Here is a 67,396-nt window from a genome sequence, read left to right as displayed (position 1 = left end):
TAGCTGCTGTCTTTTTCAATACAAAGTTCTTAGCATACAGTTAGCAATATTTTTGTACACAAAGCTCATTAGTTTGATATGTCCATACATACCTCTATCACAGACAGGGTAGATATCACAATGTAGGTATGAATGGTTTTTCACATAATTTTTCCTAGGTCATATTCCCAATTTGAAATTCTAATCAGTTTAAATGGGTCATTGAATAATGCCTCAGAAAATCCAAGAGATGGTACTTATAGTATTGGAAAAGTTTTGATTTTAGTATGCCTTTTCTCTCAGTAGACTGCTGTTCAAGTTTCAGCTTTATACATCTCGTGGTTTCATTTTCCTGGTTGATTGAAGCAACAAACTTTCATTTACTTAGAAAAATGTAAAAAAAATGAGTTTCATGTGTTGATTGAAAACTTCTATTTAAAATGCTTAACATTGAAAGAGATGAACACCGAGTTGGATGAAGATCATGGCACATTTGCTCCTGTGTTTGCAACTGGTTAAATGACCTTAGACAAGGTCTGAAATCTACAAATGATTAACATCATTCGGGACGTCAATGAGGAGAGACTTCCTCCTAAATGATTGACAAAGTCCACAATTTGGTGGGTGAGTGAATGACGAATCAAAGTTTACAAAATCCTCAATGCTACGGGCACACATATCACAAGGGCCAGCGTTTTCAATTGTGCGCAAATAATTGTGTGAAAAAAATCTTGCCTATGTAAGTGCAGCATTTGCTCTCAGTGAAGAATGCACACAATTGTGGTTGATTTGCACGCTGGTTTGGTACTTTTTGATCGCAATCCTGTCAAGTTTCTGCATCAATATATAACTGTGGATGAAACATGAATGCACTACTACACTTCAGAGGAAAAGTAGCTGTAGAAACAGTGGGTTTCTAGGTGCGATATGACTCCGAAGAAGGAGATGGGGAAATCAGCTTACAAGGTGATGGCCACGGTTGTTTGAGATGCAAGTGAAATCAATTATATTGATTACTTGCAAAAAGGACAAATCATAAAATTAGTGTACCACTATTGCTCTGGAAGAGTGAAGAAATCAGGAAAAAATGTCCTTGATGTCCAAAGAAATAATCCTCTTCCATGAAGATGATTCATGGGTGCCCACCTTTGCAGTTTTGATGGTAAAATTTATGGTATTTAAGTTTGAATTATTACTGCATCCACAGTATTCTCCATAGCTAGACTCCCAGCCACTTTTTATTTTTAAACTTGAAAAAAATGCTTTGGTGGAAAACCATTCATGTCAAATAGCCAACGTCGCCAAGACATGCTTATTTCAAGGGCCTTCCACAATTCTACTTAATTGATGGCTTGCAAGAGTTGGTAAAATGTTGGAAAAAAGTATCAAGTTAGGAGACTTCATTGAGAAAAAAATAGCCCCCCCCCACCCAAAATAATTGGCATTTCTCTTTTGCTAGGGACTTATTGACCGGCCATGTTTGGTTGGCATGCTTACAAATGCGAGAATGAAAGATTAATGCATATTTTCATCGCACACAGGGTAAATGAAACTATGACTGTTGCATGTTTTACAGGAGCTGCTAACATTGATTCAAGTTATTACATAGTTTTAAGAGATAAATTATTTGTGGAAACTGGTAAAATGATACTCTACTGTTAATCTATTAAGGGCTGCATTGTTTAGTATAGTTTGATCTTTAAAGTTTAACGAGATCTTTGATAATCTGTTGTGGATATTACAAGTTTTTGAGTTGTGAAATCAACCTATCTTAGCATAATTATTTGTTCTAGATAAAATGTATTATGTTTTAATTCCGGTTTGCACGTCAAGGACCAGTGTAATGGGGATCCACGGAACTTAACTGACCTGATAACCATTGATCTGAATTCAATGAGGGGTGTCATATCATTCCTGTGTATGGATATTTCTAAACGAGTGTACTTTTATAAGAAATATAACCATGACTTTTAGTGTAACATTTGTACAGTCAAGTGAAGATGCCTAATTCTATTAAAAATTGGCTTAAGGTTTTCAATCAAAATTTTTATGAATATTCACGCTTTTCTGCATGATAGTTTCTCTTTTATATAAATTCCGAAAATGCTATTTTAATGATACTAAAAGCATTTGAAATTCAAGCTTTGGTTTTCATTATTAACTGGCCCTCACCATTTTTCACTGAAAACCTAGTGGGCATTGGCAAGTATTGTGCTGTAAAGGACCATGCTATTTTTAATGATCCATGCATTTTCACTATGAAACATAAATTGATATAATGACCATTGCATCCTGAGTTTCAGCTGGAAATAAATGATAACGGCACCGATTCAGCAGGATGTATTTCCTACTGCAAATGATCAACGGGGTATCAATTTTCAAATAGATGTGATGGCACTGCTAAATTATATGACAGTGCACTGTTTGGTAAGTTGATGTCTAAGATTACAGGTCCACAAGGTATCATTTGGCAAGTTTGCAGTTAGCATAAAACATTTAATATTATTAGGTAATTACCAGTTAAGGTAGGTTTTTGGATGGACACAGCTCCTAGATAAATATTTTCTGACTCCTAGCAAAACGCAACATCCTACTCTACATCAGGTCCCTCTTTAGCTCTGAGTACTTTCTTCCTCCCTTCATTCCGTCCAACATCCCTATCCTGTTCCTTCCCTTTCCTCTTTTGCCCAACATTCTACCCTCTATCACAGTCTTCAACATCCCACTGCCGGTCAATGCCCCCTTCAGCCACTTTTCCTGCCTCCATAGGATTTCTCCCAACAAACCCCTCTCTTCGCCCACCATACCAAGTACTTCTTCATTTGTTTTCTCGGTCCATTTCACCTTCTCCATTCTTCTCCACACCCACATTTCAAAAGCCTCCAATCTACGTCTATCCTCCTCCTTCAATGGCCACGTTTCCGCACCCTACATAGCTATGCTCCATATCAAAGTTTTTACGAGTCTTTTCTTAATATCCTTACTCAACGTCCCTGTCATCAACTCCCTCCTCCTTGTGAAAGCCTCTTTGCCTAGCGCAATTTTCTCCTTACGTCCCTACTACTTTGACCATGTTGTCCCAAAAAACCTCCGAGATGCGTAAACTGTTCTACCTGCTATAGTTTTTGCTCTCCTCTTTTAATGTTTAGCTTAGCCTTTTTCTTTCTGGAAAATCGCATAACCTTTGTTTTATTAATATTGATTTTCATCCCATACCTGTCGCACTGAATTTCCAATTCACTCAGCAATGCTTGCGACCCCTTGGCTGACTGACAAAATAAAGCTTGGTCATCAGCAAACCTAACTGATTTTATGGATTCCCCGCCCACTTTCATTCCTACCTCGAGTTCTTCCCATGCCTCTTTAATCATTTCCTATGCATACAGATTGAACAGCAACGGTGATAATGGGCAACCCTGCCTTACACCTCTTCCTAACACTGCCATTTCGGACTCCCCGTTCCCCACCCGCCCCTGAGCAGTCTGAGACATGTACAGGTTGCGGATTAGCCTCCTTCCCTTCCAATCTATTCCAATTTTCTTCAATATACTCATTAGTTTTTCCCAATTCACTCTATCAAACGCTTTTTCAAAATCTACAAAACAGGCAAATACCTCCTGGTTGTGTTCTGTATTTCTCTCGATTAATAATCTCATTACTGCAATGGCATCACGCGTATCTCTCCCCTTCCTAAACCCAAACCCTCATCCCCCAAGTAATCATTTGCCGTAATCTCTATCCTTTTGTTTATGATCCTGAGAACAACTTTAGCTGCGCGGGATATCAAACTTATTGTCCTATAGTCCTCACATGATGTAGCCTTTGCCTTTATCGGAATAGGAATTAAAACTGATTTCACAAAGTCTTCCGGCCAGATTCCTTCCTCATAAATACAATGAATCAGCCGATATAGCCTCTTCCTCCCACATTTTCCTAAACATTACAATAGTTCCACGGGAATGTTATCCACCCCCACGGCCTTATTTAGTTTCATCTCCCTTAATGCCCTTTCTATCTCATCGTCTAGTATGCCTGGACCTAAGCTATCTTCCTCTGCGTCATATTCTTTTTCAATTACTAGCTTTGTTGGTCGAAGTTCTTTACTATACAGTTCTTCTATATACTTCTTCCATCTCTCTTGGATCTTTCCTGCGTCAGCTATTACCTTACCCACCTTATCCCTAACTGTTAGCATAGCTCTTCCTTTCTTACTTCCCGAAAACGATTTCACCCTTCCTCTGGAGACTCTCCATATCCTCGCACTGTGTCTTCCAACATGCTTCTTTTGCTTTATTTGTTGCCCGCCTAAATTTATTGTTTAATTCTTTGTACTTCATTTTGTCTAACTCTGTATTTACATTCTTCCATTTTCTCCGCTCATCCATCTTGATTATCATCTCATCCATGATCCATGGTTTCCTACTCCTTTTAGCGTTAACGGTTCCAATAGTGTCTTTTGCGGCTTTAGATAACCCTTTCTTCATCCTTTCCCATTTTTCTTCGATAGTACTCAGCTCTTTACCATCCTCCACGATTTCCTCTACCGCCTGTTCGTATTCCTTCCTTTTCAAACCATTTAATGCTTCTACATTCCATTTTCTAACCCGCTGCCCCTGCCTTATCTTTTTGAAACGGAGGCTACATTTTATAACAACTAAATTGTGGTCAGAGTCCGCATCTGCTCCCGGGAAGCTGTGCGAATTTATCACACTATTCCTAAACCTGTGTCTAACCAGAATGTAATCTAGCTGATACCTCTCTGAGTCACCTGTCATTTTCCATGTATACCTGCGTCTTTTGTGGTGTCTAAACCAAGTGTTGGTGATGACTAGCCCCTGTCTCTTGTAGAACTCAACTGCTTTCTCCCCGCGGTCATTCCTCGTGCCTAAACCGTAGTCCCCAACCTCGTCACCATCTCTTCCTTCGCCTACCGTTGCATTCCAATCCCCCATCACTATCAAATGTTTCCCTGTGGGAACAAACGCGATTATGTCCTCTAACGGATCGTATATCCTATCGACTACTTCTTCCTTATAGTTGCTGGGTGGCATGTATACCTGAATAATAACCAAGCTCGTCGGTTCTGCTTTAATCTCTGCTAGTAATGATCTATCCGTTACCCGCTTCTTCCTACCTCTTCATTTAATACTATGGCAACCTCTCGTTGGTTCTCGTCTCCGCCGCTGTATATTATTTTATACTGATCACTCCAGTAATACCCGCTATCCTTCCATCCCACCTCGCATAGACCTAAAATATCTATATTTCCCCTTTCCATCTCTCGCTCAACATTCTCCAATTTCTCTGTCCTCATTCCACGTTCCTATTCTAACTAATGTGGTCTTCTTCTCCTGCGTCTTCTGTCCTGCTGCTGCTGGTTTTCCCTTGCAAGGGTTTCGTGGAATGACGACCGCGGAAGCCTTGCCTCCCCCGCTCACGGCCGATTGGGCCGAGCCCTGTAGTTGCCATGACTCAAAATCTCTATATTGTCCATCATTTAAATCTTGGGAATGATAATTGAGGTGGTTTCCCGTTGCCTCCCTCAATAGTGTTTTTAACGTGACACCATCACTTACTGGCCGCCCCACTGGGGTCAGGAGCCATTATGTCCTCTAACGGATCGTATATCCTATCGACTACTTCTTCCTTATAGTTGCTGGGTGGCATGTATACCTGAATAATAACCAAGCTCGTCGGTTCTGCTTTAATCTCTGCTAGTAATGATCTATCCGTTACCCGCTTCTTCCTACCTCTTCATTTAATACTATGGCAACCTCTCGTTGGTTCTCGTCTCCGCCGCTGTATATTATTTTATACTGATCACTCCAGTAATACCCGCTATCCTTCCATCCCACCTCGCATAGACCTAAAATATCTATATTTCCCCTTTCCATCTCTCGCTCAACATTCTCCAATTTCTCTGTCCTCATTCCACGTTCCTATTCTAACTAATGTGGTCTTCTTCTCCTGCGTCTTCTGTCCTGCTGCTGCTGGTTTTCCCTTGCAAGGGTTTCGTGGAATGACGACCGCGGAAGCCTTGCCTCCCCCGCTCACGGCCGATTGGGCCGAGCCCTGTAGTTGCCATGACTCAAAATCTCTATATTGTCCATCATTTAAATCTTGGGAATGATAATTGAGGTGGTTTCCCGTTGCCTCCCTCAATAGTGTTTTTAACGTGACACCATCACTTACTGGCCGCCCCACTGGGGTCAGGAGCCATTGCAGCCGTCTCACTGAGGAACAGACGCTGCGTGGACTACCTTTCGTCTGGCTCCTAACCTTCGACCTATCTGGCATGGGTGACCCTACCAGGAGCAGTTATTATTTCTCCCGCCAGCACAGCTCTAGGGGTAATCGGAACGCAGAAGCTCTTCTACCACGTCAAAGTTGTAGTCCAGGGAGGGCATAAAACAGTATAATTATGATAAGCAAAAGATATTTTTGAAACCTAAGAACTAAATGGAACTACAGCTTGTTGGTGGGGTGGTGCACTGTCTCAAGGACTCTGTTCTTGCGTGCGTCCCACTGAAATGAGGGTGCATCTAAGATGAAATACAGGTATCTCCAAGTTAACTGACCTTGGCCCACTCCTTGTTTTCAAAGAATACAATGTGAAAAAATGCTGTTTAAAACATTTTTTGATTTTTTAAAATGATTTTATCTTAATTCAAGTCATTTGAAGTGAGTTTAATTAATCTTTTAATGACTATTTCGTTTAACGTTTATATTCGTATTTGGAGCTTCGTCGACGTAGTTTCTTCTGCATCCGCAAGCGCTGAATTACGGTGATTTTACAAGAGGGTGCCGATTGTGCTGTCACTTGTTAAGTATTTTAGCACTCCGTGATCAACCCATGGATTCGACAGGTAGCTAGCTCGTCGATGCCGTCGGTCGCTTTATGGTAATTGCTATTATATCGTATTTTTCAGCCAAAGACAACTAAATACCTTTAATTTGACGAGAGCGGCAACACAGGGTTCGTTCCAAAAGTATCGCAGTTATTTTTTTAAAGTAAATGATAGAGAATATCCGCACAAAAACTGTATATTGCCTTCGATAAAGCGCTTGTTATCTATAACGAAAATGTTCGAATTATCGAAAGAATAGACGATGCGCGACGTTAAATGAATATTGAAAATATCCATACGATAACATACTTATTTACCCAATAATTTAAAGAAGAGTCTCGCAGAAATAAATTGCGAGTGCGAGCATGCCTTTTTAATTGCATTCTATTTTATACAGATCTGCGGCTGTTACAGTTATTTCACCTTATAAATCCATGAGAAATAAAAGAAACATTTTCAATACCTCATTAATTCTAATACGAAGTATTCTTTGTTCCAATACATAGTACTTCTTTGTTCCAATACATAATACTTCACGTATATATAGAGTACGTTGTATTAAATACACATATAAATATATTATAGGATAAGTTTATTACTCCAATCAAAGACCTTCGTCCCATGAATCACACTTAAATGAAATAGGTGCATTTTTTATCTCTTCAGGCAAATCACCGAGCTCACTCTCCGATGATAAATCTTCCTAATTATCTAGCACTGGCGTTGAAATATGGCTCAAAGAATTTTTACAACCATTTTTACTTAAATCACTCTGACAACGCATTTGGATCCACCGGCAGGGTTGGGTTGGGTTGGGCCGGCCCTGGTTGGGCTGGGCTTGGCTGGGTTGTGTCGGGTGAATTTGTAAAAATCGCTTAATTCGACTTTAAACCAAAGAAGTATCGCGCCCGCGCGGAATATAAACGCAAATGGGGAAATCAAACTCTCTGTGTCAAGAGAAAATATGTTGCAAATATGAAATAAATAAACTACCGTTTATGATCCATCACGAGATTCCATAAAAAATGACGTCTTGTGTATGATTACTTTTGCATTGCGACGGGAAACAACTTAACTGAAAATAGCCCACGACTATCGACCAGTCGTTGAAGCTCTGGATTTTTCAGTCATACCATCATACCATGTTTTTCTACTTAGTTACTTCGTGCAAAAATATGTACGTTGGTTTGATAGAAAAATCAGAGCTTCAACGGCCGGTTGATTTACGTTGGTAAGACTGAAAAATCTAGAGCTCCAATGGCCGGTGGATGGTCGTGGGCCAAGTTCAGTTAACTCAACAGCCTTGGGCTGGAAAACTGTTTCCCTAGGGAACTCATGTTACCTTTCTCTTGGGATCGAGTACCAGACTTGTTCTCATGATTGGCAAAGTTAAATATAATTATGAGATGATCATTCATTGTCGAATAGTAATTTCAGTTTAATTTGTAATTAAAGGTTAAGCTAAATACGAGTGTTAAATAGTTCTGGAAGAGAAGAACTGTCTGCCCAGTTCGCCGGAATGAAACTTTTATTTTCACACCTGTTCGATATCGAGGACGACCTCGATAGTTGTTGGCATCGAGAATTAAGAAACTTCATCGCAGAATTTCGGGATCGACTCCAATCGATTATAAGGTCGACGTTACCCTATGTCAGCTGTTGAGTTCAAATGTGCAGGTGTCCAGTCTGTGATAGAATTATAATAGGTATTTGCAACATTTAGTTCCTTTTTGTGATATGAAATTAGTGTATTTTTTCGTATAGTTAATAGCAAGAAATGGACGCAAAACTGAAGCGTTATGAAAAGATTGAATTCCTCGGCGAAGGACAGGTAACTATCAAGAATTTGATTTTTTCGAATTATACTTCGCTTTTAAGTTCGAGCAAGTGATATTTAATTTTCCCCTGGCCTCTAGTTTGCGACTGTGTACAAAGCGAAGGACACGGAAACTGATACTATTGTCGCAGTGAAAAAGGTATGTTAATGACTGCATTTTTTACAACCAATTAAAAATTGTCAGCTCTCACATTTATAATTTTTATCCAGATTAAAGTTGGCAGCAGGGCAGAAGCAAACGATGGCATCAATCGAACAGCTCTCAGAGAAATCAAGCTACTACAGGAATTAAAGCATCCCAACATCATTGGATTGAGAGGTACATAATGTAATCGTTTATTATAAAGTTTCCGTTTTAGAAATATTGTTAAACGAAACTCTCTGGAAGGATTGAGTTACTTGCAAGGAATAGGTATTTGGTTTTGTATAGTAGCCTTTGTGCCTATGTGTGTACAAAATATAATAAGCCAGCAAGTTTAGACTCAGGAGGAGCATATACTTGTGGATAGTGTTGGGCTAGGCATATTTGATTACGAAACAGAGAGTATTTAGGGAATTGGAATCATAAGGCCGTGAACAGTTAATATTATAACGGAACTGCGTTAGAGTTTAGGAAAAGATGGGATAAAAAGTCTTAATGGATTAATTCGTTGCATAAATGAGGAAGGAATTCGACCTGAAGATTTCGTTAGGTCAGTGTTAGTTCCCATCCCAAAAAAGGGAATGACAACTATACCTGAGGAATAGTGATTTGGATTTCTCCCTCATCTTAGGTGGTTCTTAGTATCATCAATTAGAGGATGGAGATGAGGACAAATATTACTTCGGGGGTGTTCAGTTTGGGTTCAGAAAGGGACGAGGCACGCGATGCCTTATCAAGAAGGGCGTCACTAATAATAGGGAGGAATATAGAATACAATCAAGATTCATTGGTCTCGTTCGTAGGTTTAGAGAAGGCATTTGATAAAGATAATAGGGTTGAATTAATTACTGTGCTGCAGTAAATAGGATTAGATCAAAGGGACAGGAGACTTATCCACAGCCTATACATGTCTTAGACTGCTTGGGAGCCAGTGGCGGTTTGAGAGTCTGGATGGGGAGTAAGGCAGAGGTGTCCATTACCTGTGTTCGTCAACGTATGCATGGAGTAAATGGTTGAAGATGCTTGGGAGTACCTGGAGATAGTAATGGTAGTAAGTAAGGACTTAATTAAATCTGGTTTGTGAATGATCAAGCTTTAGTTGGCCAGTTAACTAAGGTTTGAAAATCATTGCTGAGTTCATTAGAAAACCGGTGATATGTGCAGAATGATAATAAATGTAAATGAAACAACTTTTATGAGTTTTTGGTAAAGTGGAAAGATTGGATAAGTGTTAAAATAGGAGGGCAACAAATAGAGTTGGGGGAACAGTTTACAAGCCTGGATGTGTTTTGGACCTTGATGGCTGGGGTAGTAGGGGCATAAGAAATACGTTATGCAGGGAAGCTTGCAAATGTTGGAAGGATTGTTGACAGTCATGTTGTTTGAGGATTTAAAGGAAATATTGGTGACAACCTTGATATGGTGTGTGGTTTCGTATTATGCAGAAACATGGTCGTTGTAGCACTATGATTAGTGTAGATTGGAGTTTTGTTTAGATGTATGAGGAGAAGGATGGTAAAGGTGAAATGAATAGAAAAGAAAACAAAGTACTGGACGTGATGGGGGAGGAGAGAAGTTGGTTGATGGCAGATATCCAAAGGAAGAAGGAATGGTGGTGGATGCATAGCTTTTGGATGGGCGGTGGTGGGAGACTGATTGAGAGGATGATGTTAGGGGGAGGAAAAGAATGGGGGTGAAACATGGAATGAAGAGAAATAGTATATTGAATTGAAGAACAGTTAATTGTAGATTGGGACATTGGGAAGTGTGTGGTTTGGTGAGACTAAGAAATGTACTGGTGTTAATTCTTTGTCCTTGCAAAGCCTTCTTTAAATAGTAAATACCAAGTAGTAGCAACAACTTCCTTTCCTGTCTTAAGTGCTATCTCAATCTCTCATTTAGAATACAAAAGAGAAACTGTTTTCACTGTTGGATGATGTTTCAGTGGTCAACATACAGGACATGAGCAGTGGGTCATGTGATTCCAAATAGATGAGAAGTTAAGAATTGGCATTTATGCATCTATTGCCCCAACAATTTATGAACACAAGGGCTGAATGGTATGTACCTCACTGGATCAAGTTGGGAGACACTTAAATTCTTCATGGAAACATGTGGGAACACTGCAATAATAATCTTTATGCGTAGAATGGTTTGAGGCATCACTTTGTGGAAGCGATTCATTTTGGTAAAGATGTACTTAGTTCTTCCACGTACATTTTATTTTACACGACTTAGGTTTTGACTTACAAGGTCATCATCAGGTGCTCACATTGCTCGAGTCGAAACCTAGGTCGTGTTTAATAAAATATATGTGGGATAACTAAGTATTTCTTTTCCGGAATCTTTATGTGCCTCAAGATGGGTGAAATGCATACATTGTCTGAGCCATGTTCAAATAGAAACGGTACATTTTTCATTTAGTGAAAGAAAATATTTTTACAGTATGTTAGCTTGAGTGGGTCTAAGACACACATTACGCACAAGTAATCATTTATGTAGTGAGGAGTGTAAATTATCTAGAAGTAGTATCTGTAGAAATGACTTTACTATATTTTCTGAAGATACCTTCTATGCCAACTGGCAGATTGTTTTGTATTCTAATTCCCATATCTCCCCTGAACCTAATGTTGTGGTACTTCTTCTTTTCACAATGGTTAGGTGCTGATTGTTTGAATTTCTTGTGTTTTGTTGATTTCCGACACATTTAAGGAAACCCCTCTCAGAATTTTCCTAACAAACACTATGCTTGACTGGAGGCAAACACTTGGATAGAGAAGAATTTAAGTGATTTTAAGATGTGTCTGGAGGGAGCGTATGTTTTCTGTGCTGTAGTCCTTGAAGCACATTTTTAAAATTCTAAATATTTTTGATGAATGTGGGGATACCCGAGAGTATAATGTTGAAAGACAATCGAGAATAAAGTAATCCTTAATATAGAGCTAATGAAACATCCAAGCCAACTGATTCTCATAGATGTCTAGCAAGATAACATGAGAAGTTAAGCTTATTCATGAGGGAATCAGTGTGGAATTCCCATGAAAGATCTCATGCTCTCCTGGCATATCTGTTGAGTGAAATTCTCTCCGCTCTTCCACAAGGGTAGTGTTGCCCCATGCTGCTGATTTAAAAAAAATGACTCTGTCATCGTTCTTGAGGCTTCTGAAAAAGGGCTGCAATGGAGACAATAGCCCCATGGAAGACACGAGAGGATTTTCCTTCCCATGAGAAGTCAGCACTTGACACGATTTCAAGAAATTTCGTTGAATTTACCTGTTCGTGGGATTTTTTAAATTAATTTTCACGAGCAAACTTTTATCATTTTTTTGTGAGGAAATACAATTATGTGGGATTAATGAAAATTTAAGTTAAGTTGATTCTTCTGTCACCATTTGGATGGATGTTGAGTGATCATGTTAGGGCTTGGCTTGTTGGAGAGGTGAGCAATATATTGGTGTGATCTGCATATGACAAGTTAGTACTGGTAGCACTGGTGAAATATCAAGTTAAGTAATTAATATGAATCGAGAGCAGCACAGGTCCTAATAGGAATCCCTAGGGAACATCTGATGAGGGAAGCCTCTGTCTGGCATGATGAATTTTGTTTACCATCCACTGATAAGGGAACAAATTGATTTTGGTTGAAAGGGTAGATTTAATCCAGTTACATGAGATACCTCTCATTCCTAATTCATACATTTTGTTCCAAAGGCAGTGATGGTCAACATAATCGAAAGCTCTGGAACAGTCAAAAGAATGACCCCAGAGTTGTCTCGTTTACAGTCAAGACATGATAGATTGAAATCTATTGCATTATAGAGTGCTGTAGTTGTGGACCTACCTTTCCTAAAACCACGCTGATTTGGAGCTAAATAGAATATTTTCTAAACATGAAAGCAGTTGTGTATGGTAAACCTTTTCACTGATCTTAGCCAAAATATCCGGTAATGCAATTGGTCTTTAGTTTTGAATATCATTGTGGCAACCTTTACTCTTATCTAGATATTATCTAGGCATTATTTTGGGCAGTTTTAAGGCTGAGGGAAAACTACCTGGGCATGGGGATCTGTTCATTAAGAATAGCAATGCTTTTATGATATAATTAAAGGTATGGAAGGTTAAAAAAGAATCCAAAATTTCATCAGGACCTGCGCAATAATTTTTCCTAAGCTTAAAAACTATTAGTTTCAATTCATGCTCGGGACATAGTTGAGCAAAAAAATATTGTATTTTTTCAAATGTTTGTATTCATCCAGCTGCAAGGTGGTGTCTTGTGGTGGAGCCTCATAGAGGAAAACCATAGAAAGACCGCTCAGACAATTGAAGATTGGAACTACGGGATGCGGTGCTTAAATCCAAACAAATTTCAATTTGGATTTCAAGTCGTATGGTTGCGATCCACTGGAGGTCGCGATTGGCATTCTTGAAAGCTAGAGGCATCTAGTGAACAGTCATGACCTCAAAATGGCCGAGATGTTACGTACAAGTGAAGAGTATAATCAAAGAGTCGCTGGAGTCAAAAAGTGTTTGTGCTGGGCGTTATATTTCGAAATAGTTCGATTCTTCGTGTTGTACCCCAGATCAACTGTATTGTACGATATTGTGGCTAAGTATAAAATCCTTTGGAGAAGTCAGGGGAAGGTTTCGCTAACACGAGAAGGAAATCTCATTCTAGGAAAGGCGTGCTTGTCCGGATTTAAGCGCCGCACCATTTATATTTCATTTGTTTTAATCCATGGTGTAGTTTTCAGGATGGGCTAATGTTTTATAGGAGTGAGAGGAAAGGCGACGTTAAAACAGTGCAGGAGATGATTGTGGAAATTCAGGAAGCTCTCGTCAAGGGTAGTTGATTGATTTGTTGGCATTGCAATGGCCAGTGCTAAATTATTCACTGAAATTCCTCAAAAAAATTAATAAAAACTATTGTGATAAGAATGTAATATGATGCAGAGATTACTAGTATGTGAAAAAGCAGCAATACATAAATGATGAAGTACAGATTCTGTGGACTGTGTTATCGATTTGAACGGGTGAAAAAAACAGGAATAACATAAATTTATTTAAAAGCCAAGTGAAGAGATTTTATAAGAAACTATGGCATATTTTCTGTTTGTGCATTTATGAATTCTTGAAATAAATTCAAAAAGTGCTTTTGCTTTTTTATTAAAAAGTTAACATCTTTCTTTTCAGATGTGTTTGGCCACAAATCAAATGTGTCCTTGGTTTTCGATTTCATGGACACTGACTTGGAGGTGATTATCAAAGACAACACTATTGTTTTGACTCCTGCAAATGTTAAATCATATATATTGCAAACCCTTCAGGGCCTGGAGTACCTCCACATCCATTGGATCCTGCATAGGGTACGTGCATTTGTTTAATATGCATTTATTGGGAAGGAGAATTACTTTATTTTTGAACAAGTGTCGGAGCATTTTTGTGACAGTACTGCATTACTTGGATATAATTTGAATGTTCATTATAACTAGTTATTCAACATGGGTTCATAAGCATAGATTGTGGAAGTTGTGTTTTCTAATATTTGTACCTTCTCGGGAGTAGTGGCAAAAGTTAGCTTGCAGTAAAATATCAATCAGCATTTTTCAAAAGAACAGGTTGATAAAGTGTATGATAATTAATGGTTTCTGGCGTAACTTTATGGAACCGATTCATTATAAATAAATGAAAGGACTAACTTTGTAGTTCCACACGAAAACGATTTATTCACACGACCCAGGTTTCGAAGTAAAACTTCATCATCAGGTGAGCTCTCTACATTTGCAGCCCTTCTTATATATACAGCCAGGGCGGGGGTGGGGTGGAGATAATCAGGAAGGTTTGGGAGGGGTAAAGTCAGGATTGGTTTGCGTGCCGGAGGGGAGGGCAGTTTGGCGTCCCCTCCGCGATGTTGGTGGAATGTGGAGCGGGAGGGAGAAGTCTACATTGTAGAGCTCTCGTGAGTCAGCGGATTAGAGAGGGTTAGATGAAGGGGAGGGGGGGGTGTCATTGGCCACCGTGAGGATTGGGACTTTAAGGAGGGGAGAGTGGGAGGCATACAGAAATTCGTTAACAATATTTTCATTTAAACAAACACTATTTAAAATTTCTAAATGTTCTAAGGCGTCTAATCTATAGCCTTTGCTTTCAACACGTAAAATTTCGAAATTAAAATCACTTTTATGGTTATTATCAATCAAATGCTTTGCGAATTGAGAGTTCATCTTTTTATTTCTTGCACATGCTTGATGCTCCTTCACTCGTTCTTGGAATTTCCTCCCTGTCTGTCCGATGTATATTGCCCCGCAATCGCACTTTAGCTTATATACTCCACTCTTTTCCTTATATGGGATTCTGTCCTTTGTGTGGGAGAGCAGGCCCCTGAGGCTTGATTTGTTATAATGGGCTATCTTAATTCTACATTTTGGAAGTTTCTGACATACTTTTTGTGAAAAATCGTCTAAATAAAGGATTCTGCGCCACTTGGCTGCGGGGTCCTGTGGCGGTTCAGTACTGTAAATATCTTTCAATGCCATTTTATTAAGTTTTTTGCGGTATAGTTTCTCTACTAGCTCCTCATCGTAGCCGTTGTTTCTTGCAATCAATTTAATCGTGTTAAGTTCTTTTTTGACGTTGTTTTGCGACATTGGGACGTTCACCAACTGGTGTATCATTGAATGGAAGGCGGAGAGTTTTTGCGAGAAGCAATGTCTTGACTTGAAATGGATAACTTGATCTGTGTATGAGTTTTTCCGAAAGATAGAGAAATCAAGCCGGTTGTTTAATTTTGAAATTTTTAAATCAAGAAAATTCAGTGTATTATTTTCTTCTACTTCACAGGTGAATTTTAGGTTTTCGTTCAAAGAATTTAAATGTGTAAGAAATAGCTGAATTTGCCTTTTGGAGCCTCTCCACACACAAAACACATCGTCCACATATCGATACCAACACAACACATTATTTGTTAGTTCGTTACACGAGGAGAACAAGTTCTTTTCGAAATGGTTCATGTAAATGTCGGCCAGAATCGGTGATAGAGGGCAACCCATAGCTAGGCCATTGGGCTGTTTGAAATATTTTCCGTTGAATTTAAAATAATTTTGCGAAGCACATGTCTGTAGCAGTTGGATTAGTTCACAGATAACTGGGTAAGGCACAGAATTCTGGATAAGTTTGGTTTCTGCAATGTCTATAGCTTCTTTAGGCGGCACACTGGTGAAGAGGTTGGATACATCGAAGGACACTAGGAAGCAATTTCTGTATGCCTCCCACTCTCCCCTCCTTAAAGTCCCAATCCTCACGGTGGCCAATGACACCCCCCCCTCCCCTTCATCTAACCCTCTCTAATCCGCTGACTCACGAGAGCTCTACAATGTAGACTTCTCCCTCCCGCTCCACATTCCACCAACATCGCGGAGGGGACGCCAAACTGCCCTCCCCTCCGGCACGCAAACCAATCCTGACTTTACCCCTCCCAAACCTTCCTGATTATCTCCACCCCACCCCCGCCCTGGCTGTATATATAAGAAGGGCTGCAAATGTAGAGAGCTCACCTGATGATGAAGTTTTACTTCGAAACCTGGGTCGTGTGAATAAATCGTTTTCGTGTGGAACTACAAAGTTAGTCCTTTCATTTATTTATAAAGTGTATGATGTCATTTTTTGTCACCCTACTATGTCCAATTATACTGGTAAGGGTATAGTTCCCTCAAAAGACTGCTAATTTTCTCATATTTAATGAATTAACACTTGCAAGCATGTTTATGCCAGTGAATAATTGCAAAGTAATTAACGTGGGGATTATTATTTGTGAAAGTGCCCTCAAGACTTGACATCAATCGAAATAAGCATTTGGCAAACACCTGATTCAAGAGCAGGACATCCATTTTGCATATCATTCGAGCAGGATTTTCACTCTTCATCCATTTTGTGCGAAAAATAGCTAAAATAATACAGTTCATGTATTAGTAATGATTGCTATCCGCAAAAGAAATTGGCACTATGAAGTCCTGATGTGTCTGAGTGCTTACAATACCACAATTTTGGTAATTTAAGGTTATTTTTTGTGAAAACAGAAAGGAAATTTCCAAAACGCCAATTTTTCATTGTGAATGCACTTGTGGCCCTTTCAAAGCATCAAATTTGTTCACCCACCATCTGTTATCCCTTAATTCTCTCGCATTTCACTGTATTGACTGTCTTATTTGTTCCCATGTTTTCATTCCCCCAGACTGAAACTCATTTCTGCATATTTTCAGGATTTGAAGCCAAATAATTTGTTGGTCAATTCGAAAGGAATATTGAAAATTGGAGATTTTGGTTTGGCAAAATTTTATGGCTCACCTAATAGGATTTACACGCATCAAGTGGTCACCAGGTGGTACAGGTGAGACACGGCACAGGCTCATGCCACACGGTTTTCCCCTAACCACTCTATGGTTCACTCTCTGACATTCCTCGACTGAGTCAGGAGTCCTCTCTCGCTCTTCCTCGACTCTAGGGTTCCATCCCATTATTGACAATTGGTCACATATGCATGGAGAGTAATTAACCGAATCTCTGAAGGGGTCTTGTTGGCTGATAATCAATAATTTTTCTCTCTGCACTCAAAGCCAGGGGTGAAAGTCAAATTTGAATCATGAAGTCATCAATACATAAGTGGTGGAGGATTCACTGTCATTAGTTTTACAGCTTAAGAGTTTTCAAAATAGCTAGGCGTGTATTTCAAATGTCTAAAGTGACGTCTAATATCAAGTGATATACCTTAACAATATTAAATTATGCATATTTATTACTTTCTTGTATTAAGTTAGAAAAGTGGTCATTTTTTTATGTTGCCCTAGGAAAAATACAATGCATAAAAGTGTTTGAAATGGGAACGCATGTTTATATTAATGAAAAATGGGCATATTTGGCATATCTGTGGTATAATATGACAGAAATAGTTAACAACTATGAAGCAAACTGTTGTTTATTGATGTGGAAAAGAGCTCCCTGGGGGCGTGTGGGTGGAGTTAAAAAGCATGGCTACTCCACCAAAGTGTGATTGCCATGTTGTGTTACCAGTCTTCCCTTGCCATTCCAACTATCAAATTAGCAAGGGCATTTGGAGGAGTCCTGGCTTCATCCGCATGGTGGCAATACTGCATGATTGGCAGAACCATTTGACAGAGACCGACCGAATCGAAGCCAAGTGAGTGTTTGAAGCACATCCTTGGGGCCAAGCTATGCTTGAGAGGGTAGGAGGACCCCTTTCCCTCTGGGGGAAGGCGAGCTCAAACTTAGTGGTCAGGCCCTATTTCCATGCAGATGCGCTATAAAAGAACTTGACCTGAAGGCACCAACCCTAATGCCGGTGAAACTGCTGTCCCATCAATAATAACCCACTCGAAGGAAATTGCAAAAGACACAGTGTCAGTGTCTTTGCACGAGGTGGGAATGGATTCCCCCCTGGGCAAGGCTCAGCATGGCAGGATCATTGAAGCACCGTGGTGATATGATTGAGCCAAGGTACCGTACCTTAGAGTGCAAGGGTTAAGCATGCCAATGCTATGCTGCCCATAACTAAGAACTAGTTGAAGGATCAAAGAAGGGAAAAATGGAGGTATTTTTATTTTTTGAACAATCAGAAATGCCATTAAAAATGAGATGAAGAAACCCATTCTGTTGACAAACATTGTTTTGGCATCGTATTATCTACACTTGGTAATGAAATCAGTTTTACCAAATGTCTTTCTTATGTATTCCATTCATTGTTGATTTGAATGTGTCCAGAAGTTGGTGCTGACATTTATTTTTTGATTTTTGCAATTTGCATTCTTTCAATCCGCTTGGTATTTCCGCCCTCCCTCTCCTCCTGTTAAGAAAACATCAAATGCTCTCTCGCACGCTTCTTCGCTTCAATGTCAGGAGTCTCATTGGCCTCTTTCCTTTGCCCCTCTCCGAGTGTCTCTCACTTACTCATTCCACTCTGCATTGCATTTCATTCCCCTGAGCACACCTTCCTCGTGCATGCAATGGCAGCACGTTCGGCAGTCTTTCATTTCATACTCTCACAAAGGATCACTCTGAGTCACGTTAAAAAATTTTCCCCATTCACCTGGTGCAACTTCAGCTTATCCATAAAGCATATTCTTACTGCCGTGTTGAATTGCTTTTGGCTTATTGCTTTTAACTCTCAATTGGGTTTACTGTCTAGTGCTACTTGCTACTGACTGCCTCTTGCATTACACTTATTTTTCACCCTAAAACCATGTATATAATCCACATTTATTACCTCTGCCTTCCCTCATGTCCTCCCGACTCTTGTCACGCACACATTTGATCAATAATGCTCCTTGAATCATGTCTTCGACATGCCATCAAACTGCAGTCAGCCCTCAATTATTCATACTAATTAGTATGTAATTCATACTAATGAATTACATCATGATATATGTGGAAAATATGGTTGTGATATAAATGGACATGTACATACAGACTCCTATTTCCAATTAATTTGAGTATTTTAGCCATTTTCCCTTCATTTTTACTGGGTGAGGCAGAATGGACTCCCTGATTTGACGGGTGAATTTAAAAAAACCAACCAAGATACTTTAAAAAGGTTTTTGTCTCTGAAAACTACATCCAATGGCATTTTCTTCATTAGGTTTTGAATATTATTTCATCCAGGTGATGACCTTGGTGAGCAATGCAAATTTTGAGTCGTTCAAAAAAGTTTTAGCAAATTCTTCTCAGCATATCTTGAGTTATTCTGGCGATGACATCTGTAAATGCCTCCTTAAGAGCTTCCAAGGTCCTTGGTCAAACTTTGTAAACCTCAACTTTAAGATATCCCCAAAGGAAGAAAATCACGTGGGCTCATATCAGGGGAGGAAGGGGGTCATGGAACATCCCCTCGTGAGGAGATCAGGCTGCCAGGATATTGTTCTTGAAGGATTTGGCATGAACAGCAGGCCGTCACCATCCAAAAGGTTTATGTGTCATATTCCTCACCATACTCTTCCATTTTGGGGGTATAAAAGTTCTCCAGCATCTCTCAATAGCGCACTGTAACAGTTCAGCCTCGAGATTCAAAAAAGTAAGGCCCAATAATGCCTATGAAAGACACAGCGTACCCAACTGTCACTTTGGAGCTATGGAGGGGTGTTAGTTGAAGTTCATGAGGGTTGTCAGTCGCCCAGTATTGAAAATTTTGCTTATTAACTCAACCAGAGAGGTGAAAATGTGCTTAATCACTAGATCACAGTGCCCTCTGCATCGGGACCATGCTATTATTGTTCTTAAAAAATATTTCTATGATAAAGCCTTGGATGTTCGCCACTGCATGGTTCCAACGGAAAATGGCGTTGTTCCTCCCAGCTAACGCCACTGCTTCTACTCCACTAATTAACCTGCGTGCTCTTCAGTTTTTTTTTAACTAGTAAGTCCATTCTGCCTCACTCTGTATAAGGGTGGAATCTTAGTTTTGCAGCGACAAAGAACTCAACAAGTGAAAGGCTGAATATATTTGCCTCAGAAAGCCAAACCAATCACGTTGCCAGGACAAAACAAATGACTGGTGAGGGGAATTTTAAAGTAGGATCGATTATGCATATTATGATGTCGATTGAAATAATTCAGTGTAGGTAGTTAATGACTAATTAGTTGCATAGTAAAACTATGTATTTTCTCGCGTCAAAGGAGAATATGTAATTCTCAGGGCTAATGAATGTGAGAGAAAGGATAAATGGGAAAGTATGGATGGTACGAAAATGTTTAAAATTAAAACATCAAATACTGCTGACAACTCCTGGTTTTGTGAAATTGGAAACTTTTAAGAAAGTCCAAGGATTGCAAACTTTTATTTTCCATTGAGGAAATCAAAGTTTCAAAGCAATTTAGTATGTTTATGATTGTAATTTAATTGAAATTTTGAGGTATTAGGAAGAGAATGGAATGGATAGGTGGTAAAATTGATAATTGAGAGTTTACTGTAATTAGTTTATGCTTAAACCATAAATTTAATACAAATAGTCCCTGTTCGAAGCTGACTTTGAATGAGTAATTTACACCTCAGCTCATGGCCCCTGGTGTTTGTGCACATAAATACATGCTGCAAAGTTGATCCAAAATAATGGAGCAGCTTCCTCTTTTGGAGTGAATGCCTTCTGCTCAAGGTAGATATCCCTTGGAAAACCTAAGCGTATGTTATGTGCGGCCAACTGAATGAGCACTATTGTTTGCTGAGACGTGATGGCATTGCTCGTGAGTTATTTGTTTGGATTCCATTGCAGGTCTCCAGAGCTCCTCTTTGGTGCTCGCATCTATGCCACTGGCGTCGACATGTGGGCAACAGGCTGCATTTTGGCTGAGTTGCTGCTGAGGGTGCCATTTCTTCCTGGAGAGTCTGATTTGGATCAGTTGACGCGAATCTTTCAAACATTGGGCACGCCAGCTGAGGATACGTGGAAAGTAAGAAAGAGTTGGATATTTGTATGTCTCTGAAAGTGTTTCTGGATGTCATTCAAAGAGTGGCGAGTGATCAAAGCATGTGCAGAGGAATATTGTTCCCAATCAGACACATGGCACAGTGTGTAGAGTTGCTCTGTCAGTGTGTCCCATGCTTGCCAAAGCAGTTGGCCACTCACGGCCTTCCAGGAGGCCTTTGGAACATGTGGCTATGAGCACTGTAAGGGGCTGGCTGATGGGAGTGGCCTCCCCCAACTCTAAATGGCCTCCCCCGTATTCTGTTTTCAACTTGTTCTTTTCAACACCATGCTCTTACTCTTGACCACCACGAAAAACAATGGTGTAACCCACTGGGCAACTAATGTGATATTTAATCCAGCTTTGTGGAATCATTTTGAACTGTGGCGGCAATGTTTCAAGATTTCATTGGACCAAAAATTTCAATATATGCTAGGGGCATTAGTTAATAGATAAACGTCTTTGTAATAATATAATAATGAAGCGGAGGGCATTTCAGTTTGCGCTCTCCTCATTTGTAAGGATCTGTTAATGTGAATCCCTGCCTTTCCTCTCTCACATCATTATTAATGCTACAATTATAATGCTAGAAGGTCACCTTTTTCTAAAAATAAGTGAAGAGCAGGTTTGACGAAAGAATTTTTAACTCCAATTATCTAACCATCATTTCATTTACATATTTTCACCAAAGATAATACCCCACCATGAATAACAGATCGTTTTGCTGTTTGAGTGAGATGAGCGCATATTGGGGGGGAATGAAGCAAGCATTTCAAAACTCTCTTGATGAGTTGGTAAATTCTCAAATGAATCAGAAGTGACAGTTTTGCTGGCGAGGATTTGCACACTGTGTTCTTTGGTGATCATGGATGCTTGAAATTCTTTCTATAATTAAAATTAAAATAAATAGTGACCGAAATTATGCAATAATTAACATTGCCTAAGATTCCTCCTGTACCTCTCCCTGACCCATGAGAAAACTTAATGAACTGGCGATATGACCCTCTTTGCCCCCCCCCCTCCCCAAGTGCCTTTATGCAATTTAAGTGTGCACCCTTCAGTGAAATTCTATATTACATTATAATTTCTTCAAATCATTCTTCATTGCTTAAATTTGTGTGCAAAATTATTTTTCATGTGCCTTACACTTCAAAGGTTGCCTTCCCAACGGCTGTGCCATGAACCCCATGGGGAAATGGAGCCATTGCCCATGGTCGTGTTCTAATAATGTTCTTCATTCATGGTTTCATGCCAACTTTAGAACATTAAAAGCTCAAGACATATTAAATATCTATCTATATAAATTTTACTTGAAAACCTAATCACTGCTCTCTCCATGTGATAAAATTCATTGATTTTGTAAACTGGCGTGGTTAATAGCCAAGAATACAGTTTGGTTTTGAATATGAAAATGTTGGCACTATGTTGCCGTAGCTGGTAGTTTATAGAATAATTGATACCCATGCATTTCACAGAGTTTTGGAACTATGCCAAGTTAGAATATGTTGTATTTAATGTGTTTTTATTTCCTGCTTTGTAATTATGTGCATTGGATCTTGTCAAGAGAATATCAACATTTTCTTTTACATAAGACAAGACAACATGAATATATTGGCTATCATATACATTTAGCAATGCTGAAGAAGGAGCTGCACATCACAGATTATTCAGACGTATTTTTTATGTTAAAGAATTAAGGATTTGGCAGTGGAGGAATTGCCCCATGTGAGAGATAGTCATATGCTAATGCATAGTGTGTGTGTGTGTGTGTATGTATATGTGTGTGTTTATATATATCCAATCCAATAATACTGCACTGTTAGCCTTCATTTGTATCTGCAAAAATCTCTGTCCATCCCCATCCAGGCATAAAACCTCATTGTGTTTCCCAGTTTTTGTTCAGTGTTACTTTCCGTTTACTCCTCCAATCAGCTTTTGACTCGGCACATTCCATGGTCTGCTCAAAAGATTGTCCCCGAAAGTTCTTACATTCTCTCTCTCTCTCCACTTCCTGCAATACAGTGGTACCATTATTGCATTCTTGCTGCTGTTGCTTGATCAACAACCGTTTGCTTCCACAAAGACAAGTAATAAATAACTTTCACCTTTTTCAGCATTTGGGTAAATACCCTATTATCCTCTGTGTTTTCCGCCATTCATGATTCTATCTGCAGGTGCAACCTCTTTCACTCTTATGCCAACCTCTCTTCAATAATTTTCTATGTTGATTATATTTGACTCATATGCATTACTCCCCGCTATGACTATATTCAAATTCTTAAAAATATTCTGAGCAGTGTCCAAGACCGCATCCATCCCCTCACCAAACCTAATCACCTCTCTCGTTCCTTATTCTATTTATTCCTTTGCCTGATGCTCCTTGATTACCTGCCCATTTCATACTTCCTTCAAAATCTTTCTGCCTTTTAACTGCTTCTGCCATTTGGGTTCTTCTCCAACCTTCACTCTTGTACAATGATGTAACCATTCTTTTTCTTCTTGTAAGTTAATGCTTTTTATTGGCAACAAAAACGCTGAGCTGATCAGCTTTCAATGTGAAAAAAGCTTATTTGGATGCTCTATTCTACACAATTTGAGATATGTATGTTTTGCAGAAAAAAAAGGTGTCTCATTCCATGAATATTGGCATTGGTGTGCCGCTGTATTTTTAACGACTGTCCATTTTCCACGAGTGCGAGACTGTCAATTGTCGTACAGCAGTGTACACATTGTCAAGTGCAAATGGATGTGTTCCAGATGTGTGTAAGAGTGCGTACGTTTTTATTGAATGGATGCCCATGTTTTCCACAGGGTGTGACTGACCTGCCTGCCTTTGTGCAATTCAAAACTTTCATCGGGACGCCTCTGAAGCACATATTTTCGGCGGCTGGGGATGACCTCCTGGGGCTCTTGGAGAAACTTCTCGCCTTGGATCCAAATAAAAGATGCACTTGTGATGAAGCCCTCCAGATGCCGTACTTCAGGTGTGTGCCAGATATGTCTTTTGAGGTTCATTCCACATTTCGGTGTTCATTGTTTAACTTTGACCAAACTGTGGTGAACAAATTGGGCATTGGGCGATAGGCGTGGAATGAGAACCAATTTAAACAAAACAAAGATAGTGAGGTTTTCAAGAAAGAGAACGACTAAGTTAAATATAAAAAGGGAAATCATGCACTAAAGCAGATAGAACAGTCTACTTGTCTTGGAAGTGTTCTGGACCGAAATGGTCAAAGTAATAGGGATGTTCATAAACCAAAGGATAGAGAGTAGGGCAAATGATTGGGAGTCCGGATGGGCAGCGTAAGGAAGAGGTGTAAGGCAGGGTTTCCCATTATCACCGTTGCTGTTCAACCTGTACGCAGAGGAAATGATTAAAGAGGCATGGGAGGAACTGGAGGTAGGAATGAAAGTGGGCGGGGAATTTTTAAAATCGGTTAGGCTCGTTGATGATCAAGCTTTAGTTTGTCAGTCAGCCAAGGGGTTGCAAGTATTGCTTAGAGAATTGGAAATTCAGTGCGACAGGTATGGGATGAGAATCAATATTAATAAAACAAAGGTTATGCGATTTTCTAGAAGGAAAAAGGCTAAGCTAAACATTAAAATAGGAGGGCAAAAACTAGAGCAGGTAGAACAGTTTACGTATCTCGGTAATGTTTTGGACCAACACGGTCAAAGTAATAGGGACATAAGGAGAAGAATTGCGCTAGGCAAAGAGGCTTTCACAAGGAGGAGGGAGTTGATGACAGGGACGTTGAGTAAGGATATTAAGAAAAGACTCAAAAAAAATGGTTGGGAAGGAGAGGGGAATGTTGGTAGAACTCCAAAAGAGACTGGGAAGATGGATGCAGAGCATTTTCAATGGTAATTGAACGTTGAAGACTGTGATAGAGGGGAGAAGGTTAGTCAGGCGTGGTAGTAGAAGGAAGAGGATAGACATATGTGATGCAATGAAGGGAGGGAGGGAGGAAGTATGCGGATTAAAAGAGGGGCTTATTGTCATGAAATATGTCAGGTTTTACCTTGTTAGGCTAAGAAATCCTAAGTTTTTTTTCAGTCTTTGTCATAGCCATAGAAGCAAGCCTAAGCCATGCATGAATAGGTGAAACATGGACCAGGTTTCATTGCTTCAATGTATTATATCTCATGGCCAAGCACCTCTCAGGAAGCCAAATGTCTGTGCACTGACCCTACTGGACATGGCCAAGCGTACTCATAGATTTTTATTGGATAGCGATAACACTGATTAAGGTGTGATATAACTAAGTGGTATTTGATCCCACTGGGGAAGTAATGGGGAATCGTGAAGGCAGGAAGCTTGTGGAATGTGGTTGGGCCAATGGCATCCATGGGCATTAATAGGGTGGCAGTGTGCTGTGTGGGAGGCAGAGGGAAACATTATGTGCCAAGGTGTCTCCTGCAGTATTTTGTCAGAATGTAAAGGGACGCCAACTGCTTAGTTAGGAGTTAGCAGAACTAATGCAGGAGGACACATTGCCCGCAAAATAATTCAACCATAAGTTTGTACAATTTTCTGCCGTTGTATTTTAATGAATCCAGTTGATAATGAATTTGGGATCAATGTTTAATGAAATATCTTGGCCAAATGTTTTCTGTCACTCTATTTAAACACTTTGATTACTTTTTTCAGGAATAAGCCTTATCCCACTCCTGGACCACAGTTGCCATTACCATCTTCGATAAAACCAAAACCGGCTGAGAAACCAAACTTGAAAAGGAAAATATTTGAAGCTGCAGAAGGAGGTACGACATAATCACTCTTTTATTGGCATTTGGGGTCTCTTGTCTTTGGCTGGTGACACATTCAATGGACGATCAATTTGCCCATTGAGCTTCCTGGATTGTCACATTTTTCAACTGCAGCCATTTCAATTAATTCTTGCGTTAGTTCTGATTGTGTCTCTGAAACGCACACACACACGCATAAAACCCCATGTTGAATTTCCTCATGGTTTAGACTGAAACCAGTGAAGCTTTTATTTTTGTAAAAACACATGCTCTGCCATGAGTACGTCAAGCTGGACAATGAGGAGATGCATTTCACCTGTCATCCTTCTGCTTTTTGCCAATTTAAAGTCATCACAATGGCAATAATATTTTGTGAAGCATGTTAAGCGACAATTTAATAAAATTTAAAATCAGACTTATAGTCATTGAAACATCCAGTACTTCTTCAGGTGTAGTATGTGAATACATTATGTCACTTAACTAATTGAATTTCTTTTACAATTCCAGCTATGTATTCCAAGAGGCTGATATTTTGAAGAAAGTGAGCAGATCTTCTTCACTCCTTGACATAAAGATCCCTCAAATGAAATGAAATATATTGTAAATACTCATGAAAATTTGCATTTACTTTTTGAAATGAAGAATCAGAACAAACTGCTGTCTACATTGATGAGGTGTACATTTTTCATTCTGCAAATGACATGATGTTGTTTTCTTCCTTAGCAAGCTAAGATGTACCTCTGATTAATATACTTTATTTATTGAGAATATATTTCCAGTATTTATAAAAAAGTTTTGCGTTAATTGATAACCTAAACACTATAAAACATTTGGCAGAAATATTATTAATTGAATCATGAAAGATCCAAGAAAGGAAGGCATGTATTGAGGAAATATGTGGGAAAGAAATTAGGCTTGCTAGCTTAGACATAGAAAGGGAGTATGATGTAGAGGAGGATAACTTAGGCCAAAGCATTCTTGATGGCAAGATTAAAGTGCATTGAGGGAATTGAAATAAAGCAAGGCCTTGTAAGGAAGACAGAATTCACATAGAACTACTCCTGGGTTTAGGAAAACATGGGTGGGTAAGAGTTTTTATGGTCTGATTTGTAGCATTTATGAGGGAGATATTTGCCTGGAATATTTCTTCAGACCACTGTTAGTTCCTATTTCGAAAAAGGGAAAGACAGCAATATGCGAGGACTTCATGACAATAAGTTTGATTTCACATGTAGCTAGTGGTTCTCAGGATCATCAATAGGAGGATGGATGGGAGAGCAAATTATGTGTTAGGGGACAATCGTTTTTGTTTCTAGAAGCAGAGAGGCACATGTGATGATACCATAGCGTAGGTCACTAATTGAGAGGAGAATAGAGTACTAACAGGATGTATTTTTAAAAATAAAGTTAAAATTAATGAATATATTAAAGAAAATAAGAGTTGATAGAAGGGATAGCTGACTTATTTCCAACCTGTCCATGTCTCAGATTGTTCAGGTGACCGATGGATAGATGTGGTCTGTCTGCCCCCCATTATACAGGTCAACAAATATTTTTGAATGGTTCAGATTAATAATATGGCAATAACTGAAGTGAGTACCTAAACAAAATTTTTAAAAAACCCTTCTATGGGAAAGGTTCAATAATGAGTTTGATAGTTTGACCTTCAATATAAATGGAAAAAAACATTTTGAAAAGCAGGCCAGTGTCATTGATCTGCCCTTGTCTTGACCTTATTCCGGGCCATCTGTGAGATGTTTTCCTTTTTTCCTTTCATTAGTTGTAATGAAACGGACCAACCTCCCCCCTCCTCCATTCGATCATCTTCCAGGAAGGGGCTCATTCCTGGGCTATTTCTAGGTTTTTAGGCACATTTCTAGGTGGGCTGAATTGAAATCCAAGCAGTTTTGGAACCTAGGCACAAGAAACCTTATTCAAGAGCCTATCGAAATGTTTTTCCATTTTGCTATGTAAAACTGTGGGGCTAATCACAAACCCAATCCGCAGCAGTTCTGGACAGCATTGAAAATGGCATTAATTAATAACTAGGTACTTACTTCACACTTTTTTAAATAAATCGCTTTTCACTTTGAATGCTGGCTTTTTTGTATATATTTAATTTTTTAAGTAAAGAGCCCTTCAATCCACTGGTAGGGTGTGTGGCAGGGGGTGAATACACCAAACTAATTTTACCCTAACATGACCCTACCGCAATCGAACAATGTTATTATGATCCGCTATCGTTCCTGGAAAAAATGACATCTCAAGTCTATCTGTTCTACACTTGATCTCTCTAATTTTATTGACATGATCAATAAAATTAATGATTTATGGTGCTTTTTCTAAAAATTTTAGATGACAAATTTTTAAATTAAATTCTAATTGCTAAGTGTCACATCAGCGTTGTATAGCATTACCATTGGGTAATGATACCTTTTCAACATCACTGCTAAAGAGACGTCCTTCCAATTTATGCAAGAGTAGCCTAGCTGCTCTAATATTTTAGATATGCTACTAAGTTTATCATAACAACGCTTTACAAATCTAGCTCCTCTACACTGCATGCAATCCAATTTGGCCATTAACCCAACTTCGTGAGGATCCCATTTACTTGCAGTATATTCTAAATGAGGCCTTACCAGCAGCAGATAACATTTCTCTTTGACTTTTCCATTGCATTTACCTAGTACTCTTCTAATGAATCCTAATTTTTTGCTAGCTTATCCACATATTCCCTGTACGTGTTTGACCCAGGAGAGGTTGCGAGTGAGGGTAACACCTAGGTATTTGATCGAGTCTAGACATTCCATTTCAGTGTTCTTGATGCAGTAGGCATTCAGAAGGGAATTGTGCTTTTTCTAAAAATTTTAGATGGCACAAGTTTTTAAATTAAGTTCTGATTGCTAATTGTCACACCAGCATTGTATAGCATTAAGGGCATCTGGCAAAGCTGCTGTGTCCTCAGGATCACTGTAAACCACTGCATTGTTGGCAAATAAATGTATCTTACTAGTGGCTACAGTGTCAATGTCGTTAACATAGAGTAGGAATAAAAGAGGTCTGATGACACTTCCCAGGGAAATGCCTGAAGTAACTTCTACTGCATTTCAGCTAACTCCATCTATCACTGCTCTTTGAACCCGACCAATCCAAAAGTCTTTAATCCAATTCCAGATATTTTTATCTATGACATTTGCTTGTAGCTTTGTGAGTAGTTCACTATGTGGTACTCTGTCAAAGGCTTTCTTAAATTCTATAAAAATCGTGTCCACTGGAACGTTGCTCTCTCCCGAAGTAAGAATATCATGAACCAAAAGTTCATGTTGTGTCTCGCTGGATCTACCTTTTCGGAAACCGGGCTGATTTTTCATCAATAACTTCTGATTGTCGGGGTGTCTCATCATGTACGAGTATCACGGGGATGAGGTTTGCCTTCGCATCGCCCATCCCTCGCCGCAGCGTTAACTTTCCCCCGCTACTGCGGAACCGAGACAACCTTCCAATCCTCTTGTTTCCGGAATGGCATCTCTTCCCCCATCCAAGGATATGACTATGGGCGGCATCTCGATCACTCCGCCGCATGATGAATTCAGACGTATCCGTGCAGCCGCATGGGCGCGGCGAGTTTTCGCAACTCTAGCCAGAGGTAATCTCTCCTGCGGAAGAGCAACCTTAGATCGAAGGTCAGCCACGATTCCCTCCAGCGCAGCGATAGGAGCCGCGCATTCACCGGTGCAAGCGTGCATCGCGACAGAAGACTTCCCAGTGGCAGCCATGCTAATTCTATCCATACATATGGGCTTTAAAGCTCTCATTATCGTCTTTATTAGATAAAATACCTATTAACATACATAATACCAACATAATTCATTTTTAAGACTGGCCATTAGTAATAATGGCCGATATTTTTTGCAATACATCCTAATCTAATTTAATTGCTTGATTGCTGACCCAGTACCGAGAAAATAAATACGCTTCTTTGAAAGATTTTAAAATTCCACCTACCAAGAACTCTCATTCATTTCGTTGAAGTTTATTTTAAACATATGTATTGAGGTCCATTTATAAATTAATGAATTTTGCTGATTTTTAATTGAACTTTATGAGTTTCTCCGTTCAATTAATATATTCTGGGCAATGCAGAGGTTTTTCTTTTCTGCGGACATTACGCAAGTCATTTCTTAATGTCGATGCTTTGATTTGTTATCGTGAAAGAATAATTAATGGAAAAAATCAGGATCACACGGACGACGACATCGGAAGTGCAAGTGTTACATGGAAGACGGTCTCACAACCACGCAGTTAGGCGATACCATTGTCATCTATGAACCATAATAGTGACTACAAGTTCGTTTCAGTGGAAAACAGCGTTCTCTACGAGCGGGTTTCCCAACGAAAACAGAGTGAAAGGTCCTTTAGCATTGAGGGGGTTAACTCCGTTTGAAAAGATAGGTTCCAAAGTTCGGCTTTAAAATATTTTAATTCTGTAATAGGTGTAATGCTTTCTCTATAATGAAGAAAGCACTTAAAAGAATTTCCTCGAACATAGACTTATCTTTGAAGAAAAGTGATCTTTCGACGAGGTACTTCTATTTTGAGATATTATTAAAGATTTCAAAGCATGCTTGAAACATTGTTTATGCTATATATATATATATATTTTGATACGAAGTGGGTTTTACGCTATCTTGTCATTTTTGTTAGGATTTTACTGAATTTTTAATTCAATTATGGCAACAATAACGACTTGTCTCAATATAGGAGCTATTTGTTTTCATTCCTTCCTTATTTACCTATTCATTAGGTTTGTCACTTCGTCACTGTCAGTCATCGGAACCAGTCTTAATTAATATTTAAACTTGATGTTGAGTGACTTATGTAGGCGCATAATGAATCAATTAAATATTATCTTGCAGGCCTGGTGCGAGCAATGGGTTGTGGATTGCATTTTTACTACCCACGATTTTTGTTGTGATTGCCTGCAGGGCAAGGGACCTGTCCTACTCACTTAGATTCGTTGGGATTATTAGTTCGGGACTCATTGGTGCGAGCGCAATATTCATCTCCAACCTGGCAACTACTGAGCAAAATGTTAGGAAATTTTCAGCGTTGTTTTATGTGCCAGCCGTTATCACGTCGGTTTTGTTATTGTTCTTACTTAAAGAAGGTAAGACATTACCATTACTTTTATCGTTTAATTAGTACAGTATTAGTGTTACCCCCGCTATTTTAAATAATGGTTTTATCTTAAATCTCCCATTTAAAAGTTACGTCAATGATCTTATTTCTTTAGTTTCTGCAAATTTAAACGAGACAATTTCAATGCTATTCACAGACTTGCACTAATATTTTGAAACAATGTTTGAAAATTGTTGTGTATGACCTACACAGTATATATCGAACTATTTAACTTTGCTGGTTATTATTTAATATTCATATTTAACAAATTTGTACGGGTTAAATTATATTAGAATCTAGGCTCAGTATACCTCTAATGCCTGTAAGTTTTGCAGTATTTTATTTATCATAGAAGTATTGAATTCTTGAATTAAATTTTAACTGACTTTAAGTTGCTTCATACGATCAACTTTGTTATTTTAAATCGTTTGTAACTTTATTGAAAATTATTTGCGTATATTGTAATGCAACATTGATTTTTCAAGCTGTCAACCACAAGCCTAGGGTCACATACGTAAGTGCGCAATGAATTTACTCAAGTAATATAGTCATTGTGTTAGTCGGACCCTCCTGTATTTTTTGCTAGCATTACAGTATGGTAAAGTATGAGGAGTTATTGGATTTCAAATATTAAGTAGAAGATGTGCGAGATTTATTCATGGTCATGTTAAATGTGCCCCACATTCTTTCAAAAGTTGTTCTGAACATATTTACTCACCATCTTGTGTATCAGGATGTTTTTTGTGGCTTTCCTTTCTCTTACAACCCGATAGCCTATTAAAGCATAGGTTAAGTTTATAGAGATGCGTTTGAACAATTGACTTCATTGCTTTTTTCCAGGTTTATTATTCTGCCTTACTTTTGGACTTGGTGCCACATTTTCATATTTTATAGGCCTTCCTATTTTACTGGGAAGGTTTCCTAATAGTTTCACATTTGGTGAAGCATCTGTAGTGGCACAAGCACTGGTGATATTTGTACTAACCTCCACTGTGAATTTAATTAGTTCAAACAATCCCCAAGGCCTATCGGATGTGGAGAAAGTTACAGTTATTCTGCAGGTAATGCCGCATTTTATAATCCTTGACGTAAAACGTTTTAAGACTCATTGTCAAAGTCATGCTAATCCAGCATCAAATGGCTCTGATGATTTACTTAAAATGAAACAATTTGGGTTTGAATCCCGGTGGTGTGGTATCATTGGCCATTATATTGTTTCATTGTGATCTCCAATGCTCTTTTTTCAGGTGGGGCTCTTTGGTTGTGGGATCATAATATTGTGTGTATCACACCTCAGACTGTTGAGACGAGGCCCAGCATTCTATGGCACCACTCTTAGTGTGGCATTTGGATTTGTTGTTCCTTTGCTTCACCACCTCCTTCAAGAAAGTCCTCTCCGGTGGATTGCTCAGATGATATTTTTGAAACCCAAGGCTGTATGTATTGTTTATTTGAACCATACTCTATCCAAGTATGTCTGTGATAATTATGTTGTCTGAAAAATTTGCTGTGGGAGGAGAGAGAGATGGATTTAATGCCCAGATTGCTGGCACTCACTGCTGATGCCTGGGAGTGAATCACTGAAGGGATGGTACACTTGGATTGGTCAATCAGACTGAGATTCTTGATAGAATAAGAGAAATGGAGCCTCAAGCAGACAGGTTTATATATGCATTTGTTTGTCTCTGTCATGGCTAAGCTTTGGTGGCATTCACCAATCATTTGGTGTCCATACCATAATTTTCATCATTACTCCATGTGACATAAATTCCATGGTTCTGCTTAGAGAATGCCCAAACCCAAGTGAATTCAAGTGATGGCTCAAAAGGTATCAGTTGGTCCAGTTTTGCGGAAAGCTGACTTTCATGATTCTAGATGCAGTCCAGACATTTCAAACACCAGTTGTATGCCTGGAATTCCACATGTTGAAGTACAGTGGAAACTGTCATGACAGGCATACCTATTACAATTGCCATGTGGTACATCGTGAGACATTGTTAAGGTGTGGGGCAAGGGATGATTCCACCGCAGATATATTTCTAAAGACAGACATGCCTCATCATTATTTCCCTACCTTTGTCTGTGACTCTTCCAGATATCCACCTCCAGCTAAATGCATTTTCTTACCAAAAGTCTCTGGAATATGTCTACCTTATACTCAACCAATACCAATGCATTCGCGAACAACACATGTCAAACTTATTTTCCCTCTTCAAAATAATCTCCTTTGCTGCTGCTCATCTAATTGTACAACTCAATGCCATAGTTTCATTCACGCTACGTTCCCTCCAAAAAAAGCAACGTCTCCTTAAAAATCATAGATTTTCACGGTGGAAAACAACGTCCCAGCACTTCCACCTGAAGACGCTCATTGAAACGTGGGTGAAACTGTTGTCAGAAGAACAACCTACGCGGTGACATCCTGAGAATGGAAGTCTTTTGTCTCCTGAAAAAGTTGTAAAATCTCTAGATTTTCTTCTTCCGGGTAGGTCTTGAACTTCTGCATTGTCACCCTTTCCTGCCACCCCCTCCCGAACCACCACCACTCTTTCAATACAAGCCCAACCTCCGCAGCATTTGCTGCCTCCTTCCAAAAGCCCGCCAGTTTTTCCCAGCCGCCACCAAAACGTCCCAACACCCACCCTCTCCCCGACAATTCTCATGCCATTGTAGACCTTTCCAATACGCTGTGTGCAAATCGAGAATCAATCCTTCAACTTCATGAGGATCCCACGTTCTAGCAGCATATTCTAAATGAGACCCAACCAGCAAAATATAACTGTACTCTTCAAATTTTTCGTCATATTTTCAGAAAACTCTTCAAATAGATACTAATTTTTTGGGTATCTTGTTTTCATGTCTTTAAAACAGGGTTAACAGTCAGCCAAATGCATACCAGATGTTTTGGGCATTATGCAACTGGTCACATTTAAATAAATAAATATTAGTGGTCTAATACTTGTTTCACGGGCAAACTGGTCATTCGACTGCAGGCAGTCTGTCTGTGTCCACTCCAAATCCAACAATGGTCATGTGTCAAGTTGCTATGCTAAGTAAATGTTTCCATTGGCGTTCTGACAGATGCTCAAAGTGTTCCATTTCTCGCTGCAGGTGATTTTGATTGTGTACTGGCTGTGTTGCTGTGGTGTTGCAATACTGGTTGTTAATTACCAGCTATCAAAGCAAAAATCTGCATCGACCGTGGTGAGGAAGAACTTTCACTATCTTATAGTTGCTGTTTACATTCCTGGCATTTTCACAGATTGTCTCCTGCTCTATTTATCCAGTGGGGTGATACTAGCTCTGTTTATGATGATGGAGGTAAGTGTCTGTTTTAAGGTATTGCCTTCTTTTACAATGCCCCTTGGTTCTCTCACTCTATGTTCTAAAAAGACTTTGGCAGGGAGACCATGTTTTTCTCTTTTCTGGAAATTTCTAATAACCTCTTATATAAATTTATCTGCCAGTGTGAAAATTTGCGGAAAAGGGGACTTGAGTTTATGAATAGGATGTAGATATGTGCATACCTAAATGCTTAGTAAAAGTGAAATGATGAAGGCAAAGGGCAGCTTTAATGAGCAACAAAGTGTTTATTCACTTAAAGCTACACAGCAATTTGGAGGCAAATACTTAATACATGTACTGCATATTTTCTCTGACCATCAATTATCCATCTGGTGTTTTCATTCATGCATAGGTTGGCATACATTTATATGTATGCTGACTGTTTATAGTCCTATCTCGTATTTCTAAGCATAGTGTGGAAAACATCAATGAAAAACATGCCATTAAATGATTTGGTGTTATATAAGGTTTTTTTTCAAAAGTATCAGGAAAAGTTTCGGAAGAATAGATTCATGGTGCCATAAATCGGTATTTATCGGCCTTACGGTATTTTTGGTGCTTTAGGAGAGCGCTTTGGGAATTTGAGGACAATCACGGCGCTGATTGATGAAGGACCAGAATTTTTTGAGGCTAGAGGAAATATTGGAGGAGATAGTGTGCGCGTAATTTTCATAGTCACGGCGAATGAGGAATTTGGAATATCGGTGGAGATCAACGAATGATGGGCACATTTCCACATTTGGGATGGCCTTATGGAGGTACCAAGTGCAATTTTTGTTACCCAGGACATTAATGGTATCCTGTTTAAACCATGAGGGGGAATTTTTTTGTCTTGGGCCTAACTCAAGGAACAAAGTCTTTTATGATGGCCTCGAGGACGGCATGAAAGAAGTCCACTCCTTCTTCAGGGGATAATGAGGAAAGGACACTCCAGGGAATAAGGTCGAGGGAGCAGTTGACGTCCTCCCAGTGAACCTTGGACCATCATCATACTTTAATGCTGATTTATTTGAACGTTTCGCTATTCTTGGTGGTAAAGCATTTGGATGTCATGTCCTCCTCTAATTGCATCGTCATTGCTTTAATTGTTGCCATTGGACTGCAAGCTTGCACTGTTTTCCAGCATTGGGGTGCTCAAGTGACATCTTGTCTGTCTGTTTGTGCTGTCTGACTAAGAGTGTCTTCCTTGCCCAGACAGTTCGGGTGCTGAGGGTTCCACCGCTGGCCGACGTCCTGCAGAACAGTGTGGCAATCTTCGTGGATGAGAAGGACCAAGGCATTGTGGCGCTCACGCCCATTTATCTCTTGGTGGGCTGCTCCCTGCCCCTCTGGGTCCACCCAGACTGCTTGCTCGGCACGCCGAGAGGGTTCCTCTTGGCATTGGCCGGCGTGCTGAGCGTGGGAATTGGCGACACAGCTGCAAGCGTTGGTGGCGTTCGCTTTGGGAGACACAAGTGGCCAGGTGAGGGAATGTGTCATCGCTGCCAATGGAGTAGCACCACTGCTTTGTGTGCTGCTAAATCTTGCCAGCTTAAAAATGTTGAATGGGTGTTTTTTTTGAGCGACATGACATCTTCTCAAGCTTCTTTGGAGGTTTTAAGGGATGGCTAATTATATCAGGGGTGCAAGGGAAGGGTGGATTGCATGACCGTCAACTCAGATGAGAAGAAGTGGGACAGTGGAATGAGTGCAATTAGATCTTTCTCCGATAGACGGTAGCTCTTGGATTGATCACAGCTCTGCAGTTCTTGGGAACATATAAAGGGCGATTAGTATTTTTTTGTTGCATTGCTCCCCTCATTAATCCTTGTTGCATCTGCCTCCTCTCCATCCACTCAGAGTATGCCAAGTCACTGCTCTTCTTCCTTTGCATGGTGCATACTTCCTCTGTGCTCACACCTTCCCTCCCTCCCCCTCGCCAGCTGCCTCATTGCCAGGGCACTCCCTTCCTCCCCATCTCCCTCCCTCCATGTTTTACTGTCAATAATAGTTTACTGACCATACTAATACTTCCTTTATTTGCTTTATTTTTATCTCTTTTCTTTGGTTGTGGCCCTTGAAGGCCATCCATGTTGCTGTTATACGTGTCACTATAAATTGGCAATCCTGCTGTATGTGCACAATTTTTACTAAATAAATAAATAAATAAAAATGCTTGCGTCAATTTGGCTCCCCATTCATTTTCCCTCTAGATTTTTCTATTTTAATTAAGGTGCTGCCCAAGTAAAAAGAATGTTCCTTTAATTGTACTTTTTCTCCTGCCGCTTCTTCAGGCCACTCCACCTTTGTTCTTTGAAGAAAAAATAAATGGAATCGTGATGTACTCATTTCATTCCTGCATTCCTTCTGAATGAATGGGAATTGGTCGACATACTCCTCTTCCCAACCTCCCCTGATTGCCCTGCAATGCTCGGGACGGTCTCCCTCCCAGGGCCCACCGCTAAATGCCCTCTGTCTCAATGTGATCAGGTCAAAGTAGTCAGCGTTTGAAAATTGTGGAACCATAAGATATTGTTCCATGCATTGGTTGACAGGTGTTTTACATACAAAATAAGAACTTTTGTTTGGGGTAACGTTTGGTCTTAAAAATTTTCAGCCTGTATGAGAAATCCATCTGTCAGGAGAAATTATTAGTTTGGTCCACCATGAAGTACCATTGGTGGAGGTGTCATGCTCCCCCAATCCAAGACTTCCCTTGGGGAAGGTTCTGACATCCTGTTTCTGCATTAAGATATATTTTTATTAAGTGGAGAGATCTAAATAAAGATTGGCACCTTAATACATATTCAGATTGTGTGAGGATGATAAAAGGTCATTTGTGTGTGCATTGGGAACGAGGTCATTTGCTCATCGGAAGCACTTTTCATTGGGCTGATACTACTGACTGAGCATGCAGTCAACAGGTGAAGGTATGTTTGCTTAAATAGCCAACGCTACTGTTTTCTCCGATTTTAATTAAATAATTAATTAAAATATATCTATATAAGGCTTATATCTGTTCTCTGTTGTAAGACGAGTTGGAGCTTACTGATAGAAAGATGTTTTGGTAAGCAACAAATAATCAAGTTGATTTATTTTAACTGATAGTCGTGCTGCCTTGCAGTTTGACTCCAATCATGAATAGTCTTGATAAATCCCATGAAATATTTAATTTTATAATTATCAATAGTATGCTATCATAATTCCTAAATCCAACCTTGCTGTATTCATGAGTGTAAATTTTATCTGGATTATCATGAACTTGTTGAAGTGGAAAGAGAGTAATTTTTTATGAAGTTATTAATTTTTAATGATACTTCAGCTCATTTATTAATTCTAGCCTAACTCTTTTTATTCTATTGCAGGAAGTAAGAAGTCCATCGAAGGAACAGTGATATCAATATTTCTGCAGTCGCTCATTGTGTCAGGTTTTGCTCAATTTGGTGAGTGTGTGTGGTCACACTGGGCACTCGTGGGAAAGAAGCTCTCGCAGTTTCATTCGCTGCAATTCAATTACTCAATGAGCATTGATTCCCATATAGCTGGGTAGCTCTGGCTTATCTTAATTATGAGGTCATTTGCCATTTGGCAATACTGCTTAAACACCTGTGCCATGGATGCCTTATTTTCCCTGGCCAGAAGGGAGGGGCCTCTTCATTGTACGTCAGCTCCCCCTGCCCCCCCCTCTGTGTGCCTCTCTCTGCCCTTCTCAGGAGTCCCCCCCCCCCCCTGGTGCATGCAAGGGGAAGCGTTGAGTTTTCAATGGATTATGAGTCCATGTAAAGCAGATTTGTTTGCCACTGGCATATAGAGATGATTCTTTAACCAATACGAAAAATTTTAATTAGCAGGAATCTCATGGATGATATGAAAGTGTGAATTGTTGTGGGATGAGTTTAGGTTGAGTTATGAATGCAGCCACTAGAGCTCCCTGGAAAGCAAACAGCTCCGAGCCACACGAGTACAAGCTCTTCAAATCAAGCCACAGCACTTGTTTGTTTCGCCCTTTGGAATATGCCCCCAATGCTTTATCCCCTGTTCTTTCTTGTGAGAAGGCAGCCCTTTTATCTTTCTCTGGAGTACGCAAGAGCAAAGAAGGGTGCATATTGAGCTCCAGGAAAGAATCGTCTGAGTGCAGCCACCTCTCCACTCCACAGCCTCCGGGGAGGGAGTGCAGGGGGACCCCCACGGAGATAATCACGGGCATCGCAGATCCCTGAATGCGCTTGGAAGGGTTGCTTGCGCTTGTGACCTCACTCGGGCTGCGAGACAAGCTTGGGGACTTGATGTAGGAAACAGTTTTTGTTCTTTTCACTCTTCCTTTGTACTGATTATGATCTCTATCCCCTGCCCCTCCTGCTGCATTGGGACTTCTAAGAATGCTGCCCCTGCCAGTTGGCCTCCTTCCCTGGGGAGGCCAACTTTGATGTCTTGGAGACCAAAAGCATAAAACATGATATGTTCAGTCGGTCAAGGTTAAGGTACTGCTTCCATTTGTAACAGGTCCGATATTGTTTTAGTTGATGATTGAATAAATACTAAGGGCATTCAAATCAAAACCCGACACCCGCCATAGCTTAGGTATTTTTTTTAGGTATTAATACTGCCATCGTTGTGGTAGGAGTTCTGCATAGTGACAACTCACAGGTGCAAGCAGTCATCTAGTTCAGTCAGGTTATCTTGTTGGTGCCTGGACTGGTTGTTGTAGCGGGTTTTCAGTTTTCATTTGACTGCCCATCATACATGGATGTCATTTAGTTTTGGGACACTGGAGTTTTTTAAATTAAAAATCCCAGTGGGTCATGTCGGAAAGCTGTTTTTGAAAGGTGTTGAATGCGTGTGTTTGATCTGAGCACCATGCGATGCTCGGCGCACTCGGCTGTGGCGCAGAGAGATTCGGTGTGAAAGGGAGAGGGGGGCAGGGAGAGTACCGTCCATGGCTTCCCTTATTGTGCCACTGTCCTTCGTGTGCATGTCCATGATGCATTTTTATTATAAAGCCTTCAACTCAATGCTGCCATTTCAAATTGATTTCACTGATTAATCCTTCCTCTGCATTGCTGACGATTGTAGCATGTAAATCACCATGGGTCTATAATTTTGGTGTGCTGTTTCATTTTTATGCCACGTCTGGATTATGTCCTCAATGAATGTTATGAGTAGTTCGTTCTCCAGATGTGAGAACATCAAGCTATTTTAAAGTAGTTATTGGCTGATGGTGTTAATTTACCCAGAATTTTTATGATTTTCAGAAATTAGAAACATTTTGTGAAAGATGAACTGTGTTTATAGAAACTTCTTTACTCGGAGATGTTCGTTATTTGTACCTCTTGAGGTCCCAATAAATACAATTTTATGTGGATAGAATTCATATGAATGCTAAGATATTACTTTTATGCAAATCTTACTTCAAGAAATGCAATTAATTTTCTGTAAAATAAATCATTGGTGAATGATTAAAGTAATGGAGGTGAGAATCCCAGAAAATAAAATGATTTTTTATTCAAATTGTTCGCCCAGCTCATGTGCTTGAGTTCATTCTCTCTGAAATTTGCCTTTCAAAGGTGAAATATTCTCTCTAATTGCCTTTTCCAAATTTTGCATAATCCAAAAACACCACTTTGCCCTTTGCATCTGACTTTAAATAATGATATAACTACAAACACCCTAGCCCTAGGTGGAGAAAAACCCACCTAGGTGGGTGTTGAACCCCTGACCTCTGGGTTGGCAGGCGAGGGCGTTACCTGGCTTTAGTCTAATATTTGTTTCTCAGTATGTCATGGGAGGAATTAGTTCCCTTTTATTTGATCTCGCTCATTTGATTTTGTGCCCATTTGTCACCTAAAGCGAGATAATGAGCAAGCAATATGAGATGTGCAGGCCAGGATGAAGAAACTTGAATACTTAAGGGTGAAACCTCAAAATGTGCGGAGGAAAAATAATGTTTAAAAATTCATCCAATTTTCAACACAGAGTACAAGTACACGCTCACACTCAGTACTTTTGGTGATGAGTCCCTCCAGAATGATGCCCCTGATGTGTTTTGTTCCCAAAGCCACACGTTCAGCCATAGCACAGCCTCGGTTGTGCCAGGGCTCTGAGAGAAGTGGGACGCAAACCACGCTTTCAAAGTCCCCCGTGCTATTGTTAGAGAGTCGTTTGTGCTCCCTCCTCTTCCACTCCCACACCAAGGAGAGGTGGCTCCCCCCTTTTCCCACTCCATCTGCTCAAAAGGCCTGCCGTCACAAATTTGAAAAGGATTCAATGCTCTTTAAATCTTTGGATGGAGCATATTGGTTGTTGATAGGAGTAGATTAATCCTTATTCTAAAGAGACTTTTGTGTTTTCATTTGTTTAGGATTCATTCCATCATCGCCATCTTCCCTTTTGAGGACATTTGCTGCAGTCACCATCACGTCAGTTTTGGAAGCATTGACGGATCAAGTGGATAATTTAGTACTCCCTCTTGTTCAGCTTCTACTGTTGTTGTAAATACTGGTTTTATGCAGTGCGTATGCCCTATGAATATCCTTTTTAGGTGTGCCATATATATTTTTTTAGACTTTGCCATCCAAATTCCTTCAAACTCTATAACTGTGAATAAATGATTTTGTGTATCATTGAATGAGGTTTTTAAGCTGTAGGGATTCTCTGCTGGGAATGGTTAAGTGAGCTCTGTTATGGTCTTTTGAATCCTAAGGTATTACAAAAAGACTGATTGTGTGACTTAATCTAGTTTTCTTGGGAAGACTGAGAATTGTGGCTTATCTTTAACGGCCAGGAATCTTCCTTGCTCAAAGAATTGTTGAGTAATTATTTTGGAAAGAGAAAATTGGAAAGTTAATTGAGTCCTTTCACAATTTTATAACATTTAAGAATAAAATTTTTTTAAATGAAAAATTTAAAATCATATTGCCTCTAGTAAATTTTCATTTTCTAGCTCAACTTGGAAATTTTGGTGAATCGGCAACAAATAAACTGTTTTGAAGTTGATTTTACTAAAAGAATTTTAGAAGAGCTGTCCTCAGGAAATATCTGACTGCTGTGATAACTTGAACATGTTAGATATGCAGGTGATTTTATAAACATGTTGGTATACATCCATGTATTAAACAGAGATGCATTGTAAAATTTACATTCCAAAAATATTTTCATGGTTTGATGCAAGTATATAGTTCAATATTTTGAAGCTGATTAATATTTTGAAGATAATTATTGTCATCCTAATATTCTGGATGGATGGAATACATCCATTTGGAAAAAAATCCTCTGAAAAAGCTTTTTATTCATTGAAAATTTATAATTCGTATTGCACTATCTTATTGCTGTTATCAATGTCCTGAATTGTCTTGGACTCATGAGTGATGAAATTTATACCTGTCAACATTATTTTCCTTTTATAAATTACAAATACGGGTGGAACAGTTCCATAATCACCGAGACAAAAACTATTACAATTTTCCACTTAATAATTTCCACATATATACTGGAAAATTTCAATATTCTTCATCTCTGTTATTATTTTTCCTTGTTGAAAGATGTGTTTTTTGATGTAAATTAAACTCCTCCTCTGTGATTCCGGTGATTTGCAATTGAATTGTGTGGTCATTATGACACATGTGATTGAAAACTGTGCTATGGCAAAACCCTAGAATGGCAAGTTGCAAATTTGGGTATTAGTCATGTATTTTCAAAGATGTACCAGATGCAAGAATAAATACACACTATTAAAACATTTATTTTTGTATTTAATGCAGGTCAGATACTGCAGACTATGTACCTTTTGCCTGGCTCCCCTACCCTTCCTCCCATCTCTCATAGGTGACCCTACTCACTGCAAGAGCAATCATCATTTCTCTCGGAGCATGCAGGCCCTTGCAGCATGTCTAAAGTAATTGTCAATGGGTAGTGTTCTGTGGATATTGCTGTGGGAACCTATCAAAAAAATAATATCGCACACTGTTCATGGCACAGTCCCAAAGGGGACTGCGGCTGATGAAAATAATTTTGGTTCTGAAAAAAATGTTGACAAAATTATTTATTAATTTGGTGCATATACACTGAATGAGTCACGGTATACCATTTCTTCATTCTTGAAAAATGTGTATCAATCATCGAGATGAATTGCAGTCCAAGTACATGAAGGACTCAATCAAAATAATGAGGGAAATAATGCCTTTGTAACATTAATGAAAGAGTTCCAGAAAAAGACTTCTTCCACTTTCAAGTGGGCAACTATTATTTATAGTCAGAACCACTTGCAGAGGAGAATGAGTGGTCATTATATATCCCTGGGTCAAGTTCTTAATATACTAAATGGCCATTTCTTTTACTACCTTTTCTGTTATGATCCTATGGATACAAAAGATGGAATTTTTGTCTTATTAATGATGTGTCTGATGTTACATTGGTAATAAATGTATGCAATGATGTATTAATAAACATTAATGTTTCTTTGATTTGTAAAACTGAGAAAAATACTGAAAACAAGTTTGAAATGTGTTTAAAAATAAATAAAATAATTTGATTTAATAAAAAGATGCTGAAACCAGAATAAAAAGAATTCACTATAACCTTTGTATTTAATTTTTAAATCCTTCAAAATGTCAAGCGTTGAATCTTTGAAACCTCTGTGAAGTTCACTTGTTAAATTTGTTCTTGAATTAAATTCTGATGCATGGAGCCCTTAATTAAAAACTCTTAAGTTATGCATATAAAATTCTTAAACAGCATTTCTTGAGATTGTTGCATTTAAGACTGAAGTTAATATGTGCACAAATTATTCAATTTTTGAATCATAATTGAACTTTGTATCACTTGACGAGTGCAGAGTCCTTCCTAATCTTCCCTTCATATTTAATCTTATTTACAACTTATCTTGCCTATTTCTTTTAGCAACGATCGACTTTTATGTTCACATTTTATAGATGCTATAGATTTCAGAGTGTAAAAATCATTCGCCTTGAAGGTGAATGATTTTTACACTCTGAAATTGTTGCATTGAGGTGAGGGATTCATTAACTTTCAAGCATGTATAATGCCGACACTACCTATATACTTGATGAAGTTTTCTCGGGTCTTCCACTGGGTACCGGGACGGGCCCTGACCCGGTGGAAGACCCGAGAAGACTTCATCAAGCAAATACGCCAGGAAAGCACCAGATCTTACTACCTATATAGTTTTAAAAAGTATTTGAGAAATGGTGCATCTTTAAACCTCTGTTTTCTCTTCATGAGTATTTGATCTTGATGTTTCAGGTATCAATTGATAATCTCTAATTTTCTTTTTATTCTAGCATGAATTCTCATTTTTTCTGTGCTCACTTATTTCACCATATACTTTATATTTTGATTGTATTGCGTACTGATTGACAGAATTCACCAGTTTATTCTATGCCTTCAATCAATAAAGAATATTCATATTAGTTTTTTTCAGATGAACATAAACCTGTTGACAGCATATTGTAATATAAACACCATAATAAACCCGAAGGTCGGTTTGGTAGGTGATGGTAGAGTACTAGGCCTGACGGCGTGTGAAATCCACGCTTAAGGGTAGTTCAGTTCCGGCCAGTTCCTTTCCCTGTGCCGGTTATGGTTTTCCCGGAAGATCCGGCATTAAGAATATTTTAGCTTAGGGGAAGCTGAAGGGATTCGAACCCGGGCCCTGCGGACTCTGGCGCGCAGGGCCCTGATTCTGGTCTGGTCAACAACCCTGGACCACCGTGACCCTATATTTTATTGTAATCGATGAAAAGTAAAGCGAAAAGAGTAAAAATCTTTTTTCCAAGGTTCAGCTGTTTATTATTATTATTTATTATGTTCAGCTATGAAGGAAAATTTATGAAATGCAGATATAATTTGTAATAGCGTCTGCATTTCGGTACAAACATGCCGCCTTAAAGAGAACACAATGCTAAACAAATGAATATAAAAATCCGTCATATCCACTGGAGTGATGCACGTTTTAAACTTGGCAATGTGAATTATAATACCTGTTAAAGTATGGGTGAAATAGAACAAAAACTTCGTCCTATGTTTTGTGAATTAGATGTTTTGTCCCGGCCTGATGGATCGGCTATGTTGACAGTTGGTAATTTAAGTTCAAATGTTGTATGTGACAGTTTACATCGTCTTCTGTAAATTGCTTACTGTTTACTTATTTACGCCTTATATAGGTGAAACAGCTGTAGCGGCCGCCGTATATGGCCCGATCGAAGTAAAACTAAATAAGTTAATAATTGATAGAACAAGTGTAGAAACTGTCTATCGACCGAAAACGGGCCAAGCACGTAAGTGTAATGCACTTGCATGTAATCCAATTATGAATCGCATGAGAGCAAGCTCTCATGCTCTTGGTATTAATTAGACTTTATAACTTACAGGGGTTGCTGATAAAACCAGGGAAAATTTAATAGGAAATACATGTTCTTCAGCAATTTTGACGACCTTGTATCCTCGAACATCAGTATCCATCATCCTTCAGGAAATGCACAACGCCGGCGGTGTAAGTTTGTTTCATGTTGTGTGGATATTACAGTGGATGCACAGTGTTGATTTGAAAGCCACATTGGCAAGTTCATGGCATAAAAGCATTACACTTGGGCCACGAAAGGATTGTTCTCTTCCTCTTATTGCATATTACCCATGTTTTCTAATGCATTACCATTAAGTAATTTGGATGTTTTATCATTTTAAATACATCACTTTTTCAAGTTATCTGCAACCGTTCTTTGCAAATGATTATTTAATTGCTGTTGAATATTTTAAATTAACACCAAGAGTACACTTATCCCTTAGCTCTAAGGCAGAAGTTAATAGTTATGCGTGTAAATTTGTTAAAACTGTTTTGAAGGCGATCATGTTTTAAAATTATTTAGATATTACTCTTAAGCGATAAAGCCTGTACAATCAAGAAGTAATAATCTTTTACAAGTTTCTCATTTGTAAGTGAATCTTTCCTCTTTCTGTTATTATTTCAGCTCTTGGCGTGTTCCATAAACGCAGCTTGTCTTGCTCTGATTAGATCTGGAATTGCCATGAAGTTCCTAATTGCTGCTGTAAGCTGTGCTATTACAAAAAGTGATGAAATTATTTTAGATCCAGATCATGTGAATTCTAAGGCATGTCTATTATCATTGTTATGAATATTTTGAGATAATTTTTACTTCCCCTTGATTTTATCACCAAGGTAGGTTTTCACTCTCTCTCTTCTTCTCTCGTCTCTTTCCATAAACCGCGACCGAATTAGTATGCTGCACGTTATGCATTCTTTCAAGTGCTTTCCTCCTCCGTGTTTTTGCCGGACATATCTTCATATTGAGAGTAACCTACAAAAGTTACCGAATTATGCTTTTTTTTCAAGCCTTAACTTTACCATTTTACCCTTTTCCATAAGAATATTAACTATATTTTGTTAAATATCAGTATTGTTATGTTGCTAATATCAGTATTTTCATGTTGCTTGAGCTATGTTTGCTGTAAACCGAATCACCGCGATCAACTCAAAGGCTGGTTTGGGAGGGGAGGATGGGACTCACCTTGCACCAAACTCAAGTATTGAGGCTTGTCAAATTTGTGCAATCACAGAGTATTTAATCAAGGTTCTATGTCTTTCTCTGTACTTCCTACAATATCTTCTGGTGTACCCACCCAAATACGTATATTATTGAATTAAGGACAGAAAAAATGAATAGTATATTGAGATGAATGAAAAGGTCTGGAATTTGGAAAATCCAGTTAATATCATCACTTTACTGATGAAGGTTTTTTTGAGACAAAAAGTGACATGCATTAAATCAGGAGAACCCGAAAATCATAGAGTAAAAGTTGTTTTACTGGATGATGGTTGTTGCAAATATAATCCAGAGTTGTTTTCTTCTACTTGTGGAAACGTTGTCTACTTTGTGCAGGCATGCATGTTTGACTGACGTTTGTGGTTGCAATATGTATTGCATGAAGGGATTCTTGGCTCGAGTAGCAGTGATTCATAACATTCCATTAATTACTTCACTAATTATCATTTCAGGATATCAAATCTGAACTCATGTTTGCTTTTGATAACATTGACTTCAGAGTTGTCGCAGTTCACACCACTGGCCTGTTTTCAGATGATCAGTACAAGCAAGCAATGCATTTCTGTGCAGAAGCGAGCAAAAAAATTTTTGATTTTTATCGTGAGATTGTAAAAAAATATGCCATGTGTATATAAATTCTCCAAAATCATTGGAATCGATTCTTACTGATTTGTAACAAATCCTCAATTGATCTAAACTTATAAATAAATCTGTATAACATTGTGGACTTTCTATTAATTACTCCTTTGTGTCCTAGTATTGTGACTCTAACACGCATCTATTCTAATTATTAGCAAGAAGGGATTCATTGAATTTCATGCTCAAATATATTTATGGGAGCTAATTATTAAATTAGTATTGTTCTACAAAACACCATCCTTAGAAGATATTCATGCTCTTGTGGTGAACAAGGACTTCTGTATTCAAGTGTATGGTGCAACTTTCTTGGACTCTATAGTGATTACTGCATAAATATTGTGAAAATGTATATTAATCCATGCCTCCATGTAATAAATTCAAGACCAGTGCAGTAATTCTAGGTTTGGCCTATTTGCTCAAGTTTTTACCCTGCCTTCTTAACACTTAATTGTTTTATAATGCCCTGGACATCGTAAGAAGAGTATAGATGCTGTGTTTCCTTAAAAACAAGACCAAACCTGAAGACACGTTTGAGTGTGAATTTAAGATACTTCCATTATAAGCATCAACTCAAGAACAAGCCCCAGGGAAGATGGATGAGCCAAGTGCAGCAATTACCTAATATCCCTGTCAATTGCAACACACTGTTAAGTTTTTGGTTGGGCTGCCTGCCACATCATAATTAAACAATACTTCTCTAAGCATTACCGCAATTTTCTCCAGGATGTAGTCTTTAATCAAGTTCGTACGTTAAAATCGTAAAGGCAATGGTAAGTCTTGAGTAATGGGTTTATGTTAAAACATTTCCTAATTATTTATTACAGCCTTGTGCCGTTTCATTCAAATTCTGCCCCAGAAATGCCTTTTTGTAATCTTCCCAACCAAGATTCAAGCCCTATAGTCTGGCAGGTAGCAGCTTGCCTCTTTAAATGTTAAGGCAGTGATGGAGATGAAGTGAACTCCAATTATTCGAGGAAAATTACTTTTGTAATAAACTGGATACCTCCGTACCATAATTAGCTCAATCTCTCTCCAGCCATGTATGAAATTCTTGAAGAATATCTTATTTAAACTTACATATTGATGTACTAGCAGGTCATGGCAGCAGAAATAAAGCATGTCAAAATGAAATCTTCAACTAAGGTAAGGAACCATTTGGTACCAAAATGATAATTAATTCTAGTCAAGGACAATGCAATGTTTTCATTTCTAGCATAAACTTTGCTGAGCCATTAAGTACAGTGATTTAAAACATATTTGATACAGATTTCCTAATTTACAACATATGGGCATGTTTGTATTTTATGAACTTCCATGAATATCTAAGAAAACTTCTTGTACATAAATTCAAACTCCTGGACCCTGTGCTGAGTACTTTCTTCATCTATAACTTTGTTATTACTTGAAATTTCTTTGTGAATATTTTACACCATTACAATTGTCCGCTAATGCAAAAATGTGTGGATGAACGCTCTACGGGGTGTTCTGTTCATTTATATATGTTTGTCGATGTCCTCTCCTCAAGAGATGAAAAATTGAAAATAAGAACAATTGTCACCGCCTACGAGTTTCCTTTCCATTGCTTCTTATGTTACATTCTTTTTGTTGAAAAAATTCCAAATACGACCATTATGCTTTCATGCCTGCTAATGGTGCAAAAAGTTCCAGTTGCTATGGCATTAATTTACTTGATCAACCAACTTTGATCCAATATAAATGGAATCCATCGTATAAAGTGTGTCACTGGATAAAAACTGAAGATTAAATATGAAATCTTTTAGTCCAAGGAGCAATCTGAGGTATTCACTTGTTCGGCATTCCCCATTTATCAGTCCTAAATACTGGATACCTCTTGATTTGAAAATGTGTTGATGTATGCACTACAAGCAGTTGGAATTGAGAAAATAAGTAGTTTCTTGGGAGGAGAGAAGTGGGAAACATGAATGATGATCCATCATCACTCCCAGTGGGTCTGTTACGGGGTGGGGTCTTATGGATGGTTCCTAAAAACCATTATGCATCTTCGCTAATTGTTTTAGTGCACTTGTGTTATGTGGCTGTCGTCAATCCACTCTTGTGAGGGCCTCATTCAGCGGTTCAGTGCTTCTTTTAATGCATGCACTACTTATTCAATGACTTTCTTGACAATGGCTGCTACCCAATGGCCTCATCATCCATCAATATCACAACAATTATTCAACTCCCTTTCCTACAATCACTCGCATGTTCCCTCCTTCATCCCTTTCATTGACGTCTATTTTTGTAAAAGAACTAGTGATCTTCTGCATGGCCCCATTGCACTCCAGTACATATCACTACCCATCCGATTCCCAATCCTTGCTTTAGGTGCAGTCTGAGGTTTGAAATCAATCTTCTATCCCTATATTCAGCAAAACTCTTGGCAGAAACTCATTCCACTCAACCTGTCAATTGCCACCTAAGAATTTAATGAAGCAAACTGCCATAAGGACTATTTTCTGTTACAATATCACATGCTTCTCTCCCCTTCCCATACTGCTCTTTGCTTTAAGTATCCCGATTATGCAACCTTATACTGAGGAGAAATGACAAGAGATTCCTTGGCCATGTGCAAAATTAAAATTTGATCAAATGTTTTAGCTTAGGTCCTTCCTCTCGCAGGATCTATATCCAAAGGAATGTCCTTCCATTTTCCCTAATATTTTTGAGTAATTATGTAGTGCCCCAATTAGTTTTACAAAATTTTATATTGCAATTGTCTTGTTTGACTTGATTTTCCACCGTGCTTCTCTCTCTCACTTACTAGTATTCCCAGACCCTAGCTTTCCTCTTCCACATAACATTTGCTGACCCTGCCTAAGTTTACCAGCCAATCCTCTTTGCTGTTGAATTCCTCTTCTGCATCTTTACAACTGTCCTGAATACTTATCAATTCCATCTGTGATTTCCCTGTCTTGAATGAAGAATGAGTAAAAATTTGAAAATATTTCATTTCAGGTTGGAATGATGATTATTTAGTTTTACTGGACTATATCACTTGCGACTGGCTTTAGTTCTAACTCATGCCACGTATAAATAACTCAATGATTGTTACTGTTTACCTACTTGGCTACGTAAGTCATGACTGCTCAAAGTGATTATCTACCTTGGTAAACATTTTTCCCTGAGATTTTTAAGAGAAAGTAGTAGGCATTTGCACTAACTTATCCAAGAATAAAATGAGAATTTGAGGACAACGTTTTAAGCTGCTTCACATTAAGTAGAAAAAGTGCATTTAGACTATACAACTTGAATTTCCTATTCATTACATACTGTGCTTGCCTAGGAAGTTTCTGTCAATACAAGTTAAAAAATGTATTTGGTTCCCGAATTCAGTAAACTGAACTCAATCTTGAGTGGAACAATGAAAATGCTTAGTTGCATGAATAGGATGGAAATCCAAAAACTCCTTTCAATGGGTTGTATGTTTATTAGTCTTTTTGATTTTGTCTAGGACTTGTTAGTGATAGTGCATTATCAGGGCGAGACTATGATAATACATGAAGAAGCTGAAAATATTAGCAATTAATAAATATCATTATTTTTAAATGTCCTCTTTTAGGTAACTTCATCCCTCATTCTTTGGCTTCCTCAATAATACGCATTCTTCATTAAACAAGTAGCATTTTACATTACTGTTCCTCTGTATGATTTTAACTAATGTATACATGGGATTTCTTGAGTGATTTTCGAAACAAATCTTGATTCTGGTAGACATTTTTATTAATTTTCAGTGAACAACATGATACCAAATTAATGACAAGGAAAGGGCCTGGCACAACAAAAATCGGTGAGTTTACATGATTTTGGGGCTGGATGGAGTTAACAGACATGCAAAATATTTTCACTTACATGCCTACTGTGTTGGTCAGTATATACAACTGTCTTGTCTTAAGCATCAACTGTGATTGCTGGTGCCAGAACAGTGCCTCTTAATGCGTCTGTACGAAAGTTCCAATTAGTAACTTGGATGTTTTTTCAAAGCAATTCCATCTTGGAATTTAAATAGGAGTAAGAATGTACCCTTTTAATTTATGAGGAAAACATGTTCATACAGCAAAGAATACTTTTCAACTTGTTAAACAATTATAAGCCATTGCATTACCAACTATGCAGGGTATTCAGTATTGGGTTTCTCGGTGCAGAAGGGGAAGCTGTACTGTTGAAGATATACGATTAAAAATGCAATCAAACTGAATTAAAAAGCATTAGGCAGACGTTACTCACAGGGAAAACTAGTTAATAGGGGGTGAATTTATAGGGTGGATTGTATACATGTTGTCTTTGGAGGAGTTAACTCCTTTATTGATGAAACAATGAAAATTATCTTAAAGAGCAATATTTATTACATAACAACGTCAGAGAATAATGCGTGGCTACTGCTACAAACACGCAAATAACATTTAAGACTACAAAAAATTGATATTTCGCTCATCTCATTTCTAAACATCTCTGCTATAACAGTTTGCATTTACTAGTGATTTGAATTCAATCTAAATTAATCAAAGATTATTTTTTACTGCTACCATCACTCACTTCACGGTCTCTGTGTTCTGTTTCTTCTGGGCTTTTAGCATCAACAGCTTGCGGGCTAGTCGTATCACCAGAAGAGTCTAAAGCTTCCATTAACTGTCCATTGTCATCATCACCGTCATCATTCATGGTTTTATATAAGACCGGATATTTAGCCATACAATCCTGCATTGATCGAAAGGTTGAGACACAATCAGAACCTTTTGGCTCCGCAGTACTATAATGGAAACATGAGAATGCCTCTCGGAATTCCACACCACAAGGACCAGTTGCAATTCCACCCAGACATGGACAATTCCAGTTTATTTCGCCGTTCGGCAAAATGAGACCCGGAGAATTTTCCGGCGCACTTAGGGTAACTGTGCTTGGTATTGCATGATCTTCTGCTGTGGCGAAGATAATTTTGTCTTTTCCATCAGTACGACAATAAGACATTTCGGTTTTTTGCTGACTAATCACAACTTGTGTCTTCAGAGATGAAAGATATCGCCTAACATGTAATCATAAGCGATATATATATTTTCTGTTGTCTTCAGTCACACAGTCGAAGGGTATGCCGGTTGAAGACTAGTAGCACACGAAACCATATTTACCGACAACCTCAAAAAGAAAAATAAACACTTGATGTAAAATTAATTTGTTTCTCATAGCGAACTACTCGTTTCAGGAACTTACCAAACAGACTCGTTCAATTCCAACTGCAATTACTATAGCAATGGAGAAAATTGAAACAGAAACTCATAAAGATCGACTACAAATGCATCACATTCACACACTATCTTAACGAGCTTCCCCTGCGCATGGTCTGCTTGTAATGCTAAGAGCGGAATACGACTGTCATTTTTAATATGAGAAATTCATTTCCGGGAATATGTTAGGCGCTGGTTTCGGGTGTGAAGTTCTCATACTTTTAATTCTCTTTAATTTTTTATTTTATTTAATTACTTGCGTTCCCGGTAGGCTTATTGTGATGGTAGTAATTCAGTTATACCATGTATGAGATTAGCAGTGCTCTCTCATAACACGAAAACAATTTGCTGTCTGGGTTTGGCGTGAATACTTAAAAACCAAATTTACTCTAACGCAAGCTCTAATATGTTATAAAAGCAAGCCGAAGGGCATTACTAACTTGTCGATAAACAGAACGAAACTGCACCATTTGTTGCAGTCAGTTTAACTTCCACCAGAAGTGTTGAAGTCAATTTATTACTTAGACTTCATAATAATAATTTATACTGAAACTAGAGCTTCGTATAGGGATGTTTTTGGGGACAACCAGTAGGCCCAGAACAGGTTTTCTGTGATTCCCTGACAATTTTAATTAATAACGTGAAAGTGTTGAACTTAAAAAAGGGAGAAGGGTGAAAAACAGTATTAATCTCTTAGGTATTTATAGTTATTTGCACATTTAGTCATATGTACTTTGTTTCCTTTGATGAATCCTCTACCTGCCTCTTCTAATTGTATGGTATTTGGAAAATGAATTATTACTGTATTCATGCACGAAGGTGTTGACTAAAAGGTTCTACAAATTATTGGTCCATGCAGATAACAAGGCATATGCATCCTGAATATTGTAAAAAGCATGTACTACCAGAACTATTGTGCCATGGAATGTTGCTCCACTATGGGCACTCAAAAGTTTTTTACTCCTCTGTATAATATTTAAAGACTTGTGGTTGTGGAGACGATACCTTAAGTTTTAGCTAAAGGAAGTCGTTTTTTTTAATATCGAGATCAGGGATTTAACTCAACATTCATTCAAGACCATCAGGCATACCTACTCATGGTTGCAACAGCCTTATTCAAAATTCTCACCATTTGCAAGACCTAAACAACCATAGGTAAAATGCACATAAAAGTACCAAGACATACTATAGATCCAAATTGGCAGATGAATAAATCTCAATACACAAAATCTTAATTATATAAGTATTTTACTCTATTTTCATTTCTACAATCATGAAACTATACCAACTAAAACCCAGTTAGTTTTGCTTAAATTGAAAAATTAAAGATGATATATAACTGATGATAGAATTACAATGTTATTTCAGTATTTCCTAAAGTGATAAGTAGTAGACCAATACTTACTTATGTAAAATGATTGCCATATTACTGTGGTAGTACCTATTAATTCTTTCAGGTTTTTTGGGCCACAAACCTAACATGATGATCAAAACATGACTCTTTAAGATGGACAACAAAGTAGCTTACTTATTGATGAAATGAAAATGTTCAGTGGACTATTAGTCTGTTTTTGTGTATTCTAACGCATGTAAAGTTTAGCCTATAAAAACACTAATCTGGCTTTAGGAACAACAAAGGAACTAGGGGAGCCATACTCTGTCTGAGAATCATGACAGAGAAAACTATGCATGTGAACAAAAAACTGTATGTGGCATTCATGGACCTGGAGAAAACCTTTGAAAATGTGGAATGGAACAAGATGTTTGGACTGCTGGAAAAACTCAGAATAGATAACAGTGACAGAGGAATAATCTATCAGCTATACAAGAAGCAAGTAGCCGCAATGCAAATGAGAGAAGGAAGCCATATAGAGGCTAAAATTAACAAAGAAGTTAGACAAGGATACAACCTCTCACCTGCATTGCTCAACATGTACCTGTAGGAGGCGATAAGAGAAGCACAAGGCATTGGATTAAATGGAATTACGATCAATACTAATAATACTTTATTCATTTTGAAAAATGGTATAACCATATTAAATGTCGTCAATATATATATTATTTAACATATAAACATAAGTTTTTAAATGTGATGAAGATTGTCACAAAAGAATTCATCGAATTAGTAAAGTGGGTGAGCAGGTATATGCCCTATTCTTGAAACTCTGGATAGAGTCTGATTTCAACTGAGTGAGTAGGCAGATAGTTATACAGTCGTATGCTCATATTATGAAATGTATGTTGATGTTTTTTTTATTTAATTATTGTAAGTTGATGACAATCTACAATAAGTAGTATTTAGATTTAATTTACCTCTTGTGGAATAGTTATGGATGTTAGATCTCAATTGGTAAGTTTCTAGATTGACTTTCACATGAGTCAGAGCCTTAAAGATATATAAACTAAATACATTCATGATTCCATACCTAATAAAAAAAGGTTTGCAGGAATCACGTGGTGGTATATTAGCAAGAGAGTGAATAGCTCTCTTTTTTAGTAGCAAAATTTTGTTTAACTGTGGGGAATGACCCCATAACTCAACACCATAATTCAAATGACATTGAAAGAAGGCATGGTTAAGTGTTAAATGATACTCATTTGAAATGAGAAAGTTGAGCTTTCTCAACATATAAACAGCTTTACTCAGTTTATTACAGGTCTGACTGATGTGAATCTCTTAGTTAAGTTTTGTATCAATATAAATTCCTAGTATTTTATCAGTTTCAACATCAGTAATTTTTGATTTAAGACTGCACACAATATGCTGAGTTTTGTTATATTTAAATGTAAATGATTAACATCTAACCATTCCTTAGATTGTCTTTGGGTAGCACTAGATTGTACCTTTGCATCTTCTAGGTGTTCACATTTTTGCACATAAGTAGTGTCATCAGCATATAAAACAGATGTAGGTTTCATATAACATGGCAAATCATTAATCATGAGGATGAAAAGTACTGGGCCAAGCAAAAAGCCCTGTGGTACACCACATTTTACTGTAAGAGCTGCAGATTGACAGCCATCAAGTTCAACCGATTGGTGGCGATCATCCAAATATGACTTCATTAGTTTCAGTGCAAATCCCTTAATACCATAATATTCTAGCTTTGTTAGAAATATTGAATAATTAACACAGTTAAAAGCCTTACTAAGTGTCACTGAGACTGACTTCTTCTCTTCAAATGCATGAATGACATAATTAACTATGGACTCTACTGCCTAAATTGTAGATTTCCCAGATCAAAACCCATACTGAGATTTGGAATAGAGATTATTTGACTAAAAAAAATTACATATTTGATCTTTCATAATAGCTTCAAAAATCTTACCAGAAATGGGGACTATAGAAATGGGGCAGTAGTTAGCTAAATCATCTTTATCACCTTTCCCATATACAGGTACTGTTTGGAGAAGAGATAAACATGCTACGCTTCGCTGATGATACTGCAATGATAGCAGGAAACCAGGAGGATCTTCAAAGGTACAAAAAGTACTTCAAAAGTTCTACAAAGTTACAGCATGAACATAAACAAGACGAAGACTAAAATCCTATTATGTGGAAGAGAGAAGCGGGATGCAGTAGTCACACTGAAAGGACGAAAATTAGAGCAAGTGGATTCCTTCACCTATCTCGGAAGAACCATCATATGGGACGGAAGAAGTAATATAGATATCAAGCAAAGACTAGATCAAGCTAAGAGAGCATTCACAATGAAAAGACAACTGCTGTGTTCAAAGAAGATACAACTTCAGATGAGGAAACAATACGTGACAACATTCGTATGGAGCATGGCACTCTATGGACCAGAAGCATGGACCATCAGAAAATTAGACCAGAAAAGGCTAGAAGCCTTCGAAATTTGGTGCTGGAGGAGCATTAAGATCAAATAGATGGTTTAAATAAGAAATGAATAAGTAACCAGAAGAATAGACGAAGAAGGGACCTTATGGAACATCATAGAGAATAGAAAGACGGGATGGATTGGCCACACCCTGAAGCACAAGGAATTCATGAAGAATACAATAGAAGGAAAAATAGAGGGGAAAGTGCCTAGAGCAAGGCCAAGGGATAAACACAGGGGACAAATGAAGAAGAAAGTACCTTGCAAAAAATACCATGAAGTAAGCCAATTAGCATCATATAGGATAGGATGGAGGGCTGCCGCAGTCAACCAATCTTAGGATTGAATAACCAATGATGAAAAGTTCAATCAGATTGCATGTAATTTGTTTACAACATATTAATAATAATAAAAATTTATTTGCCAAAATCATTAGATCAGATACGCAACAACATTGAGTTGAATAAGTTATCAACATTTAGAATTAAAAGAATGACATAGCAGCAAATTTATAATTAATTTCATGCTAAATTTGTGCTAGCAAATTTTGCATACAAATGTTACTGGAATTAAAATATGCTCATGAGAGAGTAATTAATTGCTAGCCATACTCGAAGTAGACTTGGCAATTACTTTAGACTTTTTCATTCTGCCATTGGGGGAGTGACTAAGCCAGGTTGAAAATGGTGAGCATCACTGCTAAATTCCAACATGCAACTACCCTTTCTTCTTATTTGACTGGCGTGTTTGACTGTGGTTGCTTGTCGAGCAGCTCTGCTTGCTCTGCTGCTACACCATCTTTCTTTGTAACTGCTGAGGTTTTTTATTTAAATTTTCTCATAACTCTACGTTTAATTTGTCATACTCTCATCTTAGGGATAAAAGAAGGTTTTACGCATGTTGTGTAGTGATATTTATTTAGCAGTCATAATTGTGCATTGCAATTTAAAAGGTTTGTTTTACGATGGAACTGATGACAATAATGTTCAATTTTTGAAGGAACCAGAACTCACTGGGACTTCATTCATATGTGCTATCGATCAGAAAAAAAAACAAATAGAAACACTAAAATGTGATTCATTGATGACACCAGGAACTAGATTATAGATTGATAACAATAAAATAAAAAAATATGTACTAATAAATCCCCGAATTTAAGCACACGAGCATTAAATGTGTATACACATATCAACTTTATAAACTGTAATTCACAACTTATGAGTTAATTTAAATTCCTTCACCAATGTCTTAGTTTTGGGTCCATGAAAGAACTCCGTGAGCAAATCTGCAAGTGCATGCTCTGTTTGAATATACTCAAGTTCAGTTTGCTTAACCTCTGCATCAGCCTTCTTACAGTGGTTTTGCTCATAAATATATTTAAATCCACTTTGATGGCAGTCTTTTGGGTAGATTGAACTCCCATTAAAAATAGCTGCCGAGAACAAGGCTTGACCTCTTGATTGTGAAAATGAATTACACTGGTGCATTGTTTCTTTGGTTCCTTGTTGTATTCAGACCTGAGTTTTCCACAGCATTTTGATTTTTACTCCAGTAGCATATAGCATTCTCTCTCAATTTGAAAGCATGTCCTGTATTGTGAACTATTGTCATCACAGCTCTCCCAATCTGCATCAACAAAACTGCAATTTAGAATCTTCGTATTTGTTGAACTTGAGGCAGTGCATTGTGGTTCCTTTTAAATATCACAATCCTATCCAATCCCATTACCAGTACTCCTTTATGTAATGCATAACAAAGAGGTGGCGCACTGATTGCATGAGAAATATCATTTACAGTTGGATACATAAAAATCAACGAATAATTGACTCCTCAAAGAGTAAGATGCAGAAGCCCACATAAGTCAGGGAGCAGCAATTCCAGAGCAGAGTTATACTACATACAGTCTCTAACCACTCCCCATGTGCACCATTTGTACTCTGTGTAGCATGTCTGACTAAATAATCATGAATGAAACCATGATGAGGTGATGCATGCCTTGGGGCACCAGGGTCTTGGTTGAAATTATATCAGATAGGCATACCACTTGGGAGAGAGACATTCGAGTCAATAAACACCTGATTTTTGCTCATTGTTCCCATGATGCTCCTCAGTTGCATTGGTTTTCTGTGTTGCGCAATCGCTTTCTTCTGAAGAAATCGATAACACGTCCCTTTTGTCCACATCTATAGCAGCAAAGATTTTTCTTCCTTTACTTACCTGAGTGGCTATGCTGAGGTTTCTTGGTCATTGGCTCTGGTGCATTCACTTAAGATTTTCTTCTTGAGGCCAATAAAACAGACCGACGGCAATCCTCATCTTATTTGCAGTCTAACTGAAGTGACTCAATGTATTCCAGCCATAGAGGTTACGCAAGCACTCGAGTCCTCCTGTGGAATTCTCATTGGTTTATACTCTGGTGGGAATCTTTGCCATATTTCAATAGCTTTGAAGCTATTGTCCAGGCCTGGAGCTTAATGGCAGTGTTTAACACTGAAGTGATGTGCATGGCAATCGTGGATACATGTCCCATCTCTTGTGCAGGAGCATATTCATAAGCGTCTGGAGCACTCCCTTCATAAGTCCTCGCTGATTCACATCCAGCGTCCCTGGCAGTCTCACACCTGAGTACCTAGTGGACACTTTTTGAGTTGAAATATGAAAATGTGTGAGTGGGAGGGCTTTGTTGTTTTTCTCTTCATCAGGTGGGCTACCAGTTGTGTTGCACTGCTCATCAGTTGCCCATCCCAAAGGTTTTTGTCTTTCAATGGGGTTTTCGTGGCAGATTTCCAGTTATTGTGGTTACTGTTTTTTGGTCCAATTGGTTTGGTCTGAACAATTGGTCCTAAAAAGGACTGCCAAAAAAGAAATGGAGTTGACACAAGACGCAATTCTGCCCAAGATACAGAGAAAAGAGCAGCCTGAGAAAGAAAGACCAACGACATATGTTACCATCCCGTATGTTGCCGGAACGGCCGAAAAGATAAGTAAGCTACTACGAAAGCATAACATAACAACTAGGTTCTCCACGGGAAGAAAAATCAGCGACATGATACCTAAGCCGAAGGACCGCATCCCTGATCTCATGCACGAAGGTGTATATGAGATAAAGTGCACGTGTGGGAAGTCCTACATCGGCCAAACAGGACGGTCCATCAGATGCAGGACCAAAGAGTACCAAAGGGCCACAGATAAAAAACAGTTTCGACTCTCGGCAATAGCCGAACATACATGGTCGGAACCCAGGCACACGATCAAGTTCGATCAAGCAAGAGCTCTGGCAAAGGAAGGGCATAATTTCCCTTTATTCTATCAGTCTAGATAAGAGAAGCATTTGAAATAATGAAGAATCCAAACAATTTCAACCGTGAGGGCGCTACACCCTGGCTCCCACGTGGAAAAGGTTGATTCCCATTGGCCGCCAAGAGAGAGCCAATCAGAGAGCTCCCATTCAGCCAGCGTCTCCTATATGTAGCGGCCAAATTGCAACTTTCCTTCCTCTCCCTGAAACGATTGGATAATCGTTACAAAAAAAGCTAAGTTCTCTAACCAATCCCCCCCTAGCCCAAGTCCTAATAGCAACCTTCCTATCGAAACCCAACCAACCAAAAAAACTACCTCCTATCCGCCTCTCCACCTCCACTTCCTATCAGAAATACCTATTTAAACTTAAAAACATTACCAGTTACCAACCTAGGATATCTTACGACTCCTATATCTTTATCCATCCCCAATGCCCAAACGACCATCGAACAATCCGTTCCTTCTTTGATACCAACAAACTTCCTTACTTCACCAACCCAACTCCTTCCCAAAAAATGAAAACCCATCTAATCAAAGGAATCCCTCCTGTAACTCCCCTTGACCAAGTCACCAAAGACCTTGAATTGGATGGTTTTATAATGAAAGGAATCATTAGGATACAATCCGGCCCCAAAAATCCCAAACCTTTTTCCTATCTAAAAGTAACATCAGAGGATAGCATGAAAGAGAGGGACTTCCTTAGTCTCAAAACATACTGCGGCATGGATATCTCGATCTCTGAATTCGTTCCCTTCTCTGATCCTGCTCAATGTGTGCAATGCCAAAGATTTGGACACACTCGCAACTATCGCCATCTGCCCTTGCGATGTAGGAAATGCGGGAACAATCACTCCAGGAATAACTGCCCCCTTCCTCCTACGAGTCCATTCTACTGTTGCAACTGCAGCGGTGCCCATACTGCCACCTATAGGGTTGTCCTACATTTTTAGAGGCAAAAGCCCACAAATTAGGTACTTTAGCTCCCACACATTTCCAAACGCCCTCCTTATTTCCTGCTCTTCCACCACAAAATTACTGGGACAGGAGACAGGCTCTGCATTCTATTGATAAATTGAAACTACCCATACCTGCTTCCACAACGCCCATTTTGGTATCTACCCATCCCATCTAACCCCCTCCTCCACCGTTAAAACAATTCTTCCACCAATCCCTGAACCCCAATCTAACAACAATATGCTTGCATTTCCCACCATTCCCCCTCCAATCGAATTCCAAGATACAAACCACAACGGTGTCATTGAACACTCAACTCCCAACGTTTCTTCTCCTCTCCTCTCTCCAACCTATCCACCTCATCCGTCACCAATCACCATGCACCTCCCTTCTCACCAAGCACCTGCTACCCCATCCTCCTCTAACCTCGATTGGCCTCAGCTTGTTCAGCAGTCCATATCCCTCATTGCTGAGATAATGAAAGCACCTCCACAAGAGCGCTGTAACGTTTTCCTCAAAGCTTTCACTACCTTGACAAACACCTTGACACAGAATGGCTGCACATAACTCAAAAATTGCCCATCTCAAACTACTGGCCTGGAACTGCAATGGAATGCATAACAAGCAAGTACAACTCCACTTACTCATTTCCACCGACAAACCTGACATCATTACTCTTTCAGAGACTCTACTGGCTTCTAATCACAACTTATTTGTGCCTGGTTATTCCGTCTATTGACTAGATAGGCTTCCAAGCACAAGCAATAAAAAGATAGGAGATGGAGTCGCAATCTTGATTAAGTCTACCCTCAAACACACACACTTTCCCTCTCCATCGGACAATCTCCAGATCATAGGCCTTTCCCTGCACACCCTACTGGGACAAGCTCGCATATACAGTATATACATTCTACCCAAATCAACAGATATATCATCAATCCAACTTATCCTTGACTCCCCTATCCCATCTATTATTTTTGGGGACTTTAATAGCAAACACACTACCTGGGGCTGTAAGCGGACCAACCCCAAAGGCTCGGCCTTACTAAAAATGTCCAATGACCTAGACTACACAATACATGGGCCATCAGAACCGACCCACATCTCAGAACAAAATAACGTGGGCACCTCAGACATCTTAGGCATTGCTCTCTCAAATAATTACCCATACATTATCTCCTCTGAAGTTATACACCACTACTGCTCCGATCATCTACCAGTCATATTTTCAGTCCAAACCGCCCCTTTAATATCACTCCCAACCGCTGCTAAAATCCATAATTGGAATGAATTCTCAAACATTATATCTCATGCCTTTCCTTCTGATCCTCCTACAGTCAACCGTAATCATGCATCCATTGTATCAAGCATACAATCCATAACATCTAACATAAAAACTGCTCTCAATCGCTCACTCAAACACACTCCGGTCAAGCCGCTACTCTTGAATGCCTTACCACCATATATTTTCTCCCTGATTAAAGATAAAAATAGACTCAGAAAGACATACCAGAAAACTAGATCACTGCTTATCAAAACCCAATATAAAACACATTAACCAACATAGTAAAGCTTGAGCTCCACAACCACAGATCCCAGGAATGGAATAAAAAAGTAGCAACTCTCACCAGAAACGATAACTCGCTCTGGAAAATGGCCAGAACCCTCAGAAATCCAACGAAATCGCCACCACCATTAAAAATCAACGGTAGCATTTTAAACTCGGACATTGAGGAAAGGAGGAAAGGCCTTCTTTGATAGGATGTCCAAAGCCTTTGCCCCTCACAACTAGCAATCAAACAACACAGACATAAAAACTTTTATTAACTCCATTATTTATTCCCCAACACCAGAGCCCAAAACCTGCACATTTAAGGAAGTTTCAAATGCCATTTCGTCTCTCCCCAATAAGTGCTCATCTGGCCCTGACTGCATACCAACCGAAGCAATTAAGCTACTCCCTTCTCCCTACATGGAGTTCCTTGCCGATATTTTTAACTCATGTCTGGCCACTTCATACTTCCCGACAGCATGGAAGGCTTCAGGCGTTATACTATTGCCAAAACCTGGCAAGGACCTGTCTGGTGTCGACAATTACCGCCCCATCTCCCTTACATGTACTCTCAGCAAGCTCTTAGAGAAAATTATCCTCAACCGACTCAAACTACTCCCGCAGCCTATCCATAGAGAAGAGCAATTTGGATTTACCACTAAAACATCCACAGTTTATCAAATAAATGGACTCACAGAACTAATTACCTCTGGGTTTAACACAAAACTTGTTACATCCGTAGTTTTTCTAGATATCAGCCAGGCCTTTGATAAAGTTTGGCATGATGGATTCTCTTAAAGCTGAACCGTAAGATTATCCCTTTACACCTCATCAAAGTAATCCAATCCTTCCTATCTAATCGCACCTTCTCTATCTCGCACAATACCTACAAATCTAAATACCACACTATACACACTGGAGTTCCCCAAGGCGCCGTCCTCAGCCCCTTACTATTTAACATATACATAGACGATATCCTAAACCACCCTCTCACCCATCTCTTTCTCTACGCTGATGACACAGCCATTTTGAAAGCGAATGGATTGGCTAGTTGGCGTGAACATTTTAGGGGTCAGAGTTTAATCATGGTAACTGGAAGTTTTGTGTTGATACGTCTGAAAGTGGAATTAGAAGGTCTTTAAGGGCATGCCCGCAAGCTTCTTTGTCAGCAATAAGGGTCCCATAGTGGTGTCCTTTGAGGGAGGATTTCACTTTTGGGAATAGGAAATAAGAGTCTGCGGGTGGCAAGTTGGGGCTGTAAGGGGGTACCCCAGTACCCCCCCATGACTGATTTCCCCAATCCAAAACAAAATTTAACAGTTTATCGCTGTTCAATCATTCACTGCATTTTGCCACTTGCACTGAGTCACGCAAAAGGAGTCCACTAAAAGCACAATCTAGCTTGATTGAATGCTTAACTGCGCATTGAAGGTCAGACCCCACAACACTGAGCCTGCACTGTGTAAGTGGACTGAGACGTTTAGTCATGCCAGGAAAAAATTGTTCCCAATACTCTTTATTCATACTATGAATGTCTCACAATGCCACAATTTCAGAGTGTTTGTTTCAGAACAATTTCAACAATCGCATTGACTGGGATTCGAACCCGGATCCCTCGATGTCCAGCCAAGGCTTTAGCGAATTAAGCCATCGAGGCATCCTCATACACACTGAAATGTTGGACGCTTTAAAGGAACATTTAAAGGCTTTGGGGGCTTTAAAGCCCCTGAAATTTCAGAGTGCAAGAGGATACCTCGATAGCTTAACTGGCTAAAGCCCATGGTTTTACTTTGGGCTGGGCTATGTCTGGCATTACTTTGTATTTTCCGTGATGATCTTAGGTATAGTTTTGATTTATTAATGATTGCATAAATGATTGATTTTTCAAATGTTTGCTTATGTTGTTGCTCTGCATGAAGTCAATCTTGATTCTAGGTTCATGTTTGCCACCTGACAGTGTCTGTATGCACATGTTAAAAATTAAAATTGTACTTTATCAATTGACATTCAGTAGAGTTATTTAAATGACTATAAATTCACTGCCACAGTGCATTTTGACACACAGCTCTGGTTTATTTAAGTGTTTTACACCTCCAAGGAAAAGTAGAATGTATGGGGGTCATTTTGAATTGCATGAGGAGAGAATACTACAGGTTCTAAAGGTGATGTTGGAGGCTAGAGCAGTAAACAAAATAGTGATAGTATTTTGGATATCAAATTCTTCCCACTAGACTAATTGTTCATTCAAATGCCACAGAGTAAAGAATGTGTTCCTGTTTTCTGCTCCATTCAAGCAAGAAGCGCAATAAGTTTATCTCAAAAAAGGAGGAAGGAATATTTCATAGGGGTAAATGTCCTTATTATGGAGGATCTCTCAGAAAATAGCTAATCTACGAGGGTAATCCCAAAAGTACCCGACCTGACAAAGAAAACACAAAACTTTTGGATAAAATGTATTTATTTTTCAACATGATCTCCTTTCAGCTCCATACACTTTCCCCAGCGATGTTCAATAAGTTCAATACCCTTTTTGTTAAACGAACTGTCTTGCTCCTCAAAATAGCTATTAACTGCCGACATACTTCTTCAGGGTTGGAAAATCTTTGACCACCAAGCCATTTTTTCGAGTTTGCAAACAGAAAATAATCCAAGGGAGCTAAATCTGGCTAATAGGGTGCATGAGGTAGCTATTAAAACTTCTATTGCTGAATTTTGGCCATTGCAATAACGGATTTGTGAGCTGGTGCATTGTCTTCATGAAACAACACTTTCTTCTGAATCAAATGCAGCCGCTTTTGCCTGATTTCTTCGCTCAAACGTTGCCATAAGTTCGCATGATACTTGCCGTTGATAGTTTTTCTTTTTTCACGATATTCAATAAAAATGATCCCACGCGCATTCCAAAAAATCAATGCCATGACCTTGCCTGCAGATAAAACGGTCTCCGCCTTCTTTGGAGGTGGTTCTCCCTTTTGAATCCATTGTTTTGATTCTTCTTTCGTCTCGAGTGTGAAGTAATGGACATACCTTTCATCCATGGTTATGAAACTGCACGAAAATTTTGCTTTGAAGCTGTGTAACTCTGCTAAACACTCAATTGAAACATCTTCACGACACTGGTTTAGCTCAAGTGTGAGCAAGCACGGCACCCATCTTGTACACATTGCTCTCATATCCACATTCTCAGTTAATTTGTGATGTACTGCACTTTTTGAAATGCCTACTATGCCTGCTAGCTGATACCTCTCTGAGTCACCTGGCATTTTCCATGTATACCTGTGCCTTTTGTGGAATCTAAACCAAGTGTTGGTGATGACCAACCCCTGTCTCCTGCAGAACTCAACTGCTTTCTCCCCGCGGTCATTCCTCGTGCCTAAAGCGTAGTCCCCCGCCATGGTCTCTTCCTTCGCCTACCGTCGCATCCCTATCAAATCATTTTTGGGTGAATGTCACATTTAACGTGTATTTTTTCTACATTTAATGTAATTGTTAGTTCCATATTTTGTATCTCAATTGAGCCTGTATGCATTTTACTTCATTTTGACGTACCTTTTATTATGTATATTCACCGTCCACCTGATATTTTGCTAAAATGATCTTTGGGCCAATAAAATGTATTATAATTATTATTAATACAGCAAATATATGTACATGCACCATACCAATCGTTCAGGGGATTGGGGTTTTCAGTTTGATACTATAACTTGCATCATTGCTCTCATGTTTACAATACAGAGCAATAACTATTGCTAATACCAAGTAGACGGCTTCAGTATTATATGTCCAGCACCAAAATAATGCGTGCCATTGCATTACGAATATCTGTGAGAGCTCAACAAAAGGGCGTGTCTTTCCTCCGATGAATTTGAGATTAGGCTGCTATCCAGTTTGGTAAACAGGGCTTGCTGACTCTGGCGGAATTTAACAGTTTTAAAGCAGAAGCTCCGTTTTAATCCAAGGAAATGGAATTGAGGTGTTAAAATCTGCAGAAAGGTTAAGTGCAACTGTCGTGGACTGAAGCAAATACGGTAGACTTATTAGGGTAGGCCCTTACTAACACTTTTCTAGAAACCCCATAAAAAAGTAAAATTACAGAAAAGGATAGTTTTCACTCTTAAATTTGTTGTGTTTTACAGGCCGGTCCACTGTAGCAAAGGGAAAAATAAGGTGCAAACATAAAAATGAAAAGAATAGGATTATTATTTATCGCATACAGTTAAGGATAGCTTTCACTTATGATCTGCGCCAAAAAATAAGTAGAATTAATCGGGGTAAACTTAATTGCGGGTCAAAGTACAAATTACTTGAATTCTTCCTACTAGCACCCTTGTGCGTCAACACACCGATGGCAGCGCCTCTACCACGATTCTGGTACCCTTCCTGGAAGGAGTCGACGCTAATCTCATTCAGGCACCTCGCCATGGCTTCTTTGTAATAATCCAGTGGTCCAAAATGGTAATCAAAAGGGTTAATATTTGGGTCGTACTCAAAGACCCATGTTTCGTCACCAGCAACCACCTAATCTATAAAATTCGGGTCACTTGCACTATTCTTAAGAAAGTCCAAGGCAAGATGGTCACGCAAGCTTCAGTCTTCCGAGAGCACCTTGGGGACCATATTTGACGCTCATTTCTCACGGCTAAATCTTCTGTGTGAGTGCAATGCTCTGTGGTTTTCCGAATATTACACTCTTCTGCTAACATCCTGCCACTTGGGAGTAGGTCAGAATTGAGTGCGTGTCTCACGTTTTGCACATTTTCATCACCACACTGTGTTTTTGATGGATGTCTAGGGGATCGCTCATCGTCAACCCCCTCGCTACCCTCCCTAAACATCCTGTGCAAGCAGAAAGCCATCACTGGGGACATTTCTCTGTCTCCAATAGCATACTTAACTATGGTCATGGTCTTCGAACTCGATTTTTCAAGCTTAATGCACACTTTGATGGCATATCATTGGTCCGTGGAAAGTGGCATCGTGAATTTGTGACGTGACTCTCGAACAGGGGTTCAGTCTAGTAGCGATCCGCAGATTGTAACGGCCCGCAGACAACTGACGCGGGTCGTGTTGCCTTCCCGACACCTCGTACCATTTTTCCCGCCACAAATCGTCCCACTCCAGCCATCTGCTTCGCCGGGAAAAACCGTTTTACTTACTTTTTGGGACTGCTTAATTACTGAAGCAGAAGTTAAAATAAGAAGTAGGCATAAACTGTAAAGGAACAGTATTGTTATATATCACTTGCGGATAAGGATAATTTTTACTTGTACATGCTTAATTACTGGAGCCAAGGGAAAAATACGGTGCAGTTATTTACATTAAAAAAAGGATTATCATTTATCCCTTTCGCATAAGGATAATTTTCACTTCTACATGATTAATAATTGGTGCAGAGATAAAAATAAGAAGCGGACATAAACTGTAAAATAACAGGGTTATTATTTCTCTCTTTCCATCCCATTCGTTCGTAAAGAGAGATAAAAGAACTTCGACTGCAATCCACCGCAAACTTTCGTTCCCGTCCGGCGCGCACTCTTCGGTACGTAAATCCCATCGCCTCCTCAGTGACCCACCGGGAATGTTAACTGTGTGAGTTAATTGAATTTTAAATTAGGTTTTATTTTAACGGCAGCGCAAAATGGGGTTTTGAGAGAGAATTCGGGACGCGTTCTTTTACGCAGTTTCCCTTCGTCTCGATCGACGCGATGAATGCGTTTGATTCTCCGGCCGAGTGGAATGGGTACGAGGTGAGAGGATCTCGCTTCCGAGGA

General features: G+C 38.9%; 4 protein-coding genes across 6 annotated transcripts; 3 read left to right on the top strand and 1 right to left on the bottom strand.

The window, feature by feature from the left end:
• The first annotated feature begins 6,825 nt into the window (after window positions 1-6,825).
• Cdk7 (Cyclin-dependent kinase 7) lies at window positions 6,826-26,783 on the top strand. 3 transcript variants are annotated; one of them, XM_071597631.1, is made up of 10 exons: window positions 6,826-6,880; window positions 8,592-8,658; window positions 8,744-8,803; window positions 8,875-8,983; window positions 13,997-14,169; window positions 17,062-17,189; window positions 21,079-21,256; window positions 24,083-24,255; window positions 25,923-26,035; window positions 26,528-26,783. In XM_071597631.1, the coding sequence occupies exons 2-10, from the start codon at window positions 8,605-8,607 to the stop codon at window positions 26,554-26,556; spliced, it is 1,017 nt and encodes a 338-aa protein (XP_071453732.1). In that variant the 5' UTR covers window positions 6,826-6,880; window positions 8,592-8,604; the 3' UTR covers window positions 26,557-26,783. The 3 variants fall into 3 exon arrangements, with proteins under 3 accessions (XP_071453732.1, XP_071453733.1, XP_071453731.1); XM_071597632.1 differs by lacking the exon at window positions 6,826-6,880 and having other exon boundaries at window positions 8,271-8,658; window positions 13,997-14,058; window positions 14,131-14,169; XM_071597630.1 differs by lacking the exon at window positions 6,826-6,880 and having other exon boundaries at window positions 8,271-8,658.
• Window positions 26,784-30,421: 3,638 nt separating this feature from the next.
• On the top strand, window positions 30,422-42,589 carry Dolk (Dolichol kinase). Its single transcript, XM_071597849.1, has 8 exons — window positions 30,422-30,603; window positions 30,937-31,187; window positions 32,039-32,259; window positions 32,446-32,634; window positions 34,310-34,519; window positions 35,738-36,005; window positions 37,888-37,965; window positions 40,881-42,589. The coding sequence occupies exons 1-8, from the start codon at window positions 30,533-30,535 to the stop codon at window positions 41,012-41,014; spliced, it is 1,422 nt and encodes a 473-aa protein (XP_071453950.1). The 5' UTR covers window positions 30,422-30,532; the 3' UTR covers window positions 41,015-42,589.
• Window positions 42,590-44,467: 1,878 nt separating this feature from the next.
• On the top strand, window positions 44,468-46,823 carry Rrp46 (exosome complex component Rrp46). Its single transcript, XM_071597779.1, has 5 exons — window positions 44,468-44,615; window positions 44,701-44,814; window positions 44,908-45,029; window positions 45,505-45,645; window positions 46,551-46,823. The coding sequence occupies exons 1-5, from the start codon at window positions 44,528-44,530 to the stop codon at window positions 46,731-46,733; spliced, it is 648 nt and encodes a 215-aa protein (XP_071453880.1). The 5' UTR covers window positions 44,468-44,527; the 3' UTR covers window positions 46,734-46,823.
• Window positions 46,824-50,495: 3,672 nt separating this feature from the next.
• Window positions 50,496-52,101, bottom strand: LOC139698756 (mitochondrial intermembrane space import and assembly protein 40). Its single transcript, XM_071597661.1, has 2 exons — window positions 51,964-52,101; window positions 50,496-51,888 (listed from the first exon to the last, which is right to left on the bottom strand). The coding sequence occupies exon 2, from the start codon at window positions 51,721-51,723 to the stop codon at window positions 51,265-51,267; it is 459 nt and encodes a 152-aa protein (XP_071453762.1). The 5' UTR covers window positions 51,724-51,888; window positions 51,964-52,101; the 3' UTR covers window positions 50,496-51,264.
• Between the last annotated feature and the right edge of the window lie 15,295 nt (window positions 52,102-67,396).

The sequence above is a fragment of the Hetaerina americana genome, unplaced genomic scaffold (genome assembly GCF_022747635.1).
Source record: "Hetaerina americana unplaced genomic scaffold, ioHetAmer1.1.p SCAF_9, whole genome shotgun sequence".
NCBI classification, from domain to species: domain Eukaryota; kingdom Metazoa; phylum Arthropoda; class Insecta; order Odonata; family Calopterygidae; genus Hetaerina; species Hetaerina americana.
The sequence above is the reverse complement of the archived record's forward strand: the minus strand, read 5'-3'. Positions and strand labels throughout refer to the sequence as shown.

What these genes read in the sequence shown, in the direction of transcription:
- Cdk7 (XM_071597631.1), top strand. Translation starts at nt 8,605, where the DNA reads ATGGACGCAAAACTGAAGCGTTATGAAAAGATTGAATTCCTCGGCGAA. An exon ending in TCCATTGGATCCTGCATAGG is followed by an intron (nt 14,170 to 17,061) that starts GTACGTGCATTT and finishes GCATATTTTCAG; the next exon opens with GATTTGAAGCCAAATAATTT. An exon ending in CAGCTGAGGATACGTGGAAA is followed by an intron (nt 21,257 to 24,082) that starts GTAAGAAAGAGT and finishes TGTTTTCCACAG; the next exon opens with GGTGTGACTGACCTGCCTGC.
- Dolk (XM_071597849.1), top strand. Translation starts at nt 30,533, where the DNA reads ATGAAGAAAGCACTTAAAAGAATTTCCTCGAACATAGACTTATCTTTG. An exon ending in AAAAGTGATCTTTCGACGAG is followed by an intron (nt 30,604 to 30,936) that starts GTACTTCTATTT and finishes ATTATCTTGCAG; the next exon opens with GCCTGGTGCGAGCAATGGGT. An exon ending in ATTGTTCTTACTTAAAGAAG is followed by an intron (nt 31,188 to 32,038) that starts GTAAGACATTAC and finishes GCTTTTTTCCAG; the next exon opens with GTTTATTATTCTGCCTTACT.
- Rrp46 (XM_071597779.1), top strand. Translation starts at nt 44,528, where the DNA reads ATGGGTGAAATAGAACAAAAACTTCGTCCTATGTTTTGTGAATTAGAT. An exon ending in AAATGCACAACGCCGGCGGT is followed by an intron (nt 45,030 to 45,504) that starts GTAAGTTTGTTT and finishes TTATTATTTCAG; the next exon opens with CTCTTGGCGTGTTCCATAAA. An exon ending in CAGATCATGTGAATTCTAAG is followed by an intron (nt 45,646 to 46,550) that starts GCATGTCTATTA and finishes TTATCATTTCAG; the next exon opens with GATATCAAATCTGAACTCAT.
- LOC139698756 (XM_071597661.1), bottom strand. Translation starts at nt 51,723, where the DNA reads ATGTCTTATTGTCGTACTGATGGAAAAGACAAAATTATCTTCGCCACA.